General features: G+C 39.0%; 1 protein-coding gene across 1 annotated transcript; it reads right to left on the bottom strand.

Moving 5' to 3' along the window:
• Positions 1–20,886: 20,886 nt before the first annotated feature.
• CLCA1 (chloride channel accessory 1) lies at positions 20,887–56,376 on the bottom strand. The gene is made up of 14 exons (XM_007529967.1): positions 56,215–56,376; positions 53,201–53,341; positions 52,763–52,910; positions 48,006–48,111; positions 44,338–44,515; positions 39,662–39,880; positions 38,741–38,968; positions 34,994–35,168; positions 33,635–33,741; positions 28,327–28,542; positions 26,664–26,925; positions 23,552–23,722; positions 22,307–22,546; positions 20,887–21,266 (listed from the first exon to the last, which is right to left on the bottom strand). Exons 1-14 carry the CDS (start codon positions 56,374–56,376, stop codon positions 20,887–20,889), a joined length of 2,733 nt encoding a protein of 910 aa, XP_007530029.1.
• Between the last annotated feature and the right edge of the window lie 15,713 nt (positions 56,377–72,089).

The following is a 72,089-nucleotide window of genomic DNA, read 5'->3' as shown; positions in this document are numbered from 1 at the left end:
CCCAACTCCCAAGACCAGAGATTTTAAATAAATTATCCAAAGCCAGGAGAGGGGAGGACATGGACTTTCAACAGGTATCTAGCTCTACATTATCTATCTATGAAACCTCATGTGTGGGCAATTCCTTTACTCCTGGAAGATCTCTTTTTCATTTTAATTTTAGATAGAGGGAAAGATAGAAACAAAAAGCATTTAGGGAACTTCCCTTGCAACTATGCATGGTGCTCTATGTGCTACTGGGGGTTGGAACCAGGCCCTTCCCACATGGTAAAATGTGCATTCTACAGAGTGAGCTGTCTCCCAGCCCTGCTGTATGTGACTGACTTACTCTTAAAGCTGAGACCTCAAATGTGTGCAATTTCACCACTCAATTTATCTCTGTTCTCTCTCTCTCTCTCTCTTCCATTCAAATAGAGTGAAAGACAGGGAAAAGCACCACAGCACTGGACCTTCCCCAAGTGCTGTGACACTCCCATGTGTTACACAGCTACCTGCACAGGTAACTATTGTTTCTCTGCAGTTAGATTACTGGGAAATCCTGGTCCCCTATACCACTCTCCTTGTATCCCTTTCCCAGTTTTTGTATGGGCTTTCTCTTAGTTCCAGAGTGCTTTCTTTCTTCCAGTGACCCCGGCCCAGTAATTTTCTCTGGCGGATGGCTTTCTAGCTAGAGAAGAAACTGCTTTGTCTGGTTATGCAGGGAATGAGAGATATTTTACATCTTTCCAAGTGACCTTTAGTTAATTACTGACAGCGGTAGGGATATGAGATCGCAGTCTGTGCTTTAAGTCATGTGTACACATTTTGAGATTTATGTATTTATGTATTTATTTATTGCTACCAGCTGGAGCTTGCTTGGTGCATGCACTAGGAATCCACTGCTCCTGGCGGTCATTTTTTCACTTTTTTTTTTTTTGACAGGACAGAGAGAAGTTGAGAAGGGAGAGCAGATAAAGCAGAGAAGTGAAAGACAGACATCTACAGAGCTGTTTCCCCACTCATGAAGCTTGCAGGTGGGAAGCAGGGTTTCGAACTCTGGTCCTTGAGCATGGTTATGTATGCACTTAACTGGGTGCACCTCTGTCTGCCCCCCTTGAGGTAGGTTACAGTAATCCTTGTCTGATTGTTTTTCTCCCTCATATCTCCCCTTCCCTATCCTTGTAGGATTACTCTAACAGTAGTTTCTAGAAAACTAAACCTGTAATCTGCACTCTGCTTGACTTCTATCCTTTCCTTGTTTTACTTCTCCTCCTCTTTTAACACTTTACTTGGAGAACCTCCTTAGTGTGCTTATTATTATATTATCATTTATTTTTATTGTTTTATTGGAGAATTCATTGATTACAGTGCAGTTGTTGACACATGGGTACAGTTTCTCCTATTTCCCTGAACATTCTTTGCAAAACATTTTCACCCCCAACTTAGATGTCCTCATTTATGTTCTCATTTGACAGGTCCCCAAATTATATTTCTTATATATAAATCTTGTTTTGAGGCTAATTTCTGTCAAATTCATTCTAAAATAGGGTATAGTGTTGTAATTTATCAGGTACTAATATTAAGCACTTTATTCCAAACACTGTGACATTTTAAAGTCTTTTGACTTCTTTAATACCAACAAAATATTATGAGTAGTACCATTTCTTACTTTAGAAGTAAACATATACTCATAGACCCTGTGTCATTATTTCTTGAACATCTCACTTTCCTTGGTAAGGAAGGCAGCTCATAGTCACATCTTCTAATAGTGGGAGAAAACTAAACACAAATCATGAAACGTCCTTGTTCCCCCACCTGTAGGGGGTATAATTCATGAGCAGTGGTGAAGCAGGTCTGTAGGTGTCTATTTTTTTTCTCCCTCATCTCTCCCCTTCCCTATCAACTTATGTCTGTCCTGTCAAATTAAATAAAGTATATGAAAGAAAAGAAAAGGAAAAAAATGGCTGCCAGGAGCTGTGGATTCGTAGTGCCAGCACTGAGCCCCAGCAATAACCCATGTCACAAACATAAAGGAATAAACAAATAAATAAATCCATGTTCTATCTAACATAACTTTTTTATAATTCAGAAAACTTAGATTTCTGTAGTTTGGGAGAAAAAGAAATTTTGTCTGGACAAAACACATTATATAAAATATTATATAATCTTTAGACTGGTTCCTTGAATAACTATGGTTACTTTGATTTCTGTTAGGCTCAGATGATAAAAATGTGCTTGCCATTAAAGAATTGATCATCTAGTGAAGGACACTGACCTGTGAGGCTTTGTAATACAGTCTGGTAAATGCTGTCATAAAAAAATGTATGATTGCTAGAGGGAGGGGCAAGCTACTCTGAGTCAGGATGAAAGGTGAGTTAAGCTAAGTTTTAGAAATGGAAGCATGGATAGGCTTTGTTTTATTGTTTTAGTTTTCCTCTTCTTTATTATTTGTACCAAGAAAGTAGACACATTGGAATTGTGTTTGAAAAAAGACCAAAATCAAAGAAGTGTAAAACAGTCTATTTCTCTACTTACTCTAGTTAAAACTCTTATTACAAAGATTTTGTTTTTGGTGTACTTTCTCTGGGTGGTCAATACATTCATTTTTCTCAGGTTGATGGATTTGACTAAGTCATCCAAGTCTTTTTTTAAAATATTTATTTATTCCCTTTTGTTGCCCTTTTTATTTTTGTAGTTATTGTTGTTGTTATTGATGTCGTCATTGTTGGATAGGACACAGAGAAATGGAGAGAGGAAGGGAAGACAGAGAGGGGGAGAGAAAGACCTGCAGACCTGCTTCACCTCCTGTGAAGCGACTCCCCTACAGGTGGGGAGTTGGGGGCTCCAACCGAGATCCTTCCGCCAGTCCTTGCGCTTTGGGCCACCTGCACTTAACCCTCTACCACCGGACTCCCCAGCATCCAAGTCTTTAACATGATCTGAGATGATTTTTACAACTGGGGACTTCACTCCCAAGCAATGATTGCTTATATTTGTGATTGTTCATGAATATATTGAACTTGTAACTCTAAAATGGAGATGTCAGACATTCATGGTTCTCTTTTTTAAATGCTTATTTATGTATTTATTTACTTTTTGCCTCCAAGGGTTATTGCTGGGGCTCCATGCCTGCACTATGAACCCACTGCTCCTGGAGGCCATTGACAAATCTCCTTTTCCATATCTTGAATGGAAATTGAAAGCATCACATTAAGCGAGATAAACCAGAAGAAGAATAACGAATGCGCCACACTTTCACTCACAGGTGGTACTTAAGAAGCAAGGAAAGGAAAGTAAAACACTAGATGAAGCTTGGATTGGGTGAGGTGTGTGGCAGCAGAGCAAAGGACTCCGGATTAGGGGCAGATGGAGGAAGTGGGTGTGAAAGGGTGTCTGTGCCTAGCACAGGCTGGTGAAGTGAGATTTGCTTTGATGATGGGAGTGGTATGCAAACACCTGTTCTGGGGAGATAAGAAACTGTACCCATGTGCCAACAACTAGTTTGCAAACCACTGTTTCCTCAGTGGAATGATTTGGGGAAAAATAAAATGTGATTTGGGAGAGGAAGGCAAAACCAAATTTGATAATTTTGGACAAACTGAATTTGAAGTATCAAAAATACATCTAGCTAGAAAAACTTAAAGTCCTGTTGCATGATGATGGAAAATGACTTAAATTGTGAGCGAGAGTGTTCTGGAGAGAATTTTCATAGAAGAATTCATTGATTAAGCATTTCAGGACCTTAACATTAAAGATTTATTTGGAGATCCACCCCATAGGCAAGGAAAACAAAAACAAAACAAACAAACAAAAAAGAATGAATAAATGAGACTATATCAAATTATAAAGCTTTGGGTTTGGGTGGTGGAGCCCCTGGTTGAGTGCACATGTTACAAACCTCAAGGATCTAGCTTCAAGCCCCTGGCCCCCACCTGCAGGGGGAAGCACAAGTAGTGAAGCAGTGCTGCTTCTTCTTCTAGCGTTTGCCCTTCTTCCGTAGCCAGTCAACAGCATCAGGTTGAGCCTGATGTAAAGTTTCGAGACCTCCTTTGAATCTGGAGAGGTGGCAGTCGTTGACTATGTGGGTCATAGTCTGTCTGTAGCCGCACATGTGTGTCTCTCTTTCTCTCTCCCTCTCTATCTCCTCTCCTCTCTTGATTTCTGTCTGTCTCTATCCAAAAAAATAAAGATAAAAAAGTCTTAAAAGGGAGTCGGGTGGTAGCACAGCGGGTTAAGGGCACCTGGTGCAAAGCACAAGAACCTGCGCAAGGATCCTGGTTCAAGCCCCCGGCTCCCCACCTGCAGGGGAATCGCTTCACAGGTGGTAAAGTAGGTCTGCAGGTGTTTATCTTTCTCTCCCCCTCTCTGTCTTTCCCTCCTCTCTCCATTTCTCTCTGTCCTATCTAACAACGACGACATCAATAATAACTACAACAATAAAAAGGACAACAAAAGGGAATAAATAAATAAATAGATAAATATAAAATTTTTTTAAAAATTAAAAAAAAATCTTAAAAAACAGAAAATACAAAAGCATGGCAAATAATTTCTAGTAAATAAATTCCCGAGTATCAAACTCGGTGAAAGGCTTTCAACTTAGATTTTCGAAAAATAGAAAATAATATGCTGTCCTTAAGACTCACATTTAAAATAATACTGCTCCAGTAATGTCAAAGTCATCTATGTGTAAAAGAAAATGTCAGTGAAGTGCTGATATGTTTTCAAATATATTTTTATGACAGAAAGACTGAAACATCTCTTAGGCATAGGAAATACGAGGGAACAAACCAAGCACTGCATTAGACAGGCTCAGTCCCCTTCCTTCCAGCCAGAATATCGGTCACAAGTAATAACAAAGACAAAAGAAGTTGACCTTGAGAGACTTGGTTTTTTTTCTTATGACTTTCTTCAGTTGTTCCTTAGCTTACAGATTGCCATGTCTGTCCTGACAGCTCACCTAATTCCTTCTAGTATATCCAACAGCATAGTCTTTAAAATTTTTTTTCACTTTATGGAAAATTTATTTATTTAATTTTATTAGTGATTCAATAACAATGAATAAGATTGTAAGATAATATGAGTATGATTCTGTATAATGATTCCCACCACCAGAGTTCCATGTCCTATCCCCCTCCACTGGAAGCTTCCCTATTCTTTATCCTTATGAGATTATGGACCAAAATTATGGGGTGCAGAAGGTAGAAGGTCTGTTTTCTATAATTGCTTCTCTGATGGACATGAACATTGGCAGGTTGATCCATACACCCAGCCTGTTTCTATATTTCCATAGTGAGGTAGGACTCTGGTGAGATGAGGTTTCAGGACACATTGGTGAGGTCACCTGCCCAGGGAAGTCAGGATGGTATCATAGTAGCATCTGCTAATTGGTGGCTGAAAGGTGGTAAAATATAAAACAGGACACGTTATGTAATATACAGGAACCTAAAGGTAGGAATAAAGGAGATGAAATTAGGAGTCTTCATATGAGAAGGTAAGAAGTTACTTTAGGTATAGTCCAAAGGGCCCATGATTTACGTGTTTGCCTGAGGCTGACAGCCAACATGCAGGTGGACTAAAAGTATTGTCTGGGAAGATGGTGTCAGAGTTATGAATAGGACTATGAGGCCAGATTAGGGCAGAAAGTAGCTTTCAAACATGAGGTAAGTATATAAATACTATTAACTGTTAATCCCACCAATCTGACCAAGGGTCCGTATTTATTCACATTTAGCACAGAAGCCTGTGTAACCTCTGAGTCCCTGTCAGTCAGAGCTCGCAGTCCATGGTCACAGCTAGAGACACAGCACAGTCTTTTCAGTAGAACATGTCCTTGCTCTGTTTCAGCTTTGTTACTATAGTCCCCCGATTACCTTCAGAATGAAGTTCATCTTCGGTGATTTGAAGCCTCTTGTTCATATGCCACTGAGCTACTTTCTCATTGCTCCCTACTCCTCCGTTTTCTGCACTTTCCTCTTCCAGCCTGACGATAGAGAAATGCTTACACTTTTCCAAATAAAACATTCTGTCAGTTATTTTCATGCCTGTGCCTACTTGGCATTTTCTGATGGGAATTTCCACCTTCTTTTCAATTTACCCTTGGAGACAATGACAAGATACTACCTCTTGGATGCTCCTTTAATTATATGACATCATATTGTATATTAGATTACTGAGTCTTTTGAAATAAATTATAAATCCCTGGAAAGGCAGGACCATTTCTTCTCAGCCTCAGCACTGTGTCTGTCACGTACAAGTTGTGCTGAATGAATAAATAAGTCTAATCTACTGAATTATTGTTCCATGTGCTAGATGGTATTATACTTTGGCTAATAAATAACAAACAAAAATTCAGGGTGGGTAAAATAGCTCACTTGGAGAATGTACTTCTTTGTCACATGTATAATGTAGGTTTGAGCCGTCTCCCCCCCATACTTCTTTTTTTAAATTATCTTTATTTTTATTACATAGAAACAGAAATTGAGAGAGAAGGGAGATAGAGAAGAATAGAGAGACAGTGAAACTCCTGCAGCCCTGATTCACCACTTGTGAAGCTTTCCCCCTGTGGGTGGAAACCAGGGGCTCAAATTCGGGTCCTTGTACATTGTAACAAGTGCACTTAACCAGGTGCACAACCACCCAGCCCTCACATACATTACTCTACCTCTGTCTTTATCTGAAAAATTAGTCCAGAGCCATGAAACCACAGAGAGAGAGAGAGAGGGAGTGAGGGAGGGAGTGAGAGAGAGAGAGAAAGAGAGAGAGAAGGCAGAATTGAGGGAGGAGAAAGTAAAGAGGGAAGGGAGGAAGGGAGGAAGGAAGAAAGAAAGAAGGAAAGAAAGAAATTTAGGAAATTGTTTTTTTCAATAAATATAACAGTGAAGAATTCATTAAGTTTAAATGTGATTTAAGAAGGCTGAAGAGATAGCATAATAGTTATGAAAAAGAATTTTATGGTTGAGGCTCCAAGGTCTTAGGTTCAGTCTCTAGCACCTTCTTAAATCAGAGCTGAGCAGTGCTCTGGTAAAATAAATAAATAAATAAGTGATTTAAGGAAAATAAGTCATTTTCTGAAATATTGATTTTATTGTATAATTATTTTAGGTGGTATTTGTTAGTGGCATGTTACAAAAATGAACTCAAGTTAGTTAAATATACATATATTTATACATTGGAAAGAGAGTGAAAATATCTCATCAAGAGATATAAATGCAAGATTGACCCAGGAACTCTGATTCTGTGGGAATTAGGGAATCTATGTACATGAACATAGTCACATCTTTTTCTAGCTCTTGGCCTCATTATCTCATACCAGTTTCTCTCTTTGAACACCATGAATAGATAGAGATCAGTCTTGGATCTCGTAACACAGTGTTCTGTTGTCAGAGAGATATTGGCTGTCTTCTCCAGTTCTGGTTCAGAAAGTCATAGAGAAGGGTACTGATAAGCCTGTTCTGAGACAGATGGCCATCCTGAATGAATCAAATGTAGCCAGGAGAAGATGCTCACCTGCCTGAGTCAAGTGTCCATCCTCGATGAATCAATAGTCATAGTAAGAAGGGCAGAGTCAGATAGTAAAGAGATGGAGTATTGTAAACTTGTCTCTTTATGTGACTTGTCACTCAAAGAGATGACCTTTGGCATTAGGGTTAGGTTATTAGAAATGAAGGATCTTGGGCCCCTGAATTGACTGCATCATTTCAACTAATACCCCAACTGACTTTGTACACACTGAAGATTGAAAAGCACAGGACACACTGAATAGGAACAAGCGTTCTCTACGTCTTCAAAGGCTGGGAAAATTAGGAATGGTTTTAAGTTGTCTCAGGTGTTTCAAGAAAATGTTGACAAGGGCAACCTGTTCAAAGTGTAAATAAAATGTGTCAGATAGTTTTAGACTTTCTTTTGGATAACATTGTACAGAGAAGAGTTCGTTAATTTTCTCTGGGATATTTTGACATATACGCAAAGAAACAGACACTTCAGCTTTCTTTAGTGTCCCATGATTTTAATAAGACACACATTTATTTTTGAACTCACAGCCCAAAGACTAATTAATAACTCTTGGAAACACCTATTTCTGTTATCAGTGAATCCACACTTATGGTGTCTTCTCCAGACTGTCTTAATGAAACCATTAGACATTAACCATACTAATTCTGTGGTGATATCAAACACATTCTGGGTTTTTTATTATAAGACAAGAAGTCTGATTTAGATAAATTATTCTAATGGTATAGAAAATTTAAGAAGTATGTCATGTATGTGGAAACATTTCTCTTTTATTTTCTCAATACATGGTTGTATTGTCTCCAGAGCAAAAACTGTTTATTAGAGTAACCAAAGTCCTTTTATGTTTTGGTCTAAAGATATACTGGGGAAACTTTTTTTTATTCAGGAAGTGAGTCCTTGAGATAACTTGGCACCAGCCCAGCTGTCTCCAGGAACTAATGTAGGAAACTGTTTTTTTATTCAGGAAGTGAGTCCTTGAGGTAACTTGGCACCAGCCCAGCTGTCTCCAGGAACTAATGTAGAACTACTTTTACTGACATTTCCTTAAAATTCTATACCAGATTCTGTAACTATCAAAGGATTATGTACTACAATCTTAGATGGTCCCAGGTTAAAAAAAATCCCCAGTTAACAAGTGCTTTTGACAGTTACAGAAGTTCTGAGGTGGACCAGTCTTACTTATTCTGATTTTCCTGCCTTTCATTTATATGAATATGCGATATTAAGAATAGCATGTCACTGAACTTTCTAAATAATGGAAGTTTAACTCATTTCATTCAAAAATGTACTTTTATTTATTTCAATGACTGTCTTCCTAAAAGATAATATGGGCAGTGACATTATCTATTTAAAGTTAAGATTAGAGGGGGCCAGGTGGTAGCACACCTGGTTGAGCATATATGCTATTGTGTGCTAAGACCTGGATTCAAATCCCCGGTCCCCACCTTCAGGGGGAAAGCTTTCTGAGTGGTGAATCGATGTTGCAGATAGATGTCTCTCTCCTCTCCATCTCTCCCTACCCTCTCCATTTCTCACTGTTTTTATCCAATCAATAAATAAAGATAACAAAAATTTAAAAAATAAGTTAGGATTTGTGCATCTGCAAACTCTGGGACATCACTGTGTATACCAACTTTTCAAGTCTTTTCTAGAGACTAGTACAGTGTTCTTGGAAATTTGCTCACTTCTGTAGAGGTGTGTCCCATATACTTGTAGCTTAAGACAGAGGCGTTGGAAGTTACTATAGAGGTGTTTTCTTTATACTGTAGAATTATATATAACCTCTATTTTACTAATTCTTTTTTTTTTTTTTTTCTGTCTTCCCACATGTTGTTGCAACTTTGAATTACTGGCATCACTGTTCTGTTGTAGTTTTCTCAACATGTTCGTTATTTGTTCTATTGTAGATTATTTCCTCAAAAAATGGTTCTCTGTATCTTATCTGTAAAATTAGTTGGTATGGTTATAAACAATATTTATTGCAAAAAAACAAGATGGAAAACATTATAAGTTAAAAGGATGAGTGTTTTTTAGGACCAACTGTTTTTTAAATGGAATGTAATAAATGACACATACCTTTTAGGTCTATACCACATGTTTACTCAGATTGTAGTCATTTAAAAATAATATACTATAAGTAGCCTAACTAAAAAGACTTTTGAACTGAGGGTAGAAGAGGGTGTGAAGATGATTAATACTGGCTTTGTCACTATACTGGGCACTTAAAAAAAAAACATTTTGCTTATACTCATACAATCAGCCTTTATATCAATTGTATGTACTAATGTTTTTATTCCTCTACATATCAAGAATGTGTAAAACAAAGACATAAAGGGGCCAGACCATAGCAGGCCTGGTTGAGTGCATGTTACTGTGTGCAATGACCTGGATTTGAGCCCCTGGTCCCCACCTGCAAGGGGAAGATTTTGCAAGTGGTGAAGCAGGGCGGCAGGTGTCTCTCTGTCTCTCCCTCTCTATCACCCTTTCCCTTCTTGAGTTCTGGATGTCTCCATCCATCCAATAAATAAATAAAGATAAAAAAATAAAAAACACAACAAATACATAAGTAACTTCTCTAAAGTTTCATAGCTGTTGAGTAGATATCTATTTTGAAGCATTTCTTTACATTAATGAAATATTTAATTAATTCCTTTTTAAATGATAGAATAGATTTCACTTGGGTATATTTATTGTGACTGTTAGACTTTGAGATTCTCTGCAATGTGGTTATTTTTTAAAAAATACTGCAACTATGAATATCTGTGTTGCAGTTTAAACTATTTCCTCATGATTAATAGTCAGAAATTAACTGACATGCCAATGGATGAAGTTTCTTTTATGTTGTTGTTGATCCTTAAGTTGGGGTTTTCTCCCCTTTTTATTGGGGCTTAATGGTTTTACAGTAAATACAGTTGTTGACACATGGTAAAATTATTTATCTCTTCATAAAGGGTCTGCAAAATGCCCTCAGCCCAGCTTACAAACCACCCAAAAGTGGGGAGAGGATATGGACAGAATACTCACCAAAGAAGAGATCCAAAAGACCAACAGACAGATGGAAAAATGCTAGACCTCTAATGGATCTCTCTCCACCATTAATGGTCACTTCCCTCAGGAACGTCATCATAAACCCTCTGGTGGGCCTTCCCAGGACCTTGCCCTGACCATAAAGCAATCATGCTGCTAGGGACTGCCCTGGTCTCTAAAGGGAGGCTGGGTCATCCTACCCTGCCACTCAAGGAAGACTGGTCCTGAAATGAGAGGAGCCTGAAATGTTCCTAGCTGTGACTATGAATTGTAAGCTCAGATCAATAGGGTCTCAGAGGTTATACAGGCTTTTGTGCTCGGGTCAGGAGATGGGGTAAACAGTTAATTTTATTCATAGATATTTTTTCCAAGTATGCGAGCTCCTCTCTGCCTTACTCCAACTTTACAGTCCTTTTCTCTATGCTGCTAGTCTGATACCATCTTCTCAGACAATACTTGTGTCTAACTCCAGGTTAGCTATCAAACTCAAGCAAAAAACCATGATAGTTGTAGGCCCCTAGGAGCAGGCCAGAAATAGACTTCCTAGCTTCTTTCCATCCTGAGATTCCTGTTCTCTTCTGCTCTACTCCTAACTTTTGTTTCCTGTTCATTAATCATTTTGTCCTGCTTTATATCTTGTGGCCTGTCATCCATCATTGCTTCAGGACCCTATCCTAGTAGGGAAAGGTAGAAACAGGCTGGGAGTATGGATTGACCTGCCAACTCCCATTTTCAGTGGAGAAGCAATTACAGAAGCCAGGACTCCCACCTTCTGCACTCCCCCAAAAAAGTTTGATCCAAACTTTCAAAGGTGGAGAAATAATAAGGAAAGATGACCAGAGGGTGCTAAACTCCAACTCCATCAGGAACCAGAAATAAAGAAGGAAAAAGAGAGGGATGTTTGGATGTAGTAATAGGGGTATGTGTGACTTGGAAAAGAAAAGAAAATGAGACCTTAAAAATGGCAAACATATACAAATATAAACAGAGAGTTGTAGAAATAATAGTTAACCCTTATGTGCAACCTGGGAGAACTTCTGTAGCTTACAGTGAAGGGGTTGGGAATTCAGAACTTTGGTGGTGGGAATGGTGCAGAGTTTTACCCCTGTTATCTTGTAATTTTTAAATTCACTAATAAAAAATTCATTTACTGTCAGAAAAATGCAAGTAAAGGCAACAATAAGATGCTATTTCACTCCTGTGAGAGTGTCATATCAGAAAGAGCAATGACAACAAATGCTGGAGAAGTTATGGGGTAAAAGAATTCTCCTGCATGCTGGTGGGGGAAGATGTTTATGACCATTGATATTGCCAATTATTTTCTGGAAGAAGCTTCCATTTATAGTTCATGAAATAGAGTGTGAGATCATGCACCTTGTTACCCTTTACAATCACAACATTTAAAGGTGGTTTTGTTTGTCCTGCTTTATATCTTAGTGCTTTTTCAGTCACCGAGTTGAAGGTGCTACTATGATGCCAGCCTGACATCACTGAACAGATAACCTCACCAATGTGCCCTGGAATTCCACCTCTCCTGAGCCTGGTCACACTAGGAAAAGATAGAAATAGGCTAGAGGTATGGATCGACCTGCCAACACCATGTCCAGCAGAGAAGCAATTACAGAAGCCAGAACTACCACCTTCTGCACCCCATAATGATCCTGGATCCATACTCTCAGAGGGATAAAGAACAGGAAAGCTTCCAATGGAGGGAATGGGATATGGAACTCTGGTGGTGTGTATTTTGTGGCGTTGTACCCCTCTTATTCGATGGTCTTGTCATTCATTATTAAACCAATTTAAAAAAAGTAAAAATAGATGATATAAATATTATTTACTTTAACAATGTGGATTTTATTGTTGCTACTAATCAATTAGATTGCTTATAATGTACAAAAAATCAGGGCTGGAAGATATTATCATTCCTAGATAATGAACTTAGATGAGCTAATCCGTCTTATTGCTGATCATCTTCCATTTGTTATTCTTGACTACCTTTGTAACCATGGACCACTGACTCACTATCAGGTGTGCATATTTCATACATGAGTTTCTGCACAGATTCAAACTATCCAGCCATAAAACAGAACAACAAAACTAACTGAACAAGGAGATTTTGCTACATTGTCACTTTTGTTCTACTCATTATTCAGTGTTAAAACCAAAACAGAACAAGTTAGCAAGCGAGGTAATGAACTCTGTACACACACATAAAGTGAGCAAAAGTGATTGACACTCAATTCTAAAGTTAATAGCAGCTCTTTGTAAATAGTTCTGTGAGTCCTGGGGTTTTCCTCTTGCCTTCTGGTTCCTGGTGCATTCTGGTTCCTGGATATACTGTGCTGAGGAGGAAGGCACACAGGGTATTGAATTAAATAGAAAATCCTTCCTGCATCTTGAGCTCTAATAAAATGATTAAAAAATAATATTATAGTGGAAACATTATTTACAAAACTCTAGAGACACTGTTCTCCCTCTGTTTTTAATCCTTATAAAAATCTTTGTTAAAAATCTACTGTTAATGGTGACTGAAACAGACATCTTTCTGAGTTTATTACTGTAATAAAATCCTAATTGCAGGATCAGGCGGTGGTGCCCCTGGATGAGCACACGTTACAATGTGCAGGGACCCAGGTGCAAGACCCCAGTCCCTACCTGTAGGGACTTGCAAGCGGTAAAGCAGAGCTGCAGGTGTCTGATCTCTATAAAGAAAAGATGAGATAATACAGCAAAAACTGGTAGCACATAGTAATGATAAGAATGGTCCATTTTTATTTTATTATTATTACATATAAATAAATATTCTTGTTACTCTTTTAGTTCAAAGTATTCTAATTCTTATTACTATGAATCATACTTTTGCCTTGTGGGAATTTTCATTGCTGTAGTGAGTGTCTCCCTGTCTTTTTCTCTTTCTATCTGAAAAAAGTTGATCCACAGTAGTGAAATGTCAGGAATAACAGAACAAATAAATAAACACATAATTACTGCATTTCAATGAAAAGTTAGCTATTAATAGAGTCTGCTTAACTGGAGCTCTAGATGGCTGTGTAGAATCCACTGCTGTAGAAAAAAAAAAGTAAAAGTGTAATTAATTTCATTTGTTCAGGGTTTTATATTATTTTATTATTTTATTTTATTTATTTTTACCAGAACACTGTTCAGTTCTGACTTAATAGTGGTGTGGGGGATTGAACCTGGGGTGTTGCAGCCTCAGGCATGAGAGCCTCTTTGCATAACTCTTATGCTATCTTCCCTCTGCCCTTTATTTATATTTGGCATCCAGGATTATCTCTGTAGTGCTGGCACTACAAATCCACTGCTCCTTTTTTTTTTCCTTCATTTTGTTGGATAGGACAGAGAAAAACTGAGAGAGATGGGAGCTAGAGAGGGAGAGAGAAAGAGATACAACTACAAACTGCTTCACCACTTATGAAGTGTCCCCCTACAGGTGGGGAGCTGGGGGCTCTCAAACCTTGAGCTTAACTGGATGTGCCACTGCCCTACCCCCTTGTTCAGGATTTTACAAAATATAGCTCTACTTTTGTGTTAGTCAACTATTCAACTAGCTACATTTATAATACCTTATCTTAGAAAGTTATTAGATCTGTGTAATTTCTTTTTCATTAATCCTATAAAAATCAAAATTTTGCAATTCCTCTTTGAGGAAATGTACATATACAAGCAATGCAATATTGTTGTTTTAAAGACAGCTAAACATAAGTAACATTTAGGTCATTTCTTAATTGAGTTTGCAGGAGGATCACTTGAGTATCAAAAGTTAGTTCCCCATTTACAGTTTGTTTACTCGTTGTCAGGTCTTCACCACTCTTGGGTTCATTCTTTTTTTTTTTTTTTTTTTTTTTTTGATAGAGAGCAACAGAAGAAAAGAGAGAAAGAAGCACAGCACCAGAAGTTTTCCGCAGTGCAGGAGGGGCCAGGCTGGAAACTAGGTGGCCAGATAGTCTTGATGTGATAACCCTTCCCATTACTTGTCTTACTATGGACGTTTGCTAGTTATTCCTCTCCCAGGGCTGCTTTCATAGGCATGAGACTATGTAGCTACATATGATCCTGTCTCAAGAGCTTAGGTAGCTTGGTTTAATGCTCTGTTTCAGCTGTCTTTAATGAAAAGTAAAACTTTGGGAGTCAGGCAGTAGCGCAGCGGGTTAAGCACACGTGGTGCAAAGCCCAAAGAATGGCATAAGAATTCTGGTTCGAGAGCCTGTTTCCCCACCTGCGGGGTAGTCGCTTCACAGGCAGTGTAGCAGGTCTGCAGGTGTTTATCTTTCTCTCCCCCTCTCTGTCTCCCCCTCCTCCATTTCTCTGTCCTATCCAACAATGACAACATCAATAATAACTACAATAAGGGCAACAAAAGGAATAAATAAATAAAATATTTTTTAAAAATAAAAGTTTTCTGTTTTAGTAGCATCAATAACTTTTAAAAATCTATTTTTTTATTTATTACTAGATAGAGACAGAAAGAAATTGAGAGGGGAGGAGGGGATGGAGAGGGGAAAAAGACAGAGAGATACCTGCAGCCCTGCTTCACCACTTGTGAAACTTTCCCCCTGCAGGTGGAGACTAGGGCCTTGAACCTGGGTCCTTGCACACTATAATGTGTGTACTTAACCAGGTGCATCACTGCCTGGCCCCTTGCATTAATAACTTTTTTTTTTTACTGCTCCTTGAACAAAAATTTCTATATTTTTTATTTTTCACTGCGTCCTCGAAATTGTAATGTAGATAACCTTGCTCTCTTTCTTTGTCTTGAATTTGTGCCCATCCAGTGAGTGAACCCCCTTACCAACTAGTCATTTTTCCCCAACACACTTCACATGTTTGGAATCTAAAATTTCCTAGTGAGTCCTTGATCCTCATTCCACAGTCTGCATGGGTCAAAACGGACTATAGAGTGCAGGGGTCAGTTCTTTCTTGGCCAGGTTGTACCAGACGTGGGTGAACTTCCAGGCTGGAGAGATGGACAAAGGGCAACTGTTGATCTGCTGTGTGGCTTGAGCGAGTCACACCCATAAACATGAAGTCCCTGAGATAAAGACAGAGTCAGTGAGGGTAGGAAGACAAGAGGATGCTTCATCACTCATCTGCTCCTGAACTGCCATAATCCAGTGTGTGGCTGAAGGGGGTCAAAGAATTTAAATTGGCGCACCCAGTTAAGTGCGCATAATACAATGCACAAGGGCTTGGTCTGAACCCCTGCTCCCCACCTGCATCAGAGGCCGCTTCACAAGCAGTCAAGCAGGTCTGCAGGTATCTCTTTCTCTCTTCCTATCTCCTCCTGCCCTTTCAAATAAAATGAAAAAAAAAAAAAAAGGCTGCCAGGTGCAGTGGATTGTACCAAGCTCCAGTGATAATCCTGGAGGGGGGAAAAAGGGAATTTAAATTTGAACTTGATCTTCTAAGTTATTATGAAAGAGACAAATGTATTTTTGCAACTATGCCCATCTTACTTTATAACTTAACACATTATACAATAACGCTTCAATCTGTTTAATACTTTATTGACTGACTGACTTATTTTTATGAGAAGTATGCTGTGAGACACACAGAGAAAGAGACCAGAGCACTGCTCAGCTCTGGTTTATGGTGCTGGGGATTGAATCTGTGACCTTGGAGTCGTAGGCATGAAAGTCTTTTTACATAACCATTGTGCTGCTTCCCCAGCCTGGCACTTCATTCTTTTTTTTTAATTATTATTAATTAATTTATTTCCCCTTTTGTTGTCATTGTTGTCTTTTTATTGCTGTTGTAGTCATTATTGTTGTTATTGTTGTCATCATTGTTGGATAGGACAGAGAGAAATGGAATGAGGAGGGGAAGACAGAGAGGGGGAGAGAAAGACAGACACCTGCAGACCTGCTTCACTGCCTGTGAAGCGACTCCCCTGCAGGTGGGGAGTCTGGGGCTCAAACACGGTGCTTACACGGGTTCTTGCCTTTGCGCCACATGTGCTTAACCTGCTGCGCTACCGCCCGACTCCCTGACACTTCATTCTTAGCCCAGACTGTCGTCACTGAGTGCTTTTGTGAAATTTTACTATAATCCTCAAACATGTTCGTTGATTTTTCTCTCTTCCTTTGTTTTAGTGAATCACTTAGTTTTTAAAAATGAGTCCATCGAGGTCAAGTGGTAATGCACGTGTTCCCATGTGCAAGGACCCTGGTTCAAGCCCTTGGGTTAAAGCCCTCGGTGCCCTCCTGCAGGCAGGAAAGCTTCATGAACAGTGAAGCAGTGCTTCAGGTATCTCTCTGACTTTCTCTCTTTCTCTCTCTCTCTATTCCTTCCCCTCTCAATTTTTCTCTGTCTTATCATAATAAATAAATAAAATTAAAAAATTTTAAAAATCATCATTCTATTAAAGATTCTTGGAAAGAATGTTTTTTGGAATGACTTTGGTATTTCTTCTAAAGTCTAAAGCTATGTGAAATCATCTGAAGACAGGCAGAATCCACTGAGGTCATCTGTCAAATAGTGTTTTCAAAATATAATTAAAAAAACTCATATTCTCTGTCGTTCTTTTGTGTGTGTCGACATCAATGGATTATCAACTGGATGAAAATAATTTGATCCAGGAGTCGGGCTGTAGCACAGCAGGTTAAGCGCAGGTGGCGCAAAGCACAAGACCGGCATGAGGATCCCGGTTTGAGCCCCCAGCTCCCCACCTGCAGGGGAGTCGCTTCACAAGCAGTGAAGCAGGTCTGCAGGTGTCTATCTTTCTCTCCCCCTCTCTGTCTTCCCCACCTCTCTCCATTTCTCTCTGTCCTATCCAACAATTACAACAACAATAATAACTACAACAATAAAACAAGGGCAACAAAAGGGAATAAATAAATAAAATTAATATTTAAAAAAAAAGAAAATAATTTGATCCATAGAGTTACTCCAGAATGCTTCTGGCAGAAAAACCACTTTGGTTAACAAGTAAGATATTGAAGAAATGGGTATGTGGATAGAATCATCCTGTTTCTTTTATCATTGTTTTTCTTTCTTGTCTTATACTTTCAGTCAAATACCACTATTTTTGACAGATACGATATGTGAAAATAGTATATGTGTGTTTTGTTGTTGCAGTTTTTGGTCTGACTTTTTCAGAAACAAAGATAGTGACAGACACAGAGAGAGACATCACAGCACTGAAACTTCTCCCAGTACAGTGGAGTCCATGACCAAATCTGGACCATGCACATGGCAAATCAAGTGCACTATCCAGGATAGCTAACTATCCAGGGTAGCTAATTCTTTTAAAAAATATTTATTTATTTCCTTTTGTTGCCTTATTGTTGTTATTATTGTTGTTACCTATGTCGTCATTGTTGGATAGGACAGAGAGAAATAGAGAGAGGAGGGGAAGACAGGGGGAGAGAAATATAGACACCTGCTGACCGCTTCACTGCCTGTGAAGTGACTCCCCTGCAGGTGGGATTCTTACGCCAGTCCTTGTGCTTTGTGCCACCTGCGCTTAAACTGCTGTGCTACTGCCCGACTCCCAACTTATTGATTCTGTCATATGTGAATTAAGAATCATATCATGCTCTGAAAACAGAGACACACCCCCCCCCCCCCCCGCCAAATAGCAGCGACATACTGGGTATTGCTAATTTCCTGCTTGACTGGATATTATCTATCTATCTATCTATCTATCTATCTATCTATCTATCTATCTATATTCCATGTAATATACTCTCTAATCAAAAATGATAATATTGTGTTCTTTGGGGCAAAAAATAGATGAAACTGGATGTGACTATGCTTAGCAAAAATAAGTCAAGAGATGAAAGACAACTACCAAACAGTTTTACCCTTATGTGAAATCTAGAGTACTGCTTCAGATGAACTTGAGAGCAAAAAACAAAACAGAAGCAAACAAACTATGGTGCTTATCATTGATAGGTGGGAGGGTAGGGACACAGAATTTTGGTAGTGGGGGTGGGTGTGATGTAGAATTATGCACTATAATAATCTTACAATTTTGTAATCTCTTGTTAATCACAAATAATAATGAAAAAAACCCTACACCCAAGATAGTAACAGTCCTGAAAATCAACATTTTCCCAATAAAGTGTCTTATAAAAAATCCACAGCAGAATGCCTAATGTGTCTAATACACAAAAAGAAGCAGAATAAATCTGTGGATCCAGGTGGTAGGACACCTGGTTAATTGCACACATTATAGTGTTCAAGGACCTGGGTTCAAGCCCCTGCTCCCACCTGAAGGAGGAAAGCTTCACAAGTGATGAAGCAGGGCAGCAGGTGTCTGTTTCTTTTGCTCTCTACCTCCCTCACCCCTCTAAGTTTATGTCTCTATCCAGTAAAAAGATTGACGGGCTTTACAGTTAACAGTATTCGTATATTTTTACCATGCTTTCTAGTCCTATTCCCGACTCTGACAGCATCTTCCCAGTCAATACTTTTAGTTCACCTGCATGTTAGCTGTCATGCTCAGGCAAAAATGATGAAAGTCATGGGCCCCTTAGAATATACCTAAAATAGACTTCCTAGCTAACTCCAACATGAAGACCCTTAGTTCCATTTGCTCTATTTTCAACTTTAGATTCCTGATTATTATACATTTTGTCCTGCTTTATATCTTACCACTTTTCAGCCACCAAGTTGCAGATGCTACCATGAAGCCATCTCCTGACTTCCCTGGGCAGGCAACCTCACCAATTTATCCTGGAACCCCACCTCCCCAGAGTCCTACCTCACTAGGAAAAGAGATAAACAAGCTTGGAGTATGGATCAACCTGCCAACACTCATATCTAGCAGAGAAACAGAAACTACAACTCCCACCTTCTGCATCCCATAAAGATCTTTGGTCCATACTCCTAGAGGGATTAAAAAAAAATAGGGAAGTTTCCAACAGTAGGGATGGTACACAGAACTCTGGTGGTGGAAATCATATGGAATTGTACCCCTTTTACCCAACAATTATACCAATCATTATTAAACCACACACACACAAATGACACAATAACAGTGGCTCCAAATAAGAAAGCCTTTGTGGGAACATAGATCTTTACTTGAAGTTTAAATGACCAGTGTCTGGGATGGACTCACTCATTGAATTGACCTGCCAAAAACTAAAACAAAACTAATCTAAAGAAACCACCAGCGTGGTTGTGGGAGTAATGATAACACAATGAAACTTGTGGTTTGTTTCTATCACAGATGACAACCCAGACATAATTTGCAGCTGTCCTATTTCCCAGAGTGTATAAGAGCATTCCCACTGTTGATTTTCTACTGTCTCTTGTATTTACATTTATTTATTTTCTCTGAAATGATATCATTCTTAAAAACTCATGATTGCAGTTTTCTGTTGTATTTGTTCCCTGGTACATTTTGTGGGGTTCATCCAAACAGGATATTTAAATCTCACTAAGTGACTTACTACAGATTTTTGAGGTTCAACCCATGGCAGTCATGTTCTATGGGGGTGAGTTGGAGACCTAAAATGCCTCTGTTTACATGGAGTAGATGTGCAGTTCTTCAGGGTGACATGTGCCTGTTTGGTTTCTCAGCTTCCCGAAGATTTCGATCTATTTGGTTGGGGGAGGGAGAACTGGGTTTGCTCTCAACAGATACTATTGGGCTTTAGATGTCAGACTCTTCCTGTCCTCAGAACTCTCTATTGTTCTATTTTTATAACAAATGTGCACATCAGGAAAATCTAGTCAGAACCTAGTTTTACTCTAAATTTGGCTTTGGAGCAAACTCAAGATTTGTACTGCTTGGGTCCGCACAAAATTTCCTTTTTTTTTTTTTTTTTCTCCCAGTGTGATACTATTGGTTACTCCACTGGGACACTCAGAGTGAAATGTGGTTGCAGTGATAGATGTTGTTATAAATCTATGTAAGGGCAGAGGGTAGGTAGCATAATGGTTATTATGCAAAGAGACTCTCATGCCTGAGGCTCCAAAGCCCCAGGTTCAGTCCCCTGTACCACCATCAGCCAGAGCTGAGCAGTGTGCTCTGGTATAAAATAATAATAATAAAATAATAAGTGTTATGTAAAACTTGTTGTTACTCTTATAAAGAAGTTGATGCTATACTTAGTTTGACCTGGTTAGGTATTTCTTCTATCTCTCACATGTAATTATATGTTCCCTTCAACCCCTTAAAATGAAGAAAAGCATGGTTTTATTTGCTTATGCAAGCATGCCTTGCTTTTAGTACTCAGAATCATTAAGAAATTACTGAGCAATTTGGATCTGAATACATGGTCTTATACATATGTTGCCAGCTGTTTCATATTTTATTTCATTGTATCTCCCCCTAAAGGAAGTTAGACATCTATTGTAGACATTTTTATAATTAAAAAACAGCTGGATATATATCATGAAAATTCACCCCAAGGACACTTGCAGCTCTCCCAGCCACTTCCACATAATTTTTAAAATGTGAATTCCAGGAATGGTGCTGTTGACACAAATATCAGGAGTAGGAAAAGGACTGGGTGTCTCTGGAGGAGTCGGTGGAGGGATAAACAAAGATACTTGTGCTATGTTGGAAATGTCCGACTTCAGGTTGACCTTATCAACAGCCTGAATAGCAATAAAGAGATCTGTGCCATTTTCAAAAGCAATGTCTTCAGGCTGAAACACAAAGACTTCCTCAGAGTTGGCTTCATTTGGTATAAGATCAGTAGTATTCACTTTAAGTGAGTTGTTGAACTTGTCTCTGAGGTCAAGAATATCTGTACTTATCCCAATGATGTACTTCTGAGCTAAAAAAAAAATTATATAGATTGTAATTCTCAAGTTTCAAATTTCTCCCCACACTCCAAATTAAAATCTTAAGAATGTTCATAAGCTGTTGGAAATGCAATCACTATCTCATAATGTTTTAAAGGCTAAATGTGGTGGATACTCCATATTCACAGGCACAAGTATTCTCTTTGCCTCTTTTGCATGAATATCATAGTAGAATGGTAAATACAAAATTGGATCAGGCATGAATTAAAACTTTGGCCAATGTCTGTGGGCAAAATGCCTGGTTGAAAGAGGATGTTGTTTAATTACTATTCATCATTGTATTATTTATATACAGGTTTTTGGTACAGTTGTATCTGAGACTTAATATACACCCATATGATAGAAACTGAGGTTTCTTCCAAAGGACAATAAATAAATATCTTTGTGTATTTGTACTCCACTCCCAACCCTTTCAGTAGCCATTACTAAAAATGGAGTTTATTGGAGAGCAGATTGACAAGATTTAAGCAAAAAGCTGAGGGGACCTGGAGGTAGCACACCTGGTTAAATGCACATAGTACTATGTTCAAGTCCCTGCGCAAAGATAAGGGTTCTCGCCCCTGCTCTTCCCTTGTGGGGGCAGAGGCGGGTTGAGGAGAGTGCTTCACAAACAGTGTCTTTCTCCCTTTCTATCTCTCCCTCCCCTCTAAATTTCTCTCTGTCCTATCACATAAAATGAACAAAAAAGAAAAGAAAAATAGCTGTCAGGAATGGGGAATTTATAGTACTAGCACTGAGACCCAGTGATAACGATAGGGAGAGAGAGAGAGAAAAAACTACTCAAAGTTGCCTTTTCTCAGTTAAAACTGCATACACTAAATATATTGGCATTTAATTGCAGATTCTCAAGCTCACATACTAAAAAACATTCATCTTTTATTTCAGAGGACATTCAAATTCCACCTGTTTCCTGCTCTTTCATGCATGACAATGTATTTTCCTGTCCCATCCTCTCTTTATCTTTGCTTGGTTGTTCAACCCCTTTACAGGGACCGCTCTATATTCAGTTTACCTCTTCCATAATCGTAATCATCTCCCGGAGCTGTCCACGTCAGGTTAATAAGATTGTCCCCTTGGATTTTCGCCTTCAGGTCAGTGATTCGGCAAGGGGGAAAGAGATCAGGTATGGGGGCCTTCGGAATATCGGAGGTCAGAAACGAGCCCCCTGAGGTTGTTCTACTGAAACACACTTGCTTTTCTTGAGGATCATCCTTATTAATTTCAGGTCTAGGCGGATTCAATTTTATTTCACCTGAAAATACATTGCACTATGATACCTGGTAGCCAGCACCACCACAAGATGCCATACATCTTTCTGTCTTGTTAACGGAGTAATCTTTCCACATCTTCCCACTTTCTCCCTCCCATATACAACATTCATTTTAACTGTTTGATATAAAGGTTCCAAATCAGTTTGCATCAGAGGAAACATGAAGCAACCATTACCTAATAGATATTTCTTAAGAACTTAGTGAAATCATTATCATATTTTTTTTCCATGAAATTTATCCTGTAGTTGTTTACTTTCTCAACCATTTTTGGGTCTAGCCTGCCATACTTATCCAAAGGGTCAGTTACCTATTTCACATCTCAGACTGTGTCAAGAAAACTCTTCTACTTAGAACATTGTTGATTTACTATTTTCCTGTCTATTTGTTGATAATCATCTAGACCTTCAAGAATTGTTATTTGTTCTATACATATTTCTTTCTCTTTATTCACACAGTTATCTTATTGTAGTTTCTCGTGAAATGTTTTATATTGAGGATTCTAAAATGTACTAAAGACTTGTGATTTTCTCAAACAAATGCACAGGAAGCTACTTCTTGCAGCAACTTCAAGTTTGATGTTCCTATTGAAAGTTCAATTATTGGAGTCGGGTGGTGGTAAATCAGGTTGAGCGCACATGTTACCATGTGCAAGGACCCAGGTTCAAGCTCCTGGTCCCCATCTGCAGGAGGGAAAGCTTTGCAAGTGGTGAAGCAGGCTTCAGGTGTCTCTCTCCCTTCCTATCACCCCATTCCCTTCTGATTTCTTCCTGTCTCTATCCAATAAATAAAGATAAAAAGAGACTTATTTTTTAAAAAGGAAAGTTCAATTGTTGATTATGGTTGGAGTTTTCTGATTCTATTTCCAATTAAAATTTTCTATAATTACATTATTCAAAATTGACTCAATGACTCAGATGTTACCCTACACCATTTCCCCCACAGCTGTATACTTTTCTCAGCCAGGTGCATTATTCCAGAGCACTTACCATTCTTAATCCAACCAGCTTTATACCTAGCTCCATTCTGCTTGGGCATCACACTTCCTTTGGCTGCATTCACCCCTCCCAGGGCCCGCACTTTTACACTGTATCTGCCATTTTCATCATAAGCCATGAAATACCTCGAATAGACACCATCATTTTTAGTAGCATCAGCACCTTGAAAAGCAAATGAAGAAATGAATGATTATTCTGAAGGTAACTGGGTATTTGTATATTTCCAACTCATCTGAGGGATTTTTTTTTCTCCAAAGCATAAATAATCCATCATTATCTCCAAGAAAGTTTAGGATTTGACTGTTAAGGAAAAAGTATACTTATTTTACATATATGTATATATATATATCTTCACTCTTTTTTAAGACACTCTTTTTAAATTATATTTACTTATTGAGTAGAGATAGACAGAAATAAAGAGGGAGGGGTGGTAGAGAGGGAGAGAGACAGAGCAACACCTGCAACCGTGCTTCACCACTCACAAAGCTTTCCCCCTGCAGGTGGGGACCAGGGGTTCAAACCCAGGGGCTTGTGTATTGTAACATGTGCACTTAACCAGGTGTGCTATCACCTGGATCCCACTATATCTTAGTTTTTCCTGAGTTCTTGTCTTTCCTTTAAACATCAGAAATCATGGCATGTCTCTGTTAGATAAAACACAGCAAATAAACACACTATTAATTAATTATCTATTAAACTAAATTGAATGATTGTATGTAACAGGGATAGAAGCATAATTTTTAAAAAAATCACCCTGGGATTTTAAAATTTCCCCCTGGGATATATTTAGGTAGTAGGAAATTCATTTATTAAATTTGTTCTAATCTGCTTATTTGCATCACAGTAAGCAATCAAGTTCCTTTGAAAAAAAATGTAGAGCTCTTCACTATATCTTTAAAATTCAAACATTTTCTTATACCTAACATAACCCAAATATTGTCAATTGAATATCAATTTATTAATACAAAGCAAATGTATTAATAAATAAGGCTCTTATTCTTTTTTTTTTTTCCCTCCAGGGTTATTGCTGGGCTCGGTGCCTGCACCATGAATCCACCGCTCCTGGAGGCCATTTTCCCCCCTTTTGTTGCCCTTGTTGTAGCTTCGTTGTGGTTATTATTATTGCCCTTGTTGGATAGGACAGAGAGAAATGGAGAGAGGAGGGGAAGACAGAGAGGAGGAGAGAAAGATAGACACCTGCAGACCTGCTTCACTGCCTGTGAAGCGACTCCCCTGCAGGTGGGGAGCCGGGGGCTCGAACCGGGATCCTTACATCGGTTCCTGCGCTTTGCGCCACATGCGCTTAACCCACTGTGCCACCGTCCGACCCCCAGGCTCTTATTCTTTTAATCTATACTAAAAGTTTATAAGTAAGTCATTTTCTCCCTGGTGGGCTTTTCCCCTTCTAGTCTACATATGATCACAACTTCTTACATGTAAACACAGCTGCCCAGTTTCCATGCCTGTTTCCTCTAGACAGACACCTAGGGGTCTTTGGTGAAGACAGATAGAAGACACTGACAGGTTAGTGAGAGGCTACTATGTTGGTTTTACCCAGTACCTCAGTCAATTAACCAAGGACAGGCAGGGTGAAGTCTGCCCTGAGCAGAAGGGAGAATATTCTGTCCTGATTGTCTGTGTTCATGGTGGTGAATTAAGAGCCCCATCAGCATTGCCCAAAAGATCGTATTCTTAGCCCATGGTCATTATGATTCTCCACAGAAGAACAAAATTCTCTCCAGTTGGGTAACTTTGCTGAAGTTCAGATACAGGCATAGATGCTTCATGCCCCTCTTGGATAATTGCAAAGCACATCAAATCCTGAAGACTTAAACATCCCCCACCCCTCAGTACCTCAGAACACACTTTAATAAGGTTTTTTTTAAGAAAACTAGATTATTCATACATCGTGTGTCAATTTGAGTTGACCATATTTCAAGGGCTCAGTAACCCTTGTAATATCAAATGACAACTGAGAACCTGACTTGGATTTTCTGTCTCCAGTGGATTCTGTTGGTATGCTTCTAATTCTGCTTCTAAAACCCCTTCTGTTTCATTGGTTTAATCCCCTCCAGCTTAACACTGTATTCTATTTACATAACCACTGTTAACTAAGCACCGCCCTGCCTGCAGAGCATTGGTTTAATCCCCACTGGTTCATGATGTCTTTTTGCTCCGCCCCCTCTCCTAGTACACCCTGATTTCCACCAGTTTTTTTTTTGCTCCACCCTCTTTATGTCACATCCTGTTTCCACCTTACTTGGCGAGTATATATAAGGACAGGATTATGATTAGAGATGGCTTAGATTGCGCTGTGTTCCACATGAATAAAGAGATACTGCTTCCCAGCTCAGCCATGAGTCTCTGGTCGTCTCTCTCCTGCCCGTGAAGCTAGCCTGGCAGTATTCAAATACTTAGACATTTTAAAACTTTGCTAATAGGTATATTCTAGTAAGATCCAATGTGCAGTCTAGCTGGTTAGCTAGATGTTCTTTCAATTTACCAGCTTACATGGTGCTGAAGTAACTCTCTATGTTCAGCCCTAGGTGACTAGGAACAGTCTGGCTCCTCAGAACATAAGAGAAACATTTAAAAAACAACCCTCATATGGAGTGGGGGCACCTTGGGTACCTCTCTCAAGCCTCCCAGTGCAAGAGAGAGGTCAGGAAGCAGACTGTGCTGCAGGTTTCCTGTACATCCTGTTGCCTTTGCCCAGTAGACTTATCTTAAGAAGACTCTCTTGATTTAAAAACAATGGACTGGATTTTCATGGTGGTAGTAAAATTATAGTGGTTCAACATAGATATAGGAATCCCATATAATTGTTCTTGAATCCATCCTGCTGTTTTTTAATATAAAAAAACACTAATTTTAATGCAGGGATAATATGTCAATGTAGAGGGATACTTAGTTTTGCAGAAGCTTCCAACATTTTAAAATGTAGGAATTAAAAGGAAGCAGAAAACTCTTCCAACTAGAACTCACAATGCTCAGCTGCCTGCTTTTAGTTGTTATCATCAGACCATGCCTGCTTTCTAAACACTGGTTGCATCTTGGCAAAGGAAAAAGTATTTTCGGATTTCTTGGGGTGGGGAGGAGGTACCTGCTCCATTGTCCAATAATTCCAAAGTGACTGTTTTTCCATTCGCTGATTCTATGAGTGCTGTGACGCTGGCTCTGAGAATAGGCATGGCTCCTTGGTGAATCTTTGCATAAACTATCATAGGGTTAGGGAATTTGCCTGTGTCTTTGTTCATCTTAGAGGTCACTGTAACTGGAGGCAAAGTAGGACTAGATGCACGGGAGGTGACGGTCAAAGTCAGGGTCTGTGAAGTTGCTTGTAGACTATAACGCCAAACACCAACCTGATAAAAACAAAAAGGAATTCCCAATGAATATCTATAGATAACACAGACCTGACCTTAGGGCCATGTAAGTGAGTTGGTCTGCTACAGAACGTTACAAACACCTTCTACACCCTATAAAGAATGTGGGTCCATACTCCCGGAGGGATTAAGAACAGGGAATGGAGACACCAGACTCTGCTGGTAGGAACTGCATGGAATTGTACCCCTATTATATTTTAATCTTGTTAGTTATTATTAAATCACTAATAAAAAAGAATGTTACAAACATATCTAATATCCTCAGAAAAAATATATATCCTCAGAACTGTCTGTCAAGCTAACATTTGATATATCTGGACCAGACACATGGTGCTTATTGTTGACAACATCCTAGTTGAGGAAACTGAGGCTGAAAGCTATGCTAATTATAGGGACTTATGATCATTACCTTTGTTTCCCAATAGCAGTGTCAAATTGATAGGCATTAAAGTAGAAGTATTTTTCATGATCCTGAAGGCTCATCTTAAAAGACTTATTTACTTATTTAGTGAGTGAGAAAGACAGAGAGAGGGGCCAGGTGGTGGTGCATCTGGCTGAGTGCACATGTTGTAATGCACAAAGACGCAGGTTTGAACCCCCGGTCCCCACCTGTGTGTGTGGGGGAGCTTTGTGAGTGGTGAAGCAGGGTTGCAGGTGTCTCTCTGTCTCTCTCCCTCCCTATGTCCCCATTCCATCTCGATTTCTGGCTATCTCTATCCAATAAACAAAGTTTTAAAAAAGACAGGGAAAGAGAGAGAGAGAGGAGAGAGAGAGAGAGATGAGAGAGAAAAGAGCACAATGCTTGTCAGATGTGGCACCGGAGAAAGTCTTTGGGGTTCACGTGTGTGAAGCAGGGAGTTCCCTATATGAAGTAACTGCCCTATGTGAAGATTATTTTGGCAACTTGACTACTAGATAATTTGAAGACTTTTCCTTTAGTACGTAGAATAGTATAACCAATTTCCTTTGAAAAATTATTTATTCAGTTGTTATTTTTGGATAGAGACAGAGAAATTGAGAAGGAAGAGAGAAAAATAGAGAGGCTGGAAGAAGTAGAGACATCTGCAGCATTGTCTCACTGCTTGTGAAGTGTTCCCCTGCGGGTGAGGACTGAGGGTTTGAACCTGGGCTCTTACACATTATAACATGTGTGCTCAATCAGCTCTACCACTGTCCATACCCCACCAATGTCCTTCTTCTTTATCTACATTTTTGCAATTCTATGGGATTTTAGCAACTTCCTACTTAGGATGAAGTTTCTCTTTTTTTCCTGCTTATCTTGTTAAGTATTCCTTTTTGAACCTGTTCCCATTAAAAATAACAAATTTTCTGTAGAGACTTTATCTGACAAAATTGTAAGAAGGAAACAGTTTCACTTACCTTGGCAGTTCCTGGGATTTGAAGGTAGGCCATTTTGGTATTTGTGTCTACTACAAAACCTTCTTGTTTCTTTCCACTGGGATCCAAGAGAAAGATCTGGGGAGTGTTTGTTGTCCAAGTGATGAGAAATGCGGTGTCCTTTCCCACAGTGCTGTCCACAGTTACAGTTCCATTCATCCATTCAGCGTTCTGGAGAGTCAACCCTTTACTCTCAAGCTAGAGAGAAAACAAACTTGTCACATTCAAATCATGAAAATCCTTAGAAATACCTCATTTCTTTATTCATTTCTTTATTTTTCTGTCATCCCCAGAGTGTCACTGCTTTGTGTAAACTAGATTGGATAGAGAAGCAGTGAGGAAGTGAGACCAAAGAACTTCTCCCAAAGCAATAACACTCCCACATGGAGTGCTGGAGTCTTGAACCTGAGTCACACATGTAGCAAAGCACATGTCTTCCTCGGGGAGCTACCTCAGTGGTCCAAGAGGCCTCATTTCTTGATTTGGTGTTTACGATCTATTATGATCCAATTACAAACTATATCTCTAGTTAACTTCCAAATTTATTATTTTTTAAAATTTCTTTATTGGGAGATTACTGTTTTACAGTCTACAGTAAATACAATAGTTTGTACATGCATAACATTACTCTGTTTTCCACATAACAGTACAACCCCCATGAGGCCCTCTGCCATCATGAACTCTCCCCCCACCTACCCTAAAGTCTTTTACTTTGGTGAAATACACCAACTCCAGTCCAAGTTAGTGTAAATTTATTCTTTATTTTTAAAAAATATTTATTTATTTATTCCCTTTTGTTGCCCTTGTTGTTTTATTGCTGTACTTATTATTGTTGTTGTTGTTGTTGATGTCATCATTGTAGGATAGGACAGAAAGAAATGGAGATAGGAGGGGATGACAGAGAGGGGGAGAGAAAGAAAGACACCTGTAGACCTGCTTCACCGCTTATCAAGCGCAAATTTATTCTTATACTCAAACCAGACTTCTCCCATTGATCCTCATGAATCCTTGATTTTTAAAAATTTTCTTTATTGGGGAATTAATGGTTTACAGTCAACAGTGAAATTAAATACAATATTTTTTACATGTGTTATATTTCTCAGTTTTCCACCTAACAATTCAAACCCCACTAGGTCCTCCTCTATCTTCCAAGACCTGAACTCTCTTCCCAGCACACCCCTACCCCAGAGTCTTACTTTTTTGCAACACACCAACTCCAGTCCAACTTCTGCTTTGTGTCCTCTCTTCTGTTTCTATTTTTCAACTTCTGTCTATAAGTGAGATGATCCCATATTTTTCCTTCTCTTTCTGACTGATCTCACATGAACCCCTGATTCTATGACTTTATCATAATCTATGTTTCTCCTAGAAGTCTGTCTCTGGATTTATAGAGAGATCATTGTCATCTGGCAAGTCAGAGATACATCAAAGAAAGGTTCATGGAGAAAGTGATATTTCAACCAAGTTTTGAAAGAGAGGTATGGCTTCTGACTTGACAGCTGACCAGAGTTTCTCCCTCTATGAACTTTCTGATTTTAAATATTTAGTTATTAGTGAAAGAATGAGAGTCAGCGTGGAAGTGGGAGTGGGGGCGAATGACCAAGAAAGGTAGAGAGAGAGAGATCGGAGCATAATTATGGCACATGTAATCCCAGGGATTGAGCTCTGGACCTCACGTTCTTAGATTCCATATTTTATCCACTTCACCACCTCCCAGGCTGTGGATAAAATATAGGATCTAAGAATCATTATATCTTGTTTCTCTGATGTTTGCCTTACATTTATTGATGTGCTACATAGGCTCACCTCATATACTAGGCTATGAACTATTTAAAATTTTTTCTTTATGTTTTATTCATTTATTTACTTATTGGATAGAGACAGAGAGATTGAGAATGGGGGCGGAGATAGGGAGATAGACAAAGAGACAACTGCAGCATTGTTTCACCATTTGTGAAGCTTCCCCCCCCCTTCAGGTGGGGACTGGGGGCTTGGTAGACTGTAAATTCTTTTTTTCTTTTTAACTAAAGCACTCCTCAGTTCTGGCTGACTATAAATTCTTTTTTTTAAAGATTTTTATTTATTTTATTTTATTTATTTATTTATTCCCTTTTGTTACCCTTGTTGTTTTATTGTTGTAGTTATTCTTGTTGTCATCATTGTTGGATAGGACAGAGAGAAACGGAGAGAGGAGGGGAAGACAGAGAGGGGGAGAGAAAGATAGACACCTGCAGACCTGCTTCACCGCCTGGGAAGCGACTCCCCTGCAGGTGGGGAGCCGGGGTTCGAAAGGGATCCTTATGCCGGTCCTTGTGCTTTGCGCCACCTGTGCTTAACCCGCTGCGCTACAGCCCGACTCCCCTGACTATAAATTCTTAAGGGAACTTATTAGGGCTTAATTTCACCCACATATTTACTGTCTGAATTTGAAATGTAGAATTGTAAGGTCAAGTATTCTTGTGGCTCCTGTAAAGATAAACAAAATAAGTCAATACCAAGGTTGATTTGTTCTTTGAAAAATAATGAAGGAGATAGAAGTGGTTAAGACGGAAAACGGTTAACAAGGTTTTTATAGAAAGTCTGATTTTGACAATGATCTCCTAGGTAGTTATTTGATTTATCCTATTTAAAATGTATTTATTAATATAGAGCGAAAAGGAGAGAGAGAACCAGTGAATTGTTCTGTCACAGGAAGAGCCAGGGACTGAGCTTGGAATCAAACTTCAGAGCTCATGTTTTTAAGTCTAATTCTCTAGACACTGTGACTCCTGGATCACTTCTGTGTAACTCCTGGCTCACCTACTTATTGTTCTTAAGTTAGTGTTATAATTTAATTTTATTTTCTAAGCAGAAATGGAGAGGAAGTGGAAGAGACCACAGCACCAAAGCTTCCTTAAGTGGGATAGGAACTGGGCTGTGCAAATGGCTATCCAAGTACTATCCAATGTACTATCCAAGTGAGCTATTTCACTGTCTCCTTTCTTTCTTTCTTTCTTTCTTTCTTTCTTTCTTTCTTTCTTTCTTTCTTTCTTTCTTTTTTTCTTTCTTTCTTTCTTTTTTTCTTTCTTTCTTTCTTTCTTCCTTTCTTTTCTTTTTTTCCTTTCTTTCTTTCTTTCCTTACTTCCTTTTTCTTTCTTCCTTCCTTCCTCTCTTTCTTTCTTTCTTTCCTTCCTTCCTCCCTTTCTTTCTTTCTTTCTTTCTTTCCTTTCTTCCTTCCTTCCTTCCTCTCTTTCTTTCTTTCTTCCTTCCTCTCTTTCTTTCTTTCCTTCCTTCCTTTTTCTTTCTTTCTTCCTTCCTTCCTTCCTCTCTTTCTTTCTTTCTTTCTTTCTTTCTTTCTTTCTTTCTTTCCCCTTTTGTTGCCCTTGTTGTTTTACTGTTGTTGTAGTTATTACTGTTGTTATTGGTGTCATCATTGTTGGATAAGACAGAGAGAAATGGAAAGAGGAGGGGAAGACAGAGAGGGGGAGAGAAAGACAGACACCTGCAGACCTGCTTCACCACTTGTAAAGCGACCCCCCTGCAGGTGATGAGCCTGGGACTTGAACCGTGTTCTGTTCTTAAGTTACTATCTACTAAAAGAATGGGTGTCCTGGTCTTGAGGCCAGACTTTTTAATTTTATAAATAGATGATTATCTTGAATTTAGAGAAATAAAAATTTAAAATCTGGTTCTATGGTATGTGGAGAAAAAGTTTTTTTCATTTCAAATACAATGATCAGAAGCTGTCTATGTACTTAATCCTCTCACTAGTTGAAGAATTCTTCCCCTGATGCCATGATGTCTCCATGCAGTGCTGGGGATCAAAGCCAGGGTCCCCTGTATGGTAAAATGTGCCTTCTGCTGGGAGAGTCATGACCTAGCCCACTGGCTTAATCATTTTACCACAATTCATTTCTTCCAATTTGAAATAGGGCTTTTGAGTTTAATTTTCCTAAATATGCACTGGGATAACCCAAATGACTTTTGACTTCTTTGAATACTATGTTAATTTATCAACACATCTCTTGCTTTTAAAATATATCACTGTTTGGCTTTGATACTGCATTATTTCTTGACCTTTATCCAAATTTTCACAATAAAAGTTATAACTCACATGGATATGAAAGTTGATCATTGACACTGTAGTTAAATATTCATGCAACTTTGGGATTCTTAGAGATGAGTGTTTTTAAAAATAGGTCCTTATTAAAAACGGTCTCAAGGCATTTAAAGAAAATTCTGGTGTGTTATCTTGAAAAAAAATTAGAACCAGAAATGTCCATAAATTTTTTTCTGGTTCATATCTGAGAAACTGAATTCAAGGGAAGTAAATGGCTCATCTGTGACCACAGAGTTAATAGCTGACACAGGACCAGAATGCACTTATCTGGTCCTGACCTACAGATTTCTCCCAGTACAAAGCATTTTACATCTACTATGATAAATATTGGGAAAAGTTGAGAACTGGAGGAAGTGGGGGGAAAATGCAAGTTACCCCTTGAGTATTTCTCTAGAACATTTGTTATTGAGATGGTCTACTCTGAAGACAATTTTAAGCAGCTACATTGTTAAGAGTTTTTGTTAACAGTGCAGCAGGTTAAGCACATGTGGTACAAAGCACAAGGACCAGCCTAAGGATGTTGGTTCGAGCCCCCGGCTCCCCACCTGCAGGGGAGTCACTTCACAAGCGTTGAAAGAGGTCTGCAGGTGTCTGTCTTTCTCTCCCCGTCTCTGTTTTTCCCTCCTCTATTTCTCTCTGTCCTGTCCAACAACGATGAGATCAATAACAAAGGTAACTACAACAATAAAAAAACAATAAGGGCAACAAAAGGGAATAAATAAATAAATATTTAAAAACATTTTTTAAAGTTTGAATCCAGGCTAGGGAAACTGTATAATGGTTATGCAAAAGACTTTCAGGCCTGAGGCTCTGAGGTCCCAGATTCAGTCTTCAGCACCACCATTAGCAAGAGCTGAGCAGTGCTCTGTTCTTTCTCTCCGTGTATCTTTCTTTCTGTATCACTGTCATTAAAAAAAACAAACAAAATGTTTTTTAAAAAGCAGTTTGGATCTATTATATTTTGTGTCGTTGCTTTCTATGGGAATATCACTTGGTATAGTCTTTATGTAAACATTGTCTTGTTTAAGGTTGAAGACTCACTTTTTTTTTGAATAATGTTTTGCAACATTTTGAAGCTTCTTTTAAATTTTTAATTGTCTGCTAGAAACATGCATAATATTAAACTTTTAGCAATTAAACCCTCTACTTTGTAATTGTTTACAAACTTAAAAGCCCAAATGGAACTCTTACCTGGATGGAACGCTGGGTGTCAGCTACATTTCCTGATGAAAGGGCTCCAAAGGCGTCAATGAGGCCATTATTCTGAATCATATCTGAAGCATAGGTCTGTAAACCTCCTGAAATGTAATCATATCACCAGAAGTTATTTTCTAAACATAAAGCATTTTACAATAATTTAGTGGATGTTTACATTACAAAACACATGAAATGAATATTCTGTTATGTTATCAAAAAGATATATGGATTAGCTCAGAAGTTATTGCTATCTTTAATTCAACTAAATAATGGTTTTAACATTGTTAAATTGACTTATTATCAATTATTTGCAAAGAAACCACAAATCTCTGCTGGACCAAAGTAAATATCATAAAAATCAATGTAAATTTTCAAGTGTGAGTGTCCATTCAGCTTTAATTCATGCTTGTTGATTTATTGTTTATACTTCTAAAGAAATCTAGACTTAGAAAAATTGTATTAGGAGCTGATATTTTAGATGCCTCAGGAAACAACTCAAAAATCACTTTACAATAATTTACGCAAGTGAAAATGGCTTATATAAAAAGATGGGAATAGGGGGCTGGGCAGTAGCCCAGTGGGGTAAGCGCACATGGCAGAAAGCACATGGACTGGCATAAGGATACTGGTTAAAACCCCCGGCCCCCCACCTGCAGGGGAGTTGCTTCACAGGGGGTGAAGAAGATCTGCAGGTGTCTCCCTTTCTCTCCCCCTCTCTGTCTTCCCCACCTTTCTCAATTTCTCTCTGTCCTATCCAACAACAACAACAGTGATGATAACAACATATAATGGTAACAACAATAATAAAAAGGCAACAATAGCCTCCAGGAGCAGTAGATTTGTAGTGTAGGCACCAAGCTCCAGCGATAACCCTGGAGATAAATAAATAAATAAATAAATAAATGAATAAGAAAGATGAAAATAAATGTTCAGTGTGAATGTGGAGAAAAGGGAGTTATAATACACTATTGATAGGGCTATAAACTGGTATAGTCTCTTGGAAGATGACATGGTGATTACTAAAGAAAAAATTTAAAAATAAACTGCTATATATTCTTTAGAGTACCACTCAGACATTTATCCAAAATGCATGTAAACACTAAATCAAAAAAATATAGATACACCCCTTTGTTCTTAGCAGCACTATTCAGAATGGCCAAAATATGGAATTAATTTCTAGTCTTATTTCCAACTCTGAACATGTCAATAGTCATTTGTGATTAATGGTAGCTAGATCACTAAAAATATGATATCTTTTTCTCTATCCCACTCCCTCCTCCTTCCCAGTCCACTGGAAAGCACATCCAGTGGGGGTACAAGCGAGACAATGGAACTGAGCAGAACACTCTTCACCTGTCATTTTGGATAATTCCTCCAGCTCTTTTGCTGCAGAGGGTCCCAAGGCAACAGTGTGGACGATGGCGCCACTTTGCTTCACCTCTTTAAAGCATGCACTGATGGTGTTGTCTTCCCCATCAGTCAGCAAGATAATTTCAGATCCATCTGTTGGGTATCTCTTCCTAATCACCTAGGGACACATAGTTTAAGGCAGCTTAATTAAGTAGCTGACTCAGCACAGGCTAGGTTTTTGGCAAAACCAGCATTTACAGGAAATGAGGGGAATGAGAAGAGAAATTCCACCATGTTCAAGGACCTGGACTGGAGCCCCAGCTCCCCACCTGCTGAGGGCAATGCTTCATAAGCGCAGAGGGTTAAGCACACGTGGCACAAAGCACAGGCACTGGCATAAGGATTAGAGCCTCTGGCTCCCCACCTGTTTATCTTTCTCTCCCCCTCTCTGTCTTCCCCTCCTCTCTCCATTTCTCTCTGTCCTACCAACAACAATGACATCAATAATAACAACAATAATAACTACAACAATAAAACAAGGGCAACAAAAGGGAATAAGTAAATAAATATTTAAAAAGAGGTGAAGCAGTTCTACCAGTGTCTATCTTCCTCTCCCCCCTGTACCTCCCTTCCCCTCTCAGCTCCTCTCTGTCCTGTCAAGTAATAATAGAAAGGGAAAAAGAAATAAAAGAAAAAATAATGGCCACCAGGAGTGGTGGATTCATAGTGCAGGCACAGTGCCCCAGTGACAACCCTGGTGGAAAAAAATAATAATAAAGAAATTCTAGGGACCAGGTGGTGGCACACCTGGTTAAAGGCACAAAATAGAGTGCACAAGGAACCAGGTTCATGCCCTAGTCCCTGCCTGCAGAAGGGAAAGCTTCATAAGCAGCGAAGCAGGTCTGTAGGTGTTTCTTTCCCTCTCTATCTCCCTCTCCCCTCTCAATTTCTCTCTGTCTCTATATAATAATAAATAAATAAAACTTTAAAAAGATTTAAAAAAAAAGAAATTCCAGAGAATAAACAAAAGTATCTAAGAAAGGTCAAATGTCTCTGTCTTCAAATACAACTTTAAATTTGTAGCATTCATAAAACTTGGCAATGATCTTTTCTCCTGAGTAATCCACTGCAGAAATGGTTCTGTATATTGAGATGTCAGGTAGTTCCAGGGATAGGCAGAACTGGAAAAGTAGCAAAGATCTTTCCAATTTTCTTTTTTTTAAAAATATTTATTTATTCCCTTTTTGTTGCCCTTGTTTTATTATTATAGTTGTTATTGATGTCGTTGTTGTTGGATAGGACAGAGAGAAATGGAGAGAGGAAAGGAAGACAGAGAGGGGGAGAGAAAGACAGACACCTGCAGACCTGCTTCACCGCCTGTGAAGCGACTTCCCTGCAGGTGGGGACCCGAGGGCTTGAACTGGGATCCTTAACGCCGGTCCTTGCTCTTTGCAAATGCACTTAACCCACTGTGCTACTGCCTGACTCCCCCAATTTTATTTATATACTCCCTGGAGGCAAAAAAAAAAAAAAGAAAAGAAAAAGAAAGAAAAAGCACAAAAAAAAAAGTCACCAGTCAGTTCAGCAGACTTTACTGTCAGAACAAACCTGACCTCAATAGTGACCAGTGTAAATCTTGAGGACAATGCAGCACCTGAGGCCCTTGACCTCACCACTCTGAAATCACAAGTAAATTCTTCCTGCCCTACATACCAGACTTCATTGAGCAAGAAGAGTCTTGCTCATCTAACTGGAAAATGTAAAGCCAGCAATTCCCTCTTGACCACCAGGTAGGTCATCAAGCATTTATCATCTCCACTAGGGTTTTGCCTGTTAGGAGTCTAGTGGGGCAAGCTGGCGATTTCTTTGTTTTCCTCCCTCATTTTCTGCCATAGTCAAAGCTTAGGTGAATGCAAAAGCATGAAAATTCAGACACACACACACAGATTTCTGGGTAAAGGTTTTGCAACAGGCTGTGAATACAACAGAAAACACTTTTAGAGAAGTGATTCTCAGGCCAGAAAAAAAAAGGAGGGAATATGGCATTTGAGGACATGATTGAGTCTAGAGTCTATATCAAACAGTGTAAGCTGGAAACTAGACATTCCTCTTGTTGCCTGGGAATCTGGACCTGCCACACTGATGTATTATGCCCCAAGGCTGGAAGAGGAAAGGCCTGTTATGACAATGTTGATTCTGAGAAAGAGCCTTGCAAGGTTCCTCCAGCCTCTTATTCTTTATTTTATGGGAATAAGTAGCAAAATGAATAGAATACTGCATTCTATATGACAGGCAAGTAAGTATCAGGTACAATAAAAATAATTGTATTTACTGAGGGTTTTCTGAATAATATATATATGGCACCAGCAGCCTGGGAGGTAAAAAGACAAATCTTTCTCTAAAGAAGTTTTGGTTGAATAAGCACATGATTAAAAAACAAGACAGAAGAATCTAGAAGTCGCAAAAGATATATTTTTAAGTCACATGGTTGAATTATTTAGTAAGGTTGTCAAGACATAGGTGGTTTGTGATGGATCTTTGAAGAAGGAGTACAGGCACAATTTAAGCTACAAAAGAAGGAGGAGGAATTTCTCTGAGAAGTTCCAAACATGTAGAAACTCTGAAGGGCAAAGGATATAATTTACTTAAACATAAAATACCAGGGAGAAGGCATGTGTGCCTGGAATGTTAGGAAGCGACTGTATTACAATATAATGTAAATGTGAGATATATTATCCTTGATTAAAAGTTAATTATCTTTACTTATTGGATAGAGACAGCCAGAAATCAAGAGAAAGAGACCTGCAGCCCTCCTTCACCACATGTAAAGGGCTTGAACTTGAGCCTTTTTGCACCTATGTATGCACTCAGCCAGCTGTGCCAACAACTGGCCCTCATCTTAATTTTTTTTAATGGAGATTAATTGATAGCTGAGTTGAGAAATAATGTAATTAGATGATCAGATGAGAGTTTGGATGGATTCCGATACAATTCATAGCCCTCCTACTTTCAGTCAACAGACCATTTGTTTGTCATATAATACCAGAAGTTTAGAGTGTTTAGCCATCTCAAAGTTACTTATCATTTTTCTTATAAAATATATATTATGAGATCTTTGTCTACCTTTATTTCATGGTACTCAATATAGTTTTTGAATATATATTTATCTGTGTGTCTGTTTCCCTTCTAACCTGCCACAACAAGACTCAAGCTCTGTAATAAGAGTTGTGCTCTCTGTGCCAACACTATTATTAATGTCAGTGTCTGGCGTGGAGAATGCACACCATGGGGCCAGGTGGTGGCACACCTGGATAGGCACATATGTTACAATGTGCAAGTACCTGAGTTCAAGCCCCCAGTCCCCACCTGCAGGAGTAAAGCTTTTTAAGTGGTGAAGCAGTGCTTCAGGCCTCTCTCTCTCTATCTTTCTCTTCCTTTCAACTTCTGACTGTCTATAGCCAATCAATAAATAAGGATAATAAAAAATTAAAAAGAGAATGCACACTATGACTGTCTTGCAAGCAGATAAGCAAGCATGAAGAAAAAAGCATGAATATAGAGATGCAGAAAACACTAGGCCCGAAGCATGTCCATTATAGCTCAGGAGACCCTCCCCTTCATACCATTTGCACCACTGATCTGCCATTGACTCTACTTCAACTAGATGCTAGGAATATTTGGAAACAATACAGAAGGGAATTTCTTGGCAACCATAAATTTGGTCAAATACGGGAGGGAAATACGTCTCACAGTAAATGCTGATCGAAGCCCGGAGCAAATGGATGTTCCTCCCGTGGCCACTGTAGGTAAGCTTTTTGCGAGTTTGTCCCTTTCAGTTTTACTGTTTATCTGTAGGAGTTCACTTTGTACAGAAGCCACGCTGTCAAAGGTCACCATCCCAACCCAGGACCCTTGCTCAACCGTCTGCAGCAGGAAAAGCTTGCCTGCTTGATTCAGTCTTTGGAGGCGGTCACCACCCTGAATGGAAAAGAGGAAGAAAAGCAGTAAGGCTGGGGTTAGATGGGTAGACTGATAACAAAACAGGCTAGAGGGGATTTAGAAGTGACTGTCTACATGTACCGGATAACAGGGATCCGCTTCTCGTTGATATTCGTTGTACATTGTGGTAGAATGTTAGCTCTCTAAGAGATTAAGTCAGGTTATGCAATCATTAGTTGAATGCTTTAAGTCCTAGACACCTCCGTAAGGTCATTGAAATGTAAAGTGTAAATGTATGTTTATATTTACACAAATGTGAAACATAAAACATAGTAAAACTAGATCCTTCATCAGATGTACACTAAAAAAATACAGGTCCATGAAGGATGATAAATGACATAGTGGGGGTTGTATTGTTAAATGGGGAACTGGGGAATGTTATACATGTACAAACTATTGTATTTACTGTTGAATGTAAAACACTAATTCCTCAATAAAGAAATAAATTTAAAAGAAATTGAAAGGTTAATTTAATCTGGCAAATGAAACAAGTTACTGAACTTCTGTTGAAAATTGTTGAGATGGGCACTTCAAAATGCAATGTTGATACTGTAACTGTTCTGAACGTGAGTTTTTTTTTTTATCCCCACCCAGCCATTTCCAAGTTGTATTTCAAATCATATCATGCATAAGTAGTCTTTTGAACTAGCATCCAAAAGAATAAGTACATACCCCCATGCTTCCAGACTTATCGAGAACTAAACACACAATTCTTTGTCCAGTCTGCAGCAATGAGAAGATGGGATTGGGTGGCTGGGTTGCCATAGGGGTGGTTTTCTTAAAGTCTTCTGACTCTTGAATCACTTCCCAGGTGCTTCGGAGATTGCATTTTTGATTTTGAAGGTTTGGGGATTCCTTGTTGTGGTTTTTTTGGGTACAGAATTCAGTCACCTGAAATGGTTAATAAAATTATATAGATAATAGTAAGGTGCTTGCTAAAATTTTAATAATTTTTAGTATTTTAATAACAAAATGATAAATATGGGATGATCTCACTCATAGGCAGAAGCTGAAAAACAATATCAGAAGGGAAAACCCCAGCAGCACTTGAACTGGAGTTGGTGTACTGCACCAATGTAAAAGACTCTGGGATGAGGGGGGAGGGTTCAGATCCTGGAACATAATGTCAGAGGAGGACCTAATGGGGGGTTGTATTGTTATGTGGAAATGTTATACATGCACAACTATTTTATTTAACTGTTGACTGTAAACTGTTAATCCCCCAATAAAGAAATCAAAACAATCCAATATAAATAAGCCTCTCAAATTGTGCTAGGTAGCTGAATGTTGCTTTAGATGGTTCATTATTTCTGTCTTGCTTTCAACATGTATATTACTTTACAGAACACAAAAGCTTGACTCTAGAAGTGAGATAACAATGGTTTTAAAACAGAAAAATGAAAAGAAGACCAGGAGAGTCAGCCTATCCCACTGGTAGAAGAAGCAGCACACTACACAAATATCAGAGAATGTCTAAATGGAGCATTTTATGAACAGGGTCAACCAGCTGAGTGTGAAATGTCCCCCTCTTTGTCATAACTGCTTTAATAACTTGATTAAAATATTTTACATTTGTACTCAAAATGTTTTAATTCTTTGCTTTTTCTCCTTGCTAGTCAGTCACTTTGCTTCAAGCCCACAGTCAATGCAGAGCATGACTGAGAAAAACCAAAGTCACAATTCAGAGTTTCTGTCTAAAACTACCTTTAGCCTCTTGGACTCACGGGTCCCTGTTCGGGAGCCAGTTGCTGGGCTAGCTTCATGGGCGGGAGAGAGACGACCAGGGACTCATGGCTGAGCTGAGAACACAATTCAGTCTTCATTGACGAGCAGGGATGCAGTGCAATCAATCTAATCTCTCTTCATTAGAAAGTCCTGTCCTTTATATCTCCTGAGGTGGAAGTGTCAGGTCGGGAGAGGATGTACATAGGATAGGGGGTGGGGAGAAGGAAAAAGCGTGCGATCGGAAGTATCAAGCTTGCATCTAACCAGTGGGGATTAAACAAATGCCCTGTAGGCAGGGCGGGTCTCAGGTAAAGCAGTGATTATGTAAATAGACCACAGCATTAAGCAAAGCAACAGAAGGGGTCTTAGAAGCAGAATTAGAAGCAGACCAACATTTGTGTTCTTCACAATTTATTTACCTGTTTATTTTTTGGTTTGTTTTGGTTTGGCTTTTTGTTGTTGTTGTTATTCTTCCCTTACTTTCCAACTTAATTTCAAGTCATCCTCACTGTTATCTTTAAGCTACTTGCTCCTAAACTCCTACTTGCTCTGGCACCATCTTATCTTCTTTTAACTCTACTCATTTTCTTCCTTACTTCTAAAGTGTCTGTCACTTACCTATACCTACCTACTGTCCCAAATTTCAACACAAACTCCACTTAGTTGGGGCCGGGTAGTGTCATTTCTGGTTATGCTCACACAGCATTATGTGCAAGGATCTGTCGTAGGACCTGGGCTTGAGCACTTGCTCCCCACCTACAGTGGGGACACTTAAAAGTGGTGAAGCAGGTCTGCAGGTGTCTGTCTCTCTTCCTCTCTATCTTCCCACTCCCCTTTCAATTTCGCTCTGACCTATTGTATAAAAACAAGCAAACAAATCACACCAAGTGAGATAGATTTCTAGTGCTTGCACTGAGCCCTAGAACAACCCTGGAAGCAAAATAAATAAATAAATAAATAAAAATAAAAATCCACTTAGTTATCTCACAAGCTCCTCACCCTTTATATTTTCATAGCTAAACTCACCATTTTTCCTCCCACTCTGTCTCTCCATATATATTTCCTTATTTCATGTCACCACTATATACCCTGTCACCTCAGTCAGGTTTTGTGACTTCCTTCCTTCTATAGAACTGACGTTAGGATGTCCCACTGTATCTCCTCTTCATCCTCTTTTCTTCATTTCTAGAGCAATCTCCATCCTAGAAGTCTACATGCTCCTCCCTTAGACTGTTGCAGTCTCTCTTATCTGACTTTTTCACCTCCCCTCCCCCATTGCTTCACTTCTAGAGGGAGCTTCCTTCCTACTCCTATTCTTAAGACCCTTTGGTGGTTTATTATAGCTCAGATACTTCACACTGCAAACAGAAGTTCTCATGATGTATATTTCTGCTTCACTCGGCACCCTCATGCTCCAAATCTCTAGTTCTGCACTGTGACTGATAAAGTCTCATACTTGTCTTATAACTCTGTACCCCACTGCTTTTTCTCATGATACCCACTTTGTCAAAAAATTCCTCTTCCTCAGATGGGTCGATATTGGGGCAGCTTGGAATGTTCCTGCTCATGACCACAGAATGTGAGCTCAAATCTACAGGGATGCAGAGGTCACATAGGCTCCTAAGCTGAATATGGGCCCCAGATCACATCAAATCGATGGGGTTTACAGTCAACAATATTTCTACCCCTTCCCCATATTAGGGAGCTACTCTCTTCCTGATCCAGCTTTCTGGTCCTTTTCCAGACATGATATCATCTCCCCAGACAGTAACTTGGATCCACCTGCATATCAGATTTCAGGCTCAGAGGAAAAAAAACCAAACTAGTATAGCTACAGGCCCTTTGAAATATAACTGAAACATGCCTACTAGCTATCTACAAAATGGAGGATAACCCAACACTTCATCAGCACTATTCCAGCCTTTAGGTCCATGACTGGTCAACAATTTGTTTGGGTTTGTATGTTAACTCTCTTTTCAACCACCAGGTTCCAGATGCTAGCATGATGCCGACCAGACTTCCTAGACAGACAACCCCACCAATGTGTCCTGGAGTTCTGCTTCTCCAAATCCCTACCCTACTAGGGAAAGAGAGAGGCAGGCTGGGAGTATGGATAGACTAGTCAATGCCCATGTTCAGAGGGGAAGCAATTACAGAAGCCAGACCTTCACCTTCTGCATCCCACAATGACATTGGGTCCATGCTCCCAGAGGGATAAAGAATAGGAAAGCTATGAGGGGAGGGTATGGGATACAGAGATCTGGTGGTGGGAATTGTGTGGAGTTGTGCCCCTCTTATCCTATGGTTTTGTTAATGTCTCCTTTTTAAAATAAATTTAAAAAGAGAATTCCTCTTCCTCTATTTTCTGTACTGTGAGTTCTACATTGATGATTCAGTTAAAAGGTGATATTCTTTAAAAATTTTTTTTTTCATTTCCTTCCTGTGTCAGGGCTAGAGAGGGGGTTTCCATGCTGTGGCTGCCCAAGTGCTTGAGAAGAATTTATGGGCTATTAAATCCATCTATGACATATAATTGTCTCATTAAAGTTGGCTTCTTCAAAACTCAGTGTATGACAGATTGAACACTTTTAGAAATTTGTATTTTTTTCCTGTAATTAAAATCAATCTGCATGACAATTATCTTATCAAGAAAGTGAAAAATGATGATTATGCAAGAATTGCATATGCAGAGGGAAGTCAATAAATTATTATTTCTTATCTTCTTAATCACTCTCATCCCTCCCATTTGGGAGCATTTGAAAATTATGACCCAGTTTCCTCTCTCAGGGACTTCCCAGTAAAATAATTCAATGAAAACATCTTAAATACCCAAGATTCTAGTAATTATTAACTACAAAGCACTTATCTTTTTTCTCTTTTTTTGCACTGTAAGGTCATTGCAATGATGTTCCCTTGTGATAATTATGGTTAAATTTTAGCAAGCTGTAAACATCGACATTAAGATGTTTGTGTAAAAGGTTTTCACATCTGACTTTGTATCCAATATATCTTCATGGTTAATTTTAAAACACATAATATGAATACCTTCCTGGAAATTTCTGAATATATATAGGAATGGACTATGAAATCAGACTGAGGATGGGCCTCAGGAACCATGGGGCAAGAACTTTCAAGCCTGTCCCCCACAGTTTTATTGACAGAGACTTGCAAGTTATTCCTCTCTCAGTTGCAAAAGGAACGCACAATTGAATATTATAATCTGGAAAAGAAAAGGGATTTACCATTGGTGGTGGTCAGTGGATATATTTAATCCGTGCATATTTGCTGATGTACATTTTTAGCACTAATATAGGTATTTAGTCAAATTCATTTCATGGCTTGGTCTTATACAAACAACAATGGGAAGCATCTTAAAGCTATGAAAACAGTGCAAACTCCCTAAGGGCACCAATACTCATAAAAAACAAATAAATAAATCTCAGTGAATGATCAAACTCAAATATGCAGACTGTGAAGATCTTCATTAACAATTTAAGGCTACTGATCATTTCCTTATTAACCAGTAAAAAGAATGTCTTAATGTCCCCTGTGGTCATGAGTAGCATCTGGGGTTAAAACTTCAGCAACTCATAAGTGTCAAGGAATAAGAAAAGGGTACTTACAGATGAAATATCTTGAGCAAACATGATGGAAACTTTCTCAGTCTGATCCTCATCAAGGATGAACTCACATTCTTTTGTAAACACCCCTGTGTTTTTGTCGATTCTGCATGATGAAGGGATACAGCTTCCTCCCTGACATTTTAATGCTATGTTTTCACCATGAAATTTTTCTGAGCACCTGAAAATAAATTAAGGTTAGTTGTCTAGGTGCTATAATCATTTTAAAGGGTTAGACTTTGGAATCAATTTCTAATTTTTTAAAAATTTTCTTTATTTACTGAATAAAGACAGCCAAAAATTGAGAGGAATAGAGAGGGAGCAACACCATCAGTGCTTCACCATTCACAAAGCTTTCCCCTTGCATATGGGGACTGGGGACTAGAACCCGGGTCTCTGAGCATTGTAGCATGTGCACTCAACCAGGTGTGCCACCACATGTCCCAGAAGTCAATTTTTGACAGATGGCTTTGAACTATAATTACCTCTCTTAGCTCAGAACAAATAGCAAAAGTTATTTAGTTCTCACCAGAATAATTTCCATTTATTTATTTATTTATTTATTTATTTATTTTTACCAGAACACTGCTCCTCTCTGGTTTATTGTGGTTCTGGGGATTAGACCTGGGATCTTTGGTGCCCCAGGCGTGAAAGGCTTTTTGCATCACCATTATGTCATCTCCCCAGCTCAAATGTAGGATGTTTTTAATGTGGTAAAGTTGGTGTGCATTTTATTAGAGTTACATAAAATGTATATAGTAATTTGGGCTGAATCTATATCTTCTGGGAATTAACTTAGTTAATTATTTTAATGACCTAGAAGAATTTTATACTCTTCAAATATGACTTCCACAGTTCTTAGAGATTCCCCTACTTTTCAATGCTCTTAGTTGCTATTGCAGAATATTTTTTCCACTATATTTTTAAACTGGTTATTGTTAATAGGTGGGGTGGCAGTTTGAATATTGATTTTGTACCTGATCACCACAATGATTTTATTTATCAATACTAATTTCTATCATTTACTCAGGTTTCCAAAAAGCAAATGATCATCTTTCTGAAAGCATTTTTCTCCTCCTGACGAGTAGCCTCTCTGTTTCCACTTTCGTTTCATGTGTTATTGGTTTTAAAGTGGTGACAATTTTCTCGACAAAATTAGATAACTGTGCTAATGTGGTTTTATCTCATTTCTTGAAATAGTCTTAGTGTTTTGCCATTAAATATTCCATAGCCTGTTGATGTGTAATGAATGTTTTATTTGAAGAAATGTAACCTCCTGTGGGTAGTACTAACTCATTTTAAGGAAAGGAAAATACTGTAGGCTGTGACACCATCTTTGGTTGTTTATAGGACTTAAAAGTAATGATTGAAATGGAAAAGATAAGAACAATTTGCATTAATATGTTTTAATAAATTTTATTATTATTTTAAATATTTATTTATTTCCTTTTGCTGCCCTTGTTGTTTTATTGTTGTAATCATTGTTGGATAGGACAGAGAAATGGAGAGAGGAGGGGAAGGCGGAGGGGGAGAGAAAGAGAGACACCTGCAGACCTGCTTCACCACTTGTGAAGCGATACTCCTGTAGGTGGGGAGCCAGGGGCTTGAACCGGGATCCATATGCTGATCCTTACACTTTGCACCATGTGCACTTAACCCACTTCGCTACTGCCCAACTCCCTAAATTTTTTTTTTAAGAGAATATAGTGATCACATCATGTTTAGTTATATTACCTGTGGAAGGATCAACAGCCTTTCTTTGCTCTTATTTCTAGTCTAACTCTAGAAAAGAATATGTATTGACCATCATGCTTTTTTTTTTTTTTCCTCAAGGAATATATAGTGTCTGCTTTAAAGGTTAGAAAAGAGAAGTGTGAAAAGTAGATGTCAAAGTTGGGACGGTGCCCATTGAGATTTGTGAGGTCAGTCTAACGTGTGATCACATCAGGGAAATTACTCTGGGATGTGGTCTATGGAGAGCAGAAGGAACAAGCTGGAGGAAGCTGATATATTATGAAGGGCTTTAGGAGGACTTTAGTATCTAGATATGCCCCAAATGTTATCATAATAAGGGAAAAATATAATGGAAGTGGACCAAGTTGACAGAACTTCAACATGATAGACAAAAGAAGGACTGATGACCAGTAGTTGTCCTGTGGGAGAAATAGGAGGCCGGGGTTGAGTACTGAGTCCAGCACAATCAGCTCTCTGAAAACAACTGAGTAGAGACAGTAACAGAACAAAGTCCAAACACAACTCTTCAGAGAGCCATCCGACAAGCAGAACTGGCAGCAGAAGTGGAGATAGCACACTAACATCTAGTTCTATGAAACATTTTTGTCCCCTCTTAATAAAGCATAAACATGCAAAATTCTTTTTTTAACATCATTTTATTTTATTATTTATTTATTTATTCCTTTTTTGTTGCCCTTGTTTTATTGTTGTAGTTATTGTTGGATAGGACAGAGAGAAATGGAGAGAGGAGGGTAAGACAGAGACGGGGAGAGAAAGACACCTGCAGACCTGCTTCACCGCCTGTGAAGTGACTCCCCTGAAGGTGGGGAGCCGGGGGGCTCAAACTGGGATCCTTACAGTCTTTGCGCTTTGCGCCAAGTGCGCTTAACCTGCTGCACTACTGCCCGACTCCTGCAAAATTCTTTTTAGAGAAGGATTTTTCTTCTTTACTTGCAATGCTAATTATTTACCTAATAGCATGGTGTTTTCAGAAAGATCTATCTATAAAGCTTTTCTTAGTAGCACCAATTGGCTTTTACTAGCTGAATTATGATAGCTCTTTGAAGTAAAGTGGGAAATTCCTTATCTTTTATCTTTGTATGAATGCAGATCGCAGTAACTGAAGTTATTATTTACATACATTTAGCCATAAAATCATGGTAGCATAGGGTACTTCCCAAGGATTCTCTTTGCTTTCTACTGATGCTATGCAGGGTTTACTTCTAGCTGGCAGTGCTCTGTTTTATTTTAATATTTGGATTGTCTTTCAACTAAGTTCCACAATACCTCCCAGGCCTTCTCAAACTGGCAAAGTCTACACAGATACCATTCTGCCCTGCAGACAATGAAGACACGAATTAGTTTTGTTTCGTTCATGGACTCTGATATGGAACAGGAGATTTACTGAATGTGGCACCTGCGAATTTCCTTCTAGTTGACTACATATAAAAGATACAAATGTGGGAATCGGGCAGTAGCTCAGTGGGTTAAGCGCACATTGCACAAAGTGCAAGGTCCGGCATGAGGATCCCGGTTCGAGCCTCCAGCTCCCCACCTATAGGGCAGTAGCTTCACAAGTGGTGAAGCAGGTCTGCAGGCATCTTTCTCTCCCCCACTCTGTCTTCCCCTCCTCTCTCCATTTCTCTCTGTCCTATCCAACAACAATGGCATCAATAATAACTACAACAATAAAATAACAAGGGCAACAAAAGGGAATAAATAAATAAATATTTTTTAAAAAGATACAAATGCTCTGTAGTTGCTGAGTGAGGCATTCAATTAAATGACAATTTTGCAAAATAACAAACAGCGATTGTGTGGGATTCTGAATGAGAGAAAAACACAATGAAAGATGGCAAAATTTCAAGTAATCAGCTCAAAGCAAATTGATTGCACCTTAAAATTGTTTGGGAAAAGTTAAATCAAAATATACATACATTACTGGCTTGATTTTTCTTTTGGATAAGTAGAATTTCTGGTCATTGTTGTACTCTTCAAATACTCCCCATCGCAGATGAGCCCACTCATGGACAAATGCCCTTCCTGTGAGAAAATTATTTCAGACACCTGATTACAATAAGAATGATGAAATTGGGGGTCGGGCATTAGTTCAGTGGGTTAAGCACACATGACATGAAGCACAAGGATCAACATAATGATCCTGGTTTAAGCACCCAGCTGCCCACCTGCAGGGCAGGGGGGGGAGGAGTCACTTCACAGGATGTGAAACAGGCCTGCATTGTCTTTCTCTTCCCCTCTCTGTCCTTCCCTCCTCTCTTGATTACTCTCTGGCCTATCCAACAACAACAATAGTAATAACAACAATAATAAAATGGAGAAAATGGCCTCCAGGAGCAGTGGATTCGCAGGGCAGGCACCAAACCCCAGCAATAACCCTGGAGGCAAAAAAAAAAAAAGTAAAACTCCTTTTTTTTACTCTCATGCTGGGAAAAGAATCTGAGTACTCTTGGAGTCTACTTTATTGTGGGAATGCCATGATGACTTCTTCTAAAAATATTTATTAAGGAATGAAAGAGAGAGAGGATAGAGATAGAGAGAGAGGGAGAGGATTGAGCACCATTCTGGTTTATATGATACCAGGAATTCAACTATCCACTGTGTCACCTCCAGGACCAAGAGGTGGCACACCCTGTAGAGCACACGTTATCATGCATAAAGACCCAGGTTCAAGCCCCTGTTCCCCACCTGCAGGGGGTGGGAAGGGCTTCACGAGTGGTGAAGCAGTGCTGCAGCTTATCTTTCTCTCCCCCTCTCTATCACTCCACCCCCTCTCAATTTAGCTCTGTCTCTATAAAGAAAAGAAATTATTTAGAAAGAAAATTCTAATATAATAGCTGTAAATTTCTGAAAAATGGAGCTACTTAGTTTGGCTTGTTAAATGTTAATGACATATCTAGTAAATGCCCAGCAGTCATTTACACACACAAAAAGAGACAACTTCCAGGTCCTCTCAACTCAGAGGTTAGTGGTTGACAAACACTGTCAGGTGTCTATAAAAATCCCTCTACGTGTAAGAGCCAGAAGCATTCAGAGGGCTTCCAGGTTAGTAACCCAAGAAGATTCTTCTCCTTCATGGCTCATAGATTGCACAGACCAAGCTATCTGCTCCACCTTTGCCTTTGTGCTTCCTCCTAATATCTCACTGTCGAATTTCTGGAAAAGCCACCTGTCCTCCTTATCTTTCTTCACTGTCAGTGGTTCTTTACGATGTTAAGTTCAATTTCTCAGACTGACAGACAAGATCAACACACACTCACATATTTGCTGTTACACACTCACTTCTAAAACTCTTAAAATCACAATGGATTCTTTTCCCCATCTTACTTCAAGATCAAATGTATCTTATGAATCTGCCTAGAAACCTTTTCTGACATTCCTCGAACTACCCTGGGTGCCCCTCCTTTGCACTTTCACTGTTTTCTCTTGTGGCACTTACTATTGTTAGAATGGCCTGTCTTAAACACTCATTTTTTATCTCTGTGAAGATGACATCATTACTTCTTCTTCATAATTTTTTTTTTTTTGCACATAGCGTCTACTAGAATTTAGTAGTAAATCTGTGGATATGTGTTAAATCTGTAGGAGTCTTAGTGACATATATACAGCTAATCATTTTTTCTGGAATGTTATTTTCCTTTTTTTGCCTCCAGGGTTACTGCTGGGGCTCCGTGCCTACAACAGGAATCCACTGCTCCTGGAGGCTCCCCCTCTTTTTATTGACCTTGTTTTATCATCGCTGTGGTTATTATTATTGTTGTTGAATAGGACAAAGAGAAACAGAGAGGGTAGGGGAAGACAGAAAGGGGGAGAGAAAGACACATGCCTACCTGCTTCACCGCTCGTGCGTGAATCGACTCCCATGCAGGTGGGGAGCTGGGGGTTCAAACCCGCGATCCTTACTTTGGTCCTAGCGCTTTGCGCCACGTGCGCTTAACCCGCTGTGTATACTTCCCTACCCTCAAATGTAATTTTCTGAGGAAGCTTATTTTGAGGGCTGAGGGGATGTATGTAAGAAAGCCCTAGTCTCTCACGTTAAGGGTTTTGACTACTTTATAGATGTTGGGGAACAACTGATGACCTCTTAAGAGTAAGAACAGATGGTAATGGAGTGGAAATATAATCGTGGTACAGAAAGGAGAGACTCTGCAGAAACAACAATGTATAGAGTAAGTAGACTAGGGTATGAGATGGTGGTAAAATATATATTAAATCACTTCAATGCCTATGTATGGACTCATTGCGGGTTTACTCTTCCTGCCTGGAGGTGAAGTGAAATATGCTAAGAGAGCAACGAAGAAGCATGTCGACATCTCTTTCTGCTAAGATCTATAAGCACACCAGTGTGTTCGGGAGTGGAGGCAATAGATCTCTTTAGTTTGATTCTTCTATCTCGCCTATTTAAATAAAGAAAACGAAGCTGCTTCTATTCTTTACAAGACACTAAAGACATCTAACACACATTATCGGTTAGCTTCATTAATTAGTTGCATCTGGCTAATTTATTTTTATGACAGGGGGTGTGTGACTCCACTCAGCTCCATCAGTTGCAGGGATTGAACCTGTGATCACGCGTCTGCAAATTCTGTGCTCTAATCAAATGTATCATACCTGGAAAGCACCTATTGTTTTTACTCCATTTTTTCTCCCCTGAAGATTTTCTTCAAATATTGTTCTATGTTGTTCACATTAAAATGACAGTTTAATTTGTGAAGAAAAAAGAAAGTGAACTTTTTTGTTGAGTCATAGGTTTTTGAGAAATGAACTTCAAAAAAACAATCTGGCTGGTAATCAGAATTTGGCCTGTGGTTAGGAAGTATCAGGATAAACTGGAAACTTGTGAAAGAAATGTAGGTTTTGGAGTCCCCCTGCTGGCGTATGGAATCAGAATCTGGTGTTTTAACAATCTGTTCATAGTTCAAAGGGAAGTCTGAGATCACTGTGTATTGTTTCCATCTGGTGGCTACTACTGGAATTGCTTGCTGGGAGGTTTAATTTTATTTAGGTGAGGTCAGATGCATGATGTAAACAGTTAATGGTATTTATATGCTTTCTTTAAGTTTGGGAGCTACTCTCTGCTCTAATCTAGCTTTCTAGTCCTATTCTCAGCTCTGACACCACCTTCCCAGACAACATGTTTAGTCCACCTTCATGTTAACTATCAAGCTCAGGCAAAAATAGTTACTAAAGTCATGGGCCCCTAGGAACATACGTAAAATAGACTTCCTAGCTTCTTTCTACCCTAAGATCCCTATTCTCATCTGCTCTATTTCTACTTTTTAGTTCCTGTTTATTAAACAATTTGTCCTGCATTATATCTTACTGACTCTTAGCCACCAAATTGCAGACGCTACTGATTCCATCCTGACTTTCCTGGGCAGACGATCTCACCAATATGTCCTGAAGTCTCTCTTCTCCAGAGCCCTGCTCCACTAGGGAGAGACAGAAACAGCCTGGGGGTGTGAATTGACCTACCAACATCTATGTCCTGTAGAGAAGCAATTACAGAAGCCAGCACTCCCACCTTGTGCACCCCAAAAAGGATTTTGGTCCATACCCCCAGAGAGGGAGAAATGTTAATAGAAGATGACCAGAGAGGTCTGAACTTTAATTCCATTAGAATTAAAGAGAATTGAAGAGAGAGAAGACAAAAAAAGGAAGGACAATCAGAAGTAGTAATAAATGTAGGTGTGACTTAGAAAGGAACAGAAGGTGGGATCATAGAAAATTGGACAAATATATATAGATTGTTACAGAAATAATACTCGTGGTCCGGGAGGTGGCACAGTGATAAAATTTGGACTCTCAAGCATGAGGTCCCGAGTTCGATCCCTGGCAGCACATGTGCCAGAATGATGTCTGGTTCTTTCTCTCTCCTCCTGTCTTTCTCATAAATAAACAAAAAATCTAAAAAAAAAAAAAAAAAAAGAAATAATACTCAACCCATATCTGTAACCTTAGGAGAACTACTGCATTTTCCAATAGAGGGAATGGGAACACACAACTCTGGTCGTGGGAATGGTGTGAAATTGTTATCTCATAATTCTGTAAGTCAGTTTTAAATCACTAATAAATAAAAGTTGAACACAGGTAAGTATGATTCATAGAAACTTAATACTGCGGGGGCCAGGTGTTGGTGCACCTGCTTAAGCGCACACATTGCAGTGCACAGGGTCCCAGGTTCAAGCCCCTGGTCCCCACCTGCAGGAAGAAAGTTTCATAAGTGGTGAAGTAGGGCTGCAGGTGTCTCTGTCTTCCTCTCCCTCTTTATCTCCCCCACTACTCTCTATCTCTATCCAATAATAAATAAATAAATATTAAAAAGAAAAAATATTTAAAAAAGAAACAATACTGCATATTAAACTATTTTCACTTGTTATTTGATAAATGTTTGTAAAATTAAAATAATCAATTACATCAAGAGTAATATTCATTAAAAAATTAAAATACTACATTTTTCCATGTAAGCAAAACACAAGTTATTTAATTACAAACTGATGATTGAAATATCCTGAATCTCTATTTTAGGTGGAAAGAAATGTGTTATGAGAGTGAAAAATGCGTTAATTTGACATATGTTTGGCTACTCAAAGGATAATGCTAGTGTTGACCTACATTAAAAGAAAAATTGTTAACTTGTAATGACTGCATCAGAAGATCTCATTTCTACCCATACCTTGTGGTCCATACTGCTGCAACTTTTTTCCTGTTAGGAATTCAGGTGTGAAATGAATCCTTTCCCCCTTCTCTCCACAGTTTCCCATCTGCTCAGTATAAGGTCCATCATCCCCTGGGACATTGGGTTCAGCTACTAGAATGTCAGCCTAAAATTTGAGAAACAATTTTAATCATAAGTGCTCTCCCAATTAGCCAGTCTCATGCAAAAAGAAGTGTTTTGGAGCCATTTAATCTGACTGTATAACATTTTGAAGAAAGAATCTGAAGCATAGAAGAAAAGTGTGTATTGTTATATGGAAAACTGGGAAGTGTTATGCATGTACAAACTATTATATTTACTGTTGAATGTAAAACATTAATTCCCCAAATAAAGAAATTTAAAAAAAAGAAGAAAAGTGAATTTGAAAAAACTAATAAAAACCATTGACATCCTCACATTTTTATAGGTCTCCAGTTTTGGTCTCATATACTCAGGCTTTGATTTCCATGTTTCAGGAATCAAAATAGCAACACTTTTGAAAAAGAATCTTTTTCCTGTAGCTTCAAACATATATGGAGATGCTTGAGTCACCATGTCCTGGAAAGAAAAGAAGACATACTGAGCATGCACGATTTTTAACAGGAAATAGAGATATTTGCCAGTCACTTAAAAGTACACCAACATTATACATTTCAAAGGTTAGTTCTTATGGAGATGCAAAGGGGTGTTTACTTGAAGAGTGTATCTACTTTGCAGTGCACACAACCCGGGTTTGAGTCTGACACACACACTCGCACTGAAGGAAACTCTCGGACTGTGGTGTCTTTCCACCCACCCCTGCTTCTGTCTCTCTGTGTGGAAAAATCAGCTAGGAACAATGAAGATGACAATGACAAGAAGAGGAAAATGAAGAGGAAGAAAGAGAGGAGGAGGATGGAGAAAAGAAAAAATTGTGATTTTTAAATTTAAATATTTATTTACATATTTGCCCCCTTATTTATTTAGAGAAGGAGATAGAGAGCTAGACCCTCTCTCCAACATATGTTACCCGGGATCAAAATCAGAACCTTGTACTTGAGAGGTTCAGCATTGTATTCACTGTGCTACTTCCATAGCAACGGATCTGGCAGTCTGGGTGAAGTGTGGTAAACTGCAGAGATCAGCTCCATAGGAGTGAATTCAGGAGAGTTGGAAGAAAGCAAGAAGGTTGAGAATGAAGTTGTAGGGCAGACTAATAGTTCCTTAAGAACAATAAACCGGGGTAGTGTACTGTTCACCACTGGATTCCTGGTATTTGATATAATGTAATTTCTCTGTGAATATTCACTGGATGGATGACTGCATGGATCAATGAATGTATGAATGAATGTATGAAATATCGGGTTGTCGGGGATAAAAATAAAACGCATCATGACTTTTCCAACAATCAACAGTTATGATGAGTGGCAAACTATTTAGGAGTGCTGAGATAGGCGATATCTGTGTTTTCAGGCATTGTGGAGACCTCAGACTACTCCACTAGCCTATGGTGTGGTGTGTGGGGACAGGCGGGAGAAGGCAGTGGGTGTGTACCATGGCTGGAACCGTTGCAGCGCCATCACCTGGTCTTGTAGGGGAGAAACACAGGGGATTGTGATACTGAAGCAAAGCTACCTAGAGGTTTCTGTCTTCCTAAGAATGGTAGTCTGTCTTCAGAGCACAGAGAGAGGCTAAATCCACAGTGTGGCCGCTCAACTCTGCATCTACAGAGAGTCAAATAGGAAGGAATTCACTATTGTTTTTAAGTGGTTAATTAGCCACTTTGAACACATCTGTAATTCCCATTACAGAGGAGGAAATGTAAAAAGCAATGAATATCACATAAATACATAATAGACAGCATACCAAACTCCTATAAAACTAACTAGATAATCAGAGCAAGAAGTTTATTTCTCAGGGGCCAGGTGGTGGTGCACCTGGTTGTATGCACATGTTCCAATGTGCTAGGATCCAGGTTCAAGCCCCCGGTCCCCACCTGTAGGGGAAAAAGTTTGTGAGCAGTGAAGCAGTGCTGCAGGTGTCTCTCTCTCTCTATCTCCCCTCTTCTCTCAATTTCTGGATGTCTCTATGCAATAAATAAATATTTAAAAATTTAAAAAGTATATTTCTCAGTAGGAAAACATCCAAAAATAACGAGGTGAAAACATCTTTGAAACGTCTTAAACATTGAATATAGAAAACCATTATTATTAAAGAAAAGATACCTATGCTATTCTTCTGGCATGTTCTTGAAACTCAATGACATTTTAATGCAAAACATATGCTGAACATATTGCTCCCCCTTCCCCAACTCCTTGTTTTTCCAAGTGGCTACTTTCGTTTTTGCTTATGTTGTTCCTAAGTTTAAAGGCGATCAAAAACATATTCAAAAGCTTCTGAGTTTTGAGATATTTCAAAAGCTTTAGACTTCACTTTCATCTTCATCCGTGGCAGCAATAATTGATAATCTTACAGGGAAGTAACTAAGTTTTAACTTCCCTTACTAATCCCATTTTTCTAAGTTCAGCTCTTCTTGATGGTAGACATTGTCTGTGAGCTTTCTTTCTGGGTTTGCTTCTGTTCAGAGCAAAAGAAACAAAAAAACAAAAACAAAAAAACTCTGTGTGTCCATTACATTACTTCTGTCTGACTTCATGCTTCAGAACTTGCCTCAGAAAGAAGTCACATTCCTTTTGACTTGGATAAAGAGGATAAATTTTAACCCTCTAGAAGGCATAAACAGTAGACCGATGATTATTTCTACCACTGTTATGCACTGAGCACTATGTGTGTCTTTTAAGTTTAAAAAAATGTATGAGATTATTTTAAACCACTGAAGACATGCAGAAGATAGAGATGCCTTATACCCTTTACCCAGGCCCCTCTATCATACATAGGTAAGTTTAAGCCTGTGAAAAAGGTACTTATCATTATCTCTAGGACAGACCAACATTTTTGCTTACTGCTCAATACCATTTCTAAATGTGCTATATCCAGATTCCAGCCTGGTCTCTTGTAAGGAAATTTCCTTTTATTTTAGTTGCTTGCTGTCATACATGACCTTGCTAATCCTTGTAGGAACAATTCTGATCCTTCCAAGGGAAGTAAACCCTGTATTTATCAGGCCCAGTGCAAGGGGGCCTTTCAAGGATTCTCAGTAGTATCACCTCCCTTCATTATTTCTGTGGGGAAACAGAAAACTAGAAAAGAATATGCTTTCTTTCTAGGACAGAAAGATTGGAATTGTTCCTGATTGTTTGTTTTATTGCCCATGGTTATTGCTGGGACTTGGTGCCTGCATGAGGAATCTACTGCTCCTGGTGGCCACTGATGATCTCCTTCTTCTTTTTTTTTATTTAGTAGAAAAAAAAAAGAGAGAGAGATGAAATTGAGAGAGGCGTGGGGCTAGGGAGAGAGAGAGAGAGAGATGCTAATTATCATTTCAAACTTACCTTTATATGTTGAATGAGTGTTTCATCTTCAGGTACGTTATGGTCAATGGCAATGACAATGCCCTCATAACCATTATTATTCAACTGAATAAGTGAGTTGCTCAAGGCTCCTTCCAGAAGGTGAAGGACCAAGATGAAAACCGAACATCTTGATTTAGACATCTCCATAGCTATACAACTCTCTTTGGAAAATATTCGTTTGGGAGTTATCTTTCCTTACCTCTCTATATATGTATAAGTGTGTGAATATGTAAACACACATTCTTCCAAGTTATCACAAGTGGTTTTTCATATGAACTTTAATCTCTTGACCCAACATCGTTTCATGATTGTTTTTGTCTCCAGTAAAAAAAAAAAAAAACATTCAACTACTTCCTAGTCTCAAATTCTGTGTACTTTTAAATGTTTTGTGTTTGAAAGGATCATTACCCTTCCCTTCCCTATGCCAGATGCTGAGAATGAGGGTGGGGAGCCTCTGTCCCATTTCCTGAAAGTACTCACAGGTGACAAGCAGCTTGATCAATGAGAGATTTGTTTACTTCTTACAAATGTTTGCTGAGCCAGAGATATCCACCCAACACCACCCTCCAACTCTACCTGCCCCCCAACCTTGCTCAGAGAGGCCCATAAGGTAAAAGCCATATATCTTGTTCCCTTCATGGGAGTCTTTAGTTTTTATCCTCATCAAGCTTGAGATAATCTTTCAGTGCTCCGTTAGATAATCCACATGCAGTTGATGGGATTAGCATGCAGCATAGATATTATTGGATATTTTACATTGGAAAGTAAAACAATTAAATCTCACTGTGCAAAGCATACTTCTTCCAGTTTACCAGTTTGACATCTATTGATTTTTTTTTTTATTCTCTATCTCCTCTTGGCCACTAGAATTCAAATAAATAACACAGAATTATTTTCCTAAAACTAAATGTCTTTCAGAATGTGAACTGTGGACTTCCAGGCACTATAAAGTTTTCCAAATCTCAGTAGAAAACTCAAATTGACCTATTACTCTACTGTAGTCATATATCATTTAAAGTGACCTTTCATCTCATGAAATCATTTGGTTTTTAGATGGTGGCAACCACCAACTTTATCATGTCTGTCCAATTCCTTTGATGTTGACTCACCTAGATGAAATTTTCTTTATTACCATTAATTAGAACACATTATTTAAGTACTGAAACTTTTAAGTTATAGAAAGCAAAGAACTGAATAGAGTAAAAAAAAAAAGACTCATACATGGTAGTCTATATGACCCAAATATAGTTTATATAAAAATAGCTTACCCAGTGACTATAAATATGTTAATTATATATGATATAAATATTTAGAGTCTAAAACATGTGAGACACCCAGTTGTATATATAGAGTGATACCATACATTGTAGCATACCAGGAACTAAGGTTTCCAAGTGATGTCTGGTTGACTTGTGACATTGGAAGTACCTGGACCTGCAGAAGGTGATTAGGGACAGAAGTAAAGAAATGACATAGGGTTCAGTAGGCAGATGAGGTCAAGAAAGTCTAAGAACACTCAGTAACGTCAGTTTGCCACAGTTGTCCCCTTGAACTGTCCAGACCTACACATGTCCTTTCATCATATTTGGCTCCATAGTAATAATATAGAATTTGCAGTTTTGTTTATTTGTTTTTTGTAGTTTTATGGTATTTATTTATTTATTTATTTATTATAATTTTTTATTTAAGAAAGGATTAATGAACAAAAACATAAGGTAGGAGGGGTACAACTCCACACAATTCCCACCACCCAATCTCCATAACCCACCCCCTCCCCTGATAGCTTTCCCATTCTCTAGCCCTCTGGGAGCATGGACCCAGGGTCATTGAGGGTTGCAGAAGGTAGAAGGTCTGGCTTCTGTAATTGCTTCCCCGCTGAACATGGGCGTTGACTGGTCGGTCCATACTCCCAGTCTGCCTCTCTCTTTCCCTAGTAGGGTGTGTCTCTGGGGAAGCTGAGCTCCAGGACACATTGGTGGGATCTTCAATCCAGGGAAGCCTGGCCAGCATCCTGGTGGCATCTGGAACCTGGTGATTGAAAAGAGAGTTAACATACAAGGCCAAACAAATTGTTGAGCAATCATGGGCCCAAAGCTTGGAATAGTGGAGAGGAAGTGTTAGGGTGATACTCACTGCAAACCCTAGTGTACTTCTGCTTTCAGGTATATATTTTGCAGTAGTTTATGGATACGTATGAACATAAGCTCTCTCACAGAAACTGGTGTATATCTAGGTTATAGGACTTTGTTAGAAAGTGAACTACCTGAGATGAAATTAGAGTGTACTGTGAAAGGAAAGGTCTCACCCGAGTAATGAAGCTGAAGGGTTGTCATTCCACACGTGAAGTCTCTGGACACAGTCTGAGGTGAAGCATGTTGAGGTGGCAATCGTTGCGTTGGTTAGGTTGTGATCGGCGGATGCAATATTATTTGGTATGGATTGGGAGAGGCATACGGGAAAGTGGGCCCTATCCAAGGGTTCCAGGACTGGGGGAAGTAGGGGCTCTATAGTGGAGATGTGAGGTTCCTGCTGTCTTAGGGTTCAAAAAGACAATCGATAGTTAATGTTATCATCACATTATTTGTTAATTGGGTTAACTTTGAAAAGTCCTTTTGTTATGGTTTGCTGTACAGTATCCAGTATCTTGTATATAGCTGTGCCATTGGATGCTTCTAATCTACTTGGTCTAGGCTTTTGAGAGAGTCCGCATATCAAATACACAGCCTATATAACCCAACCAAAAAGAGGTGTATACTCCTATGTTCATAGCAGCACAATTCATAATAGCTAAAACCTGGAAGCAACCCAGGTGCCCAACAACAGATGAGTGGCTGAGAAAGCTGTGGTATATATACACAATGGAATACTATACAGCTATCAAGAACAATGAACCCACCTTCTCTGACCCATCTTGGACAGAGCTAGAAGGAATTATGTTAAGTGAACTAAGTCAGAAAGATAAAGATGAGTATGGGATGATCCCACTCATCAACAAAAGTTGATTAAGAAGATCTGAAAGGGAAACTAAAAGCAGGACCTGATCAAATTGTAAGTAGGGCACCAAAGTAAAAACCCAGTGGTGAGGGGTAGACATGCAGCTTCCTGGGCCAGTGGGGGGTGGGAGTGGGCGGGAGGGATGGGTCACAGTCCTTTGGTGGTGGGAATGGTGTTTATGTACACTCCTAGCAAAATGTAGACATATAAATCAGTAGTTAATTAATATGAGAGGGGGAAAATCAATTTTATGTCTCAAAGTTTCTCAAAACACAAACTGAATCCTTTTAATTTATGGTATTTATTTATTTTAAAATTTCTTTATTGGGGGATTAATGGTTCATAGTCAATAGTAAAATACAATAGTTTGTATATGAATAATATTTCCACATAACAGTACAACCCCCACTAGGTCCTCCTCTGCCATCATGTTTCAGGACCTGAACCCTCTCCCCTACTCCAGAGTCTTTTACTCTGGTGCAATACACCAACTCCAGTTCAATTTCTGCATAGAGTTTTCCCTTCTGATCTTGTTTTTCAACTTCTGCCTATGAGTGAGATCAACCCATATTCGTCCTTTTGTTTCTGATGTATCTCACTTAACATGATATCTTCAAGCTCCATCCAAGATGGGGTAAAGAAGGTGAATTCACCATGAACCTGAGATTTTGGAACCTCAGGAATAAGAGTCTCTTTGCATAACCATTATGCCATCTACCGCTGTTTGCTACTCTGTTTTCCACATAACAATTCATGCCCCTCTAGATCCTCCTCTGCCATCATGTTCCAGGACCTGACCTATATTCCCCTACTCCAGAGTCCCTTACTGTGGTCCATTACAACAAACCCAGTCCAAGCTCTGCTTCATGTTTACTGTTCAACTTTTTTTTTTTTTTGTAATTGGATTCATTTTGTTGAAGGTGCCTTTAAAGTTTAGATGGAAAGAGTTCTGCCAATATTTTCCTCTAAGTATTTGATAGTTTCTGGTATAACATCCATGAGGTGTTGAAATCCCCTACTATTACTATGGTGCTGTTAATATATTTCTGTAGCCCTTTCAGTAGATGCTGGGTTGTATTTTCTGATCCATCTTCCTACTCTGTGCTTTTTAATAGGTGAATTCAGGCTATTGACATTTATTGATATTATAGAATAAAGATTTGAATGCCATTATTCTAAAAAATGATTCTGATATATGATATGTTTATGATGAAGTAATTGTTTATAGGAGACCTTTCAGAACTTCTTGCAGGGCAGGCTTGGTAGTTGATTCCTTCAACTGTTGCTTGTTTAAGAAGGTTTCTATGCCTCCATCTAGTCTGAAAGACAGTCTAGCAGGATACAGTAGTCTTGGTTGAAAGCCTTTCTCATAGAGAGCTCAATATATATCTTTTTATTTATTTTTTATTTTTATTTTTTATTTTATTTAAGAAAGGATTAATTAAAAAAACCATAAGGTAGGAGGGGTATAACTCCACACAATTCCCACCACCCAATCTCCATAACACACCCCCTCCCCTGATAGATTTCCCATTCTCTATCCCTCTGGGAGCATGGACCCAGGGTCATTGAGGGTTGCAGAAGGTAGAAGGTCTGGCTTCTGTAATTGCTTCCCCGCTGAACATGGGCGTTGACTGGTCGGTCCATACTCCCAGTCTGCCTCTCTCTTTCCCTAGTAGGGTGTGTCTCTGGGGAAGCTGAGCTCCAGGACACATTGGTGGGATCTTCAATCCAGGGAAGCCTGGCCAGCATCCTGGTGGCATCTGGAACCTGGTGATTGAAAAGAGAGTTAACATACAAGGCCAAACAAATTGTTGAGCAATCATGGGCCCAAAGCTTGGAATAGTGGAGAGGAAGTGTTAGGGTGATACTCACTGCAAACCCTAGTGTACTTCTGCTTTCAGGTATATATTTTGCAGTAGTTTATGGATACGTATGAACATAAGCTCTCTCTCACAGAAACTGGTGTATATCTAGGTTATGGGACTTTGTTAGAAAGTGAACCACCTGAGATGAAATTAGAGTGTACTATGAAAGGAAAGGTCTCACCCGAGTAATGAAGCTGAAGGGTTGTCATTCCACACGTGAAGTCTCTGGACACAGTCTGAGGTGAAGCATGTTGAGGTGGCAATCATTGCGTTGGTTAGGTTGTGATCGGCGGATGCAATATTATTTGGTATGGATTGGGAGAGGCATACGGGAAAGTGGGCCCTATCCAAGGGTTCCAGGACTGGGGGAAGTAGGGGCTCTATAGTGGAGATGTGAGGTTCCTGCTATCTTAGGGTTCAAAAAGACAATCGATAGTTAATGTTATCATCACATTATTTGTTAATTGGGTTAACTTTGAAAAGTCCTTTTGTTATGGTTTGCTGTACAGTATCCAGTATCTTGTATATAGCTGTGCTATTGGATGCTTCTAATCTACTTGGTCTAGGCTTTTGAGAGAGTCCACATATCAAATACACAGCCTATATATTAAAAAGATTCAGTTTGTGTTTTGAAAAACTTTGAGACATACAATTGATTTTCCCCCTCTCATATTGATTAACTACTGATTTATATGTCTACATTTTGCTAGGAGTGTACATAAACACCATATCTTGACATTCTCTTCTGGCCTGTAGTGTTTGTGTGGAGAAATCTGCTGCTAATCTTATGGGTTTTCCTCTGTAAGTGACTCTTTGTTTTTCACTTGCAGCCTTCAAGATCCTATCTTTATCCTTATTATTTTTCATTCTAAATATGACATGTCTTTAAATATGGGTTAATTCTGTTTAGGACCCTCTGAGCTTCTTGAACCTTTATGTCTTTTATCTAGTCTAGAGTAGGGAAGTCTCAGCTGAATGCTTTCTCAGCTGAATGCTTTATCTAGTCTAGAGTAGGGAAGTTCTCAGCTGAATGCTTTCTTCCCCTCCCACTCTTTCTTCTGCTGACAAGCTGATAATGCATAAATTACTTCTTTTGAAGTCGTCCCATATGTCTCTTGTTACTTTCAGTATCACTTAATCTCTTTTTGAGATCTATTACTTCTTTCTTAGTTTTCTCTTATTCATCCTCAATCTTGCTAATTCTGTTTTCTGCCTCATTTATTCTATTTTTTCTACCCCTGTTTTGTTTTATGTAACTCAGCTATTTTATTACCCTGTTATGATACTGTATTAGCTTGTTCAGCTAGTTGTGCTCTTAGCTCAGCTATGTCAGCTTTCAGCTCTCTGATTACCTGGAGAGAGTGTTTTCTTTCAGAGTCTCATTTGCTGTTTCCTCATTTCTGATGATATTAATTTCAAGCTCCTCACTCCTGTGGCTAATAACTCAATTAGTGTTTGCATCTTGTCCTCAAAACTTTGCAGGGGTGGGGGGTTATCTGGAATTTTGTCCAGGTTCATTTCTCTAATGTTTCTTCTTGGTTGCACCATTGTACATGGTGTTATAAGGTCACTGTCACTACCGTTCAATCCACTACTCACACTTGCTTGAATTGACTTGTGTCTGACTGGGGAGAGTAGAGAGATGCAGCTATTGCCACTCTGTGCTGATTATTGATGGCCAGCAGGTGCTGCTACTGTGATCTCTAGGCTTCTCTTGTTTGTATGATCCATGAAGGGTGGAATTGGGTCTGGGGGGTTGTTGCTTTGGGCTGTCTTATGGTCACAAATACTCTATTTTATGTTGTGTCCATGCATTAAATTCTGAGGCTAAATACCCCCCTGACTCAAAAATTGAGAGGTTTTAAGCCCTTTTCTCTTTTTTTCTGGCACTCGCAACAACCTTCACTGCTTGCTGAGCCTAAAGTGAGATCACCAAAATGGCGCAGCTCAGCTCCGTGCTGCCTGGAGCTCTGATTTGACTTTGCTGTTCTCATCACACTCCTTTTTGCCCCAACCACACGTGAGCACCCACCTGAGGCTGCAGATATTTCAGCTGTAGATTCTGACTTCAGTTGGGTCTCTTGTATTTATTCATTGTTTTGTCCCTGTTACTCCATGGCTACACCTCCTGGAAGCTCTGTTTGGTTTTTTATTAGCAATTTAATAATGATTGACAAGACTGTAAAGTAAGAGGGATACAATTCCATACAATTCCCACCACCAGATTTCCATATTTTCAGTCCCCCTCATTAGAAGTTGCCTTATTCTTTATCTCTCTGGGAATATGAACCAAAGATCTTTATGAGGAGCAGAAGGTGGAAGTTCTGGCTTCTGTAATTGCTTCTTCACTGGACATTGGCATTGACAGTAGACTCTGCATTTTTATGAAGATGAAAATGCTCACTCTTTTCCAAAAGAATTTATGAGACCAATCATTTATAAAAATCTCCTTCAAAGTGAGAGATAATCATAACCCAAGAACAGAACTATTGAGAGCAACTGCAGTGTCTTAACTCACTTTAAATCACCAATATTTCTCACATTTAGCCAACATTTTGGCTCATCTGCATTTCTTGTTTGCCTATTGTTACATAGCAACTGTTTATTGTTAATTTTTAAAAGATTTAGTTGTTTACTAATGTTTATGAAAGATCCCTGAAAGCACTGCTCAGCTCTGGCATAAGGCAGTGCTGGGGATTGAACCTGGGTCCTCAGGGATTTAAGTCCTGTGCTGAGCTACCTCACTAGCCCATACTGTTTTTGAGATGTCTGAGTTGTTTTGTTTTATTTTCAATTCTTGCTGCCTATGACAAGGATCACCTGGGTGATGGCTCTAATTAGAAACTTTTCCAAAATTCCTTGGCTTAACCTACTGCCCAGGCTTTGGTGTTTACTGAATGGAGAGTCCATGAGTGTCTCCTTCCTTCACTAGTTCTTTCCTGCTCCCTTAGGTACAAGATCTTCACTAACATTGGCTCCACTAGCAGGTAGTGGTAACAGTTCTACTCTCTCTAATCTGATCTCTTAGTCTGGTCTAAGCAAGCTCAGAGAGGCTTTGACTCCACAAAGCATTGCACCATGGCCTCTGGAACCTAACTTTGGAATGCAGCTCAGATGGGTAAGATGACACAAACCTGAGGTAGAGAAATCTAGCATCTTGAAAAGAAAATTTGGATCAAATGTGCAAAATATTTCTGACACCCCAGAGGTCTTTTTACTTGGATTTCATTTCAGTAAAGCAAACAAAGAGACTAGCAAAAAACTTCAAACAACACATGCTGTTCTGACCTCCTTATCATATAGATTAATGCTACCTGTTTTTTGAAGCACATCTAAACAGAAATACATAGTTTATTATCTTGTTGAAACATATTTAAGATAACTGTTTCAAGTTCATGGACATATTATTCTATTCTAGATTTGTTGTTTTATATCTCACTTTTAGGTATGTGATCTATCTCAGTTATAATGTTTGTATATAGTGTGAGGGAAATAATGATTTTCAAGGGGCCGGGTGGTAGAACATTTGGTTGAGTACACATGCTACAGTGCACAAGGACCCAGACAGCCCCCAGTCCCCACCTTCTGGGGGAAAGCTTTGAGAGTGTTGAAGCAGTGTTGCAGGCGTCTCTCTGTCTCTCTCCCTCTCTTCCACCCCCTGACCTCTCGATTTCTGGCTGTCTCTATCTAATTAATAAATAAAGATAATAAAAAATTAAAAATAGTAATAATAATGATTTTCAAGACAACTCAAGTTGTCACACGAGTAGTTTCCTTTTTTGCATTATAATGAATTTGTTACTAAATTATTATCATTTTCATGGTTATCATCATGATTACTCTCCCCATAACTGATGTCCGTACACCATTTCTTTTTTTATCACTTTATTGGGTCATTAATGATTTTCAGTACAATTACTGACACAGGGGTAAAATTCTTCATTTCTCCATGGCAGGTGTCTGCAAAACAACCTCACCCCCCAGCTTAGGTCATTTTCCTCCATTATGTAGCAGGAGCCCAGCCCCCCACCCCCTCCTGGCCCTCTTTCCCCAACTGCCTGGTACTAGAACAAAACTAGACATACTAACTAGTGTAATAGACTTGAGAACACACAAATAAGCTGACTCACCTATAAACATCCAGTTTTTGGAAAGGTGACCCAGCATTCTAAGTGGAGAAAGGAGTCTCTTCAACAGTGTTGAGAAAATTGGGGTGAAACATGCAGAAGAATGAAATTGAACCACTACATTTCATCATACACACCACACAAGAGTAAACTCCAAGTGGATGAGAGAGAGAGAGAGAGAGAAAGAGAGAAAGGCACATGGCACGAAGCACAAGGACCAGCATAAGGATCCTGGTTCCAGTCCCCAGCTCCCCACCTGCAGGGGAGCCACTTCCCAAGTGGTGAAGCAGGTCTGCAGGTGTCTATCTTTCTCTCCCCCTCTGCCTTCCCCTCCTCTCTCCATTTGTCTCTGTCCTATCAACAACAACAACAACATCAATAACAACAAAAATAACTACAACAATTAAAAAACAAGGGCAACAAAAGGGAAAATAAATAAATAAATAAATATTTTAAAAAAGAATTTGCATGTTGGGCCAGAAACCATAACTTATTTAGAGGTAAACACTTGTAGAACTCTTTCTGACGTACGTTTTTTATTATTATTGATTTAGTAATAATCAACAAGAATGTAAGATAAGAGGGGTGCAATTCCACACAATTCCCACTACCAGAACTCCGGTATTCCCTCCCCTCCATTGGAAGCTTTCCTATTATTTATCCCTCTGGGAGTATGAACCCAGGATCATTATGGGTTGCAGAAGGTAGAAGGTTTGGGTTCTGTGATTGCTTCTCTGCTGGATATGGGCGTTGGCAGGTCCACCCATGCTCCCAGCCTGCTTCTAAGTTTTAAAGGTGTCTTCAGTGCACACCATTCCTGCAGCCATCTGAAGTCTTCCTCAGCCATCATGCAATGAGTCACATTCTACTGTAACCAGAAAACCGACACCGAGATTCAGATTATTTGAAGTTTGCAGAACCTTGCTCTTTGCCTAAGCCTCTGCCCTATTTTGGTAAAGCACACCTTCTGTATATTCTGCAGTTTTGGTATTTGGGTACCACCAAACCTTTTTCCACCCATTCCTGATACAGTTATATATTATCTCCAAGTTGATTAGTCATATTATTCAGAGCTTTTTGTTTGTTTTTAACAGAGCACTGATCAACTGTGGCTTCTTATGTTGGTGTGGGGGACTGAATGTGGGACTTGGGAATCTGAGGCATGAGAATCTCTTTGCATAACCATTATGCTATATACACTTCCTCACCCCGCACTTCAGGCCTTCTCTTAAGGATTTCCTGCCTGCTTATTGTTTTAGTTACTGAGAGAGGTGTTTTAAAATCTCCAGTTATGATTGTAAATTTGTTCCTTTTTAGTTTTGTCAACTTTTACTAACTATATTTTAAAGATACCATCTGACAAATTTAAGATTGTTAAGAGTGAATTTTTTTTTCAGAAGATAAGTGTGTATATATCTCTAAATATAGCAATTCCACTCAAATGTGAGCTCATATCTACAGGGATGCAGAGGTCACATAGGCTCCTAAGCTGAATATGGGCCCCAGATCACATCAAATTGATGGGGTTTACAGTCAACAATATTTATATATGTTTCCCATGTTTGGGAGCTACTCTCTTCCGTGATCCAACTTTCTGGTCCTTTTTGCAGCCATGACATCATCTCCCCAGACAATAACTTGGATCCACCTGCATATCAGATGGCCGGCTCAGAAAAAAAAAAAAAACTAGTATAGTCATAGGCCCTTTGGAATATAACTAAAATAGGCCTACTATCTATCTACAACACAGAGATGCCCCCAACTCACCGTCTGAACTATTCCAGTCTTTAGGTTCATGATTAGTCAACAATTTGGCTTTACATGTTAACTCTTTATTCATCCACCAGGTTCCAGATGCTAACATGATGCTAACTGGACTTCCCTGGGCAGAGGACTCTACCAATGTGTCCTGGAGCCCTGCTTCCCCAGAGCTCCGCCCCACTAGGGAAAGAGAGAAACAGGCTGGGAGTATGGATTGACCTGTCAAGGCCCATGTTCAGCAGGGAAGCAATTACAAAAGCCAGGCCTTCCCCCTTCTGCACCCTACAATGACCTTGGGTCCATACTCCCAGAAGGATAAAGAATAGGAAACTATCAAGGGAGGGGATGGGATATGGAGTTGTGGTGGTGGGAATTGCGTGGAGTTGGACCCCTCTTATCCTGTGGTTCTTGTCAGTGTTTCCTTTTTATAAATAGAATTTTTTATAAAAAAAAATCACCCTATTGACATACACACGCACACAAGAGTACATGTATAAAAGAGGCTGGGGGGATAGTAGAGTGGTTCTGCAATGATTTTAATACACAATGCTCTAAGGTTCCAGGTTCAAGCCCTGGAACAACCATAAGCCAGAGCTGACAGAGCTGTCTTTCTATCATCTGTCTATCTGTCTGCCTGCCTCTCTGTCTTGTCTTTCTTTCTTTGTTTTATTCTCTCATGAAAAAACAATATATTTTTTAAAAGAGTACATGTATAGGGGGAAAACACATAAAGATGCATAAGATTTTGTGTACCAGGATAACAGAAGCTGCTCTGCTAAGGCCACTTTAAACAGCAATTAACTGAATTACTCAAATATCTATTAATAAATAAGTGGATAGGCTTATTTATTTATTTATTTTTAAATATTTATTTTATTCTCTTTTGTCGCCCTTGTTGTTTTATTGTTGTAGTTATTGTTGTTGTCATCGTTGTTGGATAGGACAGAAAGAAATGGAGAGAGGAGGGGAAGACAGAGGGTGGAGAAGGACAGACACCTGCAGACCTGCTTCACCACCTGTGAAGCGATTCACTTGCAGGTGGGGAGCTGGGGCTCAAACCAGGATCCTTAAGCCGGTCCTTGCGCTTTGTGCCACCTGCACTTAACCTGCTACTCTACCACACGACTCCCCAGGATTATTTATTTTACTGAGCATCCGTTTTATTTATGCATAAAAACTAAAATGGAATTTAAGACCATCATTTGGATGAAAAGTTCATAGAATGATAACCTTGTTTTCTCTACTCTCAATTTCTAAGTCATTTCACCCTTCTGCTTTACCCTCCTCTTTTCCTCTTATCATCTTTACACCCTTGCTTCTTCATTTCAACACTGGTACAAAATAAAGTTATATCAAGTTTACAAATGTTCCTTTTGGATATTTGTTAATTTTTATGGCTTCTACCCCAGAGAATTAGGGAGATCGAAAGCAGTTTCCTTTTAAACAGGGTAGCTTCCTCCTTCTTGTGCCCTGAAGGCAATCGTCCTTAATCAGCAGCATTTTCATAAGATTCTGCAGCTTATAGCTGAGGAGTGTAAAATAAACTAGATACCATCTGGGTCACACTCCACCCTTTAGGGAACCATCAAGCTGGTAAGAGGTAGATATTTTTAAGTGAAGGAGGGATTTAAGAAGGGCAGTACTCACTCTGAGCTTTGGATATAAGCTCAAATTATACCTCCAGGGATAAGAACCTGTGTTTCTGTGTTCTTTTTTTTTTTTTTTTTATATTTATTTATTTTTTCTCTTTTGTTGCCCTTGTTGTTTTATTGTTGTAGTTATTGTTGTTGTTGTTGTTGTTGTTGTTGGATAGGACAGAGAGAAACGGAGAGAGGGAGGGGAAGACAGAGAGGAGGAGAGAAAGATAGACACCTGCAGACCTGCTTCACCGCTTGTGAAGCGACTCCCCTGCAGGTGGGGAGCCGGGGTTCGAACCGGGATCCTTATGCCGGTCTTTGTGCTTTGCGCCACCTGCGCTTAGCCCGCTGTACTACAGCCCGACTCCCGTTTCTGTGTTCTTGGGCACGTTGCTTCTCTATCATGTATTATGTCATCCGTATCCTTAACTTTCGTATTTTATCTTGTCTTTCTCTTTGTACCTGATCTATGCTTTTTTTTTTCTACACACGCACACACACACAGAGATAATTTAATTAATTTTCTACATATATATATATGTAGAATTCAAATTCAGATTTAATATAGTTGCAGTGATATGTCATAGAAATTCTGAATATTATCTTCCTCTGAGTTATGGTATAGAAGTAAATTAAATCATTAGTAAGTAATCTTAATTCTGTGGATATTTTATTTGACACTTTGTTAGAGCAGATGTATTTTAGTTTTGTTTTTGGTTCTAGGGTCTAGGGCACCACTCAGTCTAAGGACAAGACATCACAACTGTGACCTGTAACCTAGATGATATTAAAATCTCAAGACTTTTCCTCATGAGACCTGGATTGTTGCTTAAATCTCTGTTCAGTAATTTTCCTCCACTCTCTTCTTTTTCTTTCAATTTCTTAGCAGTTGAGGACCTGCCCAAGTACTGAGAGAATACAGATATAGAAACTTCCATCATAGTTGCTTCTTTTCTTAGACTGCCTCCCTGATCCTCCTCCTTCCTTCTGGCTTCAGGAGAGTATTCATGTAGGTTGGACACCCCCCACCCCTCTTGGTGGAATTATGAGTGGCAAAAAAAATAATAAAATAAATCTTACAGTTTTTTAAAGATTTATTCTGTTAGTCCTTGTTCTTCTGTTCCAGCAGGAATGGGTTGAAACAGAAATGGCCCTGTAGGGATTTGAACAGCTCTCTAACCAAACTGAGTATCCCATATGGCATGAGAGAGACTATTTCTTCCTATCTATCAATGTGGGCAGGATCTGTGATCTCCAGAGGGTGAGGAAGGACAGTGAAGTTATTCAGATATAAGTGTGACAACTCATCTTTTAAATTAGATTGAGAGTTCATTTCTCTGGATGAGTTTTGTACCTTTAAAAAAAAAAGATATTCTTATCTTGACTTATAGACATTAAAATTTGGATACAGCAGATTTCATCCAGTTTTTCATTTATATATTTATTTTTTTGCTGGGACTTTGTGGCTGCATGATTCCATCACGCTTGGCAGACTCCACCCCCTGTTTTTATATATATATAAAGGTGGAGCAGCAAATAGTATCGAAAGAGATGAAGAGAAGACATCATAGCACTACTCCACTGTTCGTGATGTTTCTCCTTTGCATGGCACTTCTATGCTATAGCTGGGGACAAAAAAAACCCAAAAAAACCTGGCTCCTTGTGTGTGACAAAGGGGGGAGGTTTCTGAGCATGGGCGGGAGTGAGGTAGGGAGATAGGGTTGCTGGTCCTGGTGCATGATGGTAGAGGAGGACCTGGTGGGGGTGGAGTTAGAATGATTTGGGAAAACTGAGAAATGTTACACATATACCAACAACTGTACTTACTGTTGACTCTAAGCCATTAATCCCCCCAATAAAAAATTGAAATAAAATAATAATAAAATAAAATTATAAAATAATTAAATAATAATTAATAAAATAAAATTATAAAATAATAAAATTAACTATTTATTTTAATTAAATTAAAATAAATAAATAAAATTTTAAAACAAAAGCCTGCCAAGAACTGCCACTTGCTTCCTCTGATTTTCCTTTCTCTATGGAAAATTCTCCAATTATAAAATTATATTATAATTTAAGGTCCTATTTTTGGGCTAAGACTCCCCTGACTCTAGAGGATGATATGGCCAAAAAGTATTATACAGAGTTTATTAATTTATAAAAATTTACATACATATATGTAAATTTTGCAGAATACATCTTAAAAGGTTATTGGGTAGGATAAAGTAAATTGAAGTAAATCATAGCCTTTGGAAAATAAGTCATCCCATAATAAATATAGCTAGAAAAATATATGTTCCAAACACCGAGAATAGGCTCCCATGCTTATCAGATATTAAGAATGTCTTGTAACTGAGCAATGTCTGGAATCAAGATGTGGTTATGTAAGGAAGCACAGTTTCAAGAACTATGAGACCCCAAATATAACTTCCATTATGAACTACAATCACACAACTACATGACAAGTCAGTTTGTTCATATGCTAACAAGACCAATTTTACTACAATAGAACTTCAACTGGTCAGTGCAGGGTGGATGTGCAGGAAGAAGTTGTATAATTCCAAGTCTTGTCAGTTCTTTCACAGAACAACTGTGTCTTTGGCCAGATATAGCTTACACACTATTCTACCTTGTGTTGTTGTTATGAACTCCATGACATGAGATAACTCTTGCTTCCAGTGCATGTGTGTGCGTTAGGGACAGGGAAAATGTTCAACCTCTACAAACTAAATGCATGGTCTGGCCTAAGGTTGCCTACTCACTGCCAATCTGCCCCCCTCATTCTTATAAAGCTAAATAAATCTAAAAAGTAAAATACCAATATCCCCTGCACCCACCACCAAAGATAGACAAATACCAGGGCTATGTTACCTAAGAAAGTCAAATACCAGGACTGTGTTAAGGCAGTCAAATAGAATTGACCATCTTCAGTAGAGGTGGACTAACTAGAATTGAAACTCAAACACCAAACACCAGGACTTCACAAATTATAACAGAGTTGATGTACCCCTCAGACTTTCTCCAAACAGTTCGCCTATTCACAAGTGTCATGCATGAGAGCAAGACAACTACTATGAGTCGGTTGGTGGGGAGGCAGTAGCAGGGTAGAGAAAGAATCTGTCCAGTCAAACCCCAAGAAGAAAGGTAATCATGTTGTCTCTGGCTCCATCAAATGGCTTCCTCCAGCCAGAGGAAGTTATGGCTGAGGGAGATAAGTCCATTTGTGGTTACCAACAAGTTTAGTAATACAGAAAATGTCCACTGCCTAATACAGAAAAAATAATTAAATCTCTGCACCTCAACCTTTTGTGTGCTGATGGGAAAGCTTGATTCATAATTCTGTACAACAGAAGAATTGGTCGTCTTCCCACAAGGCATTCTGCCTCTTCTAGTGTCAGCTATTTTAAAATCCTTTGGGTAGGGGCTGGGGGCAGGAAATGTGGACCTGGGTCTCTCATTTCTCA

This window comes from Erinaceus europaeus, chromosome 11, assembly GCF_950295315.1.
Source record: "Erinaceus europaeus chromosome 11, mEriEur2.1, whole genome shotgun sequence".
Classification (NCBI taxonomy): domain Eukaryota; kingdom Metazoa; phylum Chordata; class Mammalia; order Eulipotyphla; family Erinaceidae; genus Erinaceus; species Erinaceus europaeus.
Note: the sequence above shows the minus strand (reverse complement) of the source record. Positions and strands in the feature narration are given on the sequence as shown.

What these genes read in the sequence shown, in the direction of transcription:
- CLCA1 (XM_007529967.1), bottom strand. Translation starts at nt 56,376, where the DNA reads ATGTCTAAATCAAGATGTTCGGTTTTCATCTTGGTCCTTCACCTTCTG. An exon ending in ACACCCAGCGTTCCATCCAG is followed by an intron (nt 28,543 to 33,634) that starts GTAAGAGTTCCA and finishes TTTTCTCTCTAG; the next exon opens with CTTGAGAGTAAAGGGTTGAC. An exon ending in AGCTGGTTGGATTAAGAATG is followed by an intron (nt 22,547 to 23,551) that starts GTAAGTGCTCTG and finishes ATGTATTTTCAG; the next exon opens with GTGAAATAAAATTGAATCCG.